The 70,442-nt window shown below is 44.9% G+C and overlaps 3 protein-coding genes across 5 annotated transcripts; all 3 read right to left on the reverse strand.

Moving 5' to 3' along the window:
- Window positions 1–3,072: 3,072 nt before the first annotated feature.
- On the reverse strand, window positions 3,073–44,772 carry LOC118908962 (C-C motif chemokine 8-like). Of its 3 annotated transcripts, none has more exons than XM_057501175.1 (3): window positions 44,469–44,684; window positions 3,952–4,069; window positions 3,073–3,538 (listed from the first exon to the last, which is right to left on the reverse strand). In XM_057501175.1, exons 1-3 carry the CDS (start codon window positions 44,542–44,544, stop codon window positions 3,433–3,435), a joined length of 300 nt encoding a protein of 99 aa, XP_057357158.1. In that variant the 5' UTR covers window positions 44,545–44,684; the 3' UTR covers window positions 3,073–3,432. The 3 variants fall into 3 exon arrangements, 2 of the variants coding, with proteins under 2 accessions (XP_057357158.1, XP_057357159.1); XM_057501176.1 differs by lacking the exon at window positions 44,469–44,684 and adding an exon at window positions 4,876–5,008; XR_008997255.1 differs by lacking the exons at window positions 3,073–3,538; window positions 3,952–4,069 and adding an exon at window positions 41,428–43,194 and having other exon boundaries at window positions 44,469–44,772.
- LOC118908976 (eotaxin-like) lies at window positions 33,609–35,647 on the reverse strand. Its single transcript, XM_036879048.2, has 3 exons — window positions 35,515–35,647; window positions 34,211–34,322; window positions 33,609–33,809 (listed from the first exon to the last, which is right to left on the reverse strand). Exons 1-3 carry the CDS (start codon window positions 35,588–35,590, stop codon window positions 33,713–33,715), a joined length of 285 nt encoding a protein of 94 aa, XP_036734943.2. The 5' UTR covers window positions 35,591–35,647; the 3' UTR covers window positions 33,609–33,712.
- Window positions 44,773–54,791: 10,019 nt separating the features above from the next.
- Window positions 54,792–56,711, reverse strand: LOC118908973 (monocyte chemotactic protein 1B). Its single transcript, XM_036879047.2, has 3 exons — window positions 56,570–56,711; window positions 55,653–55,770; window positions 54,792–55,283 (listed from the first exon to the last, which is right to left on the reverse strand). The coding sequence occupies exons 1-3, from the start codon at window positions 56,643–56,645 to the stop codon at window positions 55,178–55,180; spliced, it is 300 nt and encodes a 99-aa protein (XP_036734942.2). The 5' UTR covers window positions 56,646–56,711; the 3' UTR covers window positions 54,792–55,177.
- Between the last annotated feature and the right edge of the window lie 13,731 nt (window positions 56,712–70,442).

The raw sequence follows: 70,442 nt of genomic DNA on the forward strand, positions 1-70,442 counted from the left end.
ATATCAATACCTCCAGTTTCAGGCCAACACAATAGGATTTTTTCTAGCCTTCCAACATTCCATTTTTCCTCTATGGAAACTTCTCCAACAGCAAGTGACTTGGCATCCATTATCTTCAACACTTTTACTTATTTACTAAATTCCTCTCCATGTCACCATTTTAGTAGCTATGTGGTTGACTCAGTCCCCGTCCTGTTGGTCCTGACTTGTAAGCCACCCTCATACCCAGTCCCGCCAAATATGCTGGTTGAGTCCATGATCTTGGCCCCAGCATTGGCCCCAAAGGGCACACTGGTCTGATCCCCATCCCAGCCCCAGTGCTGGTGAATGCATCCACCCAATGCCCAACTGAATTGCTGGCCCCAACCAGTGAATTTTCCCAGTGAGATCCAGAGATTGACCAAGAGGAAGGAGAACAAATGTTGACTGTATCAAACAATGAATCAGTAAGACAGAGCCTGAGACAAGGACCAGTGTGTAGATAGTTTCATTTGGTAATTGTCCCCAGGGATGAGGACTAAGAATGAGATGGAGAAGGTGGAGAGGCCAACGCAAGTAAGTATACATAGTCAAGGTCAGCATCACGGGCAACGGGAGGGATTCTCCTAGGACTACCTGAGAAGCCTACAGATGGCTCCCAGAGTCAGCCTTCACTTCTCTACCCTTCATTGGTGGAAGGTGGTCACCCAAAGAGTTCCCTCCCCAAAACATCTGAGTCTCATGATGTGCCTGCAGAGCCAACCCCTGACCCAAGATGGCACCCAAAGAGGAGCCTGTGGGCAGGAAGCAAGAAGCAAGGAGACACAAAGAGCAGATGTCAAGAGAGTGAAGTGAGTTGTAGCCTGTAGAAAACCATCTGCCTGAGCCAGGGCAAAACCAGAGGTGAGCCCAGGAGAGTGCCTGTCGGCTTCAAGTGACTTTCCCAGTTCCTGGCCCCCTTGACAAGGGGGTGAATCGGACTCACAGATATGAACCAGTCAATGTAAGGGTGTTGATTTTCAAAACACCAATATTCTAATTAAGGCACATAAAACAATAATGTAAATAAAATGACACAGTTAGGACATTGGTGTTTAATGTCATTAAACAGTGTTCATTGTGATTTGAAATATAATGGCATAATGCCAGAGTGCAGATAGCTGGGCAAAGCTCAGAGCAAACAAATGGGCCGTGGGCTGGTATCAGTTTAGAGTGAGTCTTCATGCCTTTGGCGTTTGGGATTTGTGGTCCAGCTGCTTCATGAAACCCTGGGTCCAGATCTCATGGCCAGCTGGGCCTTGAGGCTGTGGAAGAGAGTAGTTGGAACTGGATAGAGCCTTTTGTGGCTGGGAAGTGTTCCTCTTACCCAGCGGACACTTAGCTGCCTTATTGTTCTTGGGCTTGGGTCACTCTGCTGGCCTTTAGTGGAAAGCTTATCTCCAGGCAGTTGACATATCTGACTTACAGGTTTAAGGCAACTGGCTGGCTCGGTGGTTTGAGTCACAAGCACTTTACCTCCCCACCTTACTCTAGCCAACGGGCTTGACCAAGTTTCCAAGAGATGTGGTTCTGGAGCTGGAGGGGGCTTGTAAGGTCACCTGCCAGATCCCCTCACTTCCTGCCTGTGACGCAGCATTAGCTCCAACCTTGCGCGGCATCTTAACACCAGAGAGAGATGCGCCGGAAGTGACAGTGAGCGTCAGGATCAGTTCTGGGATCAGAACCCGTCTCCCGCCTTGCCATGCTTCCCAGCGAACTGGAATTGTGGCATCTCTCCCTGTGACCACAGTGACAGGCGCTGAGGAGCTGGATCAGCAGGGCAATGATCCTCTTTCCCTTAGAGTGAGGGGTGTGGCCTTTGTGCCTCAGAGTGGTGGCCCCATGTCTCAAAAAGCAGCCAGCTATGCTCACAAAATACAAGGGAATCCTGACTTTAAGAGTCAGTTAAGGAAAGGAGGTCCCGTGCCTTCAAATCGATGCTTGAGAGTTTTTAGGATTTAGGGGTTAGTTTTTAGGAGTTGGGGGCACAGTAATGGAGATTGACTCATTCTGTGCCTCAAGGACGTCTGCCCCATCTGTGGTTGCTTTGTGAGATCTTCCGAGAAGGATGTATGTCCCGGGTCAATTGTTCTCCCCTTTCTGTAACATTTGACTTACCGCTCTGTCTGGCCTATTCTTCCCAGCTTTACCCTCATGACTCATGACCCCCCTGTTCCAGAGCCCCTGCCTCTCCCCCGCACCATTTCAGTGGCCTGCTCTCTCTCGGCCCTCCCTCCCGCACTCCACCCTGTCCTCAGACACCAGGTTACTCCTCCTGATGCACACCTCTGCCCATGGCCCTTCTTTCTTGCCTAGCAAACCTCTTACCCACTGACTTCTGAATCTGAAATTCAAGAGCCCCTGAAATCTGGCTCCAGCCATTATTTCTAAACCCCAAACTCCTCCATCTTCGCATAGTCCGGCCAGATAGAGTTCCTTCCTCCAGCCTACAACCTTCCTCTCCCTCCTGCACCAGCTCTGAAGAACACTTTCTATTTGCCACTGCATTGCACAGACCAGTCCTATTAAAGACTCATCTTCAATGAAAAGCCTTAAGTGGGCTTCTAGGTGATAGACATCTAATTTCCCCTTAGATTTGGCTTCACTCCTCAGGTATTACAGGTTTGAGAATTAGTTAGATGGAGACAACCTGGGGTCATGGAGAAAAGTGTGAAGACTCCTGCAAGAGATCAAGAGAGAGCCTGGGCAAAGAGGTGTGGCGAGAAAAGAAATGGGCTTCAAGCTCCTATTGAATAAGAGCAGGTGGTATTAGGGGCTGGAGCCAACGGGCTGAACAGCCTGGTCTGTCCTGCTAGATTCTCCATGAACCACAGTTGTATCCAAAAGACTTCTTAGAGGCTGGCTTCCAAGCCCTGAATTGCCAGCCATTGCTGCCTTTCCTCCCCGTCCGGTTTAATGTTACCCCATGAAAAATAAGACCAAGTTGTTTAAAACTATGTATTTTTTTTCTTAGAAAATTCCATAGTCATCTAATAATAATAACTTCAACAACAACACTGCACAGTACACCTTTGACATACAGGAGCCCTGATTTCCTAAGAATACAGAAGCGTTTTCCTCTGATGACCCATGGAGGGTCTTACAACACTACAGACAAGTGTGGAGAAACAGTGACATCACGCCATGAACTTAATTGTCTTCACAGAAGAGAAAACATATCACCGGACTTTGTATTTCACATTCATTAGGATTTATAGCAGGTACAGTCAAAACATCAATAACTTAAATATAATAAAATATAATTTAAGGAATATTGTGCCTTTAATTATTAAACAAAACACCTCTTTTTGGATATTGTAATAAAATAATATCACTCTGCACCTAGGCAAGGCAGGGGAGAATAAATAGAATTTTCCTCAGGCTCTGACTGTCTCTCAGTCCAGGTATGAGGGTTCAAGGCTTCAGCATTTGGGACTTTCGGTCCAGATGCTTCATGGACTCCCGGACCCATTTCTGCTTGGGGTCAGCACAGACCTCCTTGTTCAGTTTAGTCTTGAAACTGTGAGGGGAGAAGGCACAGTTAGATGGAGTGCATTGAGGATTTTGCCCCTTGGCCCCTAAACCTGATCAGCCCTTGCTCCCTGGGTGACGGGCTTGGATTAGGACCAAAGTAAGTGGGAGTGGGGGATATGGGAGGTAGAGGCTACAGAAAGCAGCTCTGCTCTTGTTGACCCAGGGAAAGCCCCCCAGGCTCCTGGCTGGAGGAATTTGGGTGACCTGACCAAGCGCCCAGAAGGGGACCACAGGGGTCTCCTTCTGTGGGCTTTGTTTCTCTATGAGGTAAAGGGCTTTTTGCATTAGGTGGTATATTTTTCTGACTCATTTGGATGTGCATCCTGACGTCTTTCCCTTGTATAGAACCCCAAAGTCTGACAACTTTTGGCTGTGGGCACCAGGGGATGTTCTACTTACATCACAGCCTCCTGGGGACACTGGCTGCTGGTGATTCGGCTGTAACTCTCCAGCCTCTGCATGGGGACCTTCTTATTGACCACACCAAAGCAGCAGGTAATCGGGATGGACACAGAATCTGCAAAACATTTCACAAAAAATGAGTGATATATGATGTTTCGTAAGCATGCATTTCTAAGGGAAGGAGAAGGTGGGAGAAGACAAACACATGAGCTCTGTCTAGGACCCACCACTCCCACGTTCAGTGCCTTATTCTGATCCCACAGATAAAATGTTGCCCTTGAGCTGGTTTCCTCTATTGAACTATGGGGCCCCTAATTGTTGACAGGGGATGGAGAAATCTTGAGTAACAAGGCGAATCACTAGAAGGTCTCCTGATCCCAAACCTCTGATGCTGGACCTAAGTTCTAAGACTTTGTTTCCCAGCTTTTCATACCCATGGGTTTTAGAGCCAACCTGTGTCACATGCTGAGATGCCTCTGGGTCCTTCCCTCCTTACACAGCCACTGTTCTGGAAGCTACACTGGACTATAATCCAAAATATGAAACCTCAAGCAATTGTTTATTCCTCTCCACTACTGCCTGAAATGTCCTTCACATCCCTGATAAGAAATGGTGCTTCCTTCTGTGACACATTCCCATGCAATGTGAGTGCCATTGAGATGGTGGCTGCATTCAGTGTCTCTTCCCAAAGCTGGTGCCAGGACTGATCGCGGGGACTAGCCCCAGCAGCCTGGGTGTCTGGCTCTGGCTCTGGCCTGACTAGCTGTGACACGGTGGCTCTTCTTATTTCCCATCTTAGTCTCATTTTCTTCGGCTTTGCCATGTAGCCTATGCAGCAGGCACGGGGTGACTCCTGCTGGGAGCTAGTATCTGCCCAGATGTCAGTTCAGACGTTAAGCCTTAGGAAGAGAGGAGCCTTACCCAGCTGAGCTAGCACCTGGGCGCTGAAGGCGGCTGCTGTGAGCATCAGGCACAGCAGGACAGCAGAGCCCTTCATGCTGGAGGGTGAGCACGGGAGCTGCAGCTGAGAGTGGGAGGTTTCAGGGTTGGTCTCAGCCGCTCTGCTGCTCTGGTGGCTCTGGCCATTTTGCCCGCCTTTTATTGGGAGCAGAGAGCGTGGGCAGGGTCATGATCAAGGAAGGATGAAGTAAGACCCTGAGTATGCTGAGTAGGCACCAAGCTGGGGTGATTTCCCAACACCGAGAGAGGGAAGCTCTGCAGTTTCTATCATTTGCTTAGACTATGTGGAACAGCGGTGGAAGGGTATGTGACTGTGTCCAGCAAAGTATAGGAAGTAACTTCACTGGACTCTTAAGGACAGTGATTTCTTTGAAATGGAAAATGATCTGTCAGAAAGGAAGAATGGAAGCTAAGGTCACAGTGGAGTGATGAGAACCGAGGGCCTGACCCTCCCCAGGGCCCAGGAGGCCTAGGATGGCGCCCTTTGTCTTAGCACTCTCTATCAGACTCTAGTCCCTTCCATCCTACAGTCAGGCTCCTTTAGAAGCCCACACAGGTGGCTTGCGGGAACCTGGGCAGAATGGGAGAATGCAGGAATCTTCAAGTCTCAGTGCCCTGGAATCTTGTGGCATGCAGCCTAAGAATGACAGCATGGCTGATCGTGTGGGATGGTGGTTTCCAAATATTTATTCAGGCATTCAAGTTTCTCTCCAAGTGAAATCATATAAAGAAGCTAATATTTCATGCAGATCCAGGTAGAAATGGTTTATCTGAAAAATGCCTCCCAATTCCCTTCATTCACACACAGTGGAGCAGGGAATGGGGGCTCAAAGGGAAGAAGTTAGGTTTGCAAATCACTGACCTTTTCTACTTTCCTCCTCTACGTATCTACCATTACAGAATATAGAAGTTCTACTGCCCTAAAATCCCCTGTTTTCAACCTGTACATCCTTTCTCTTCTCCCTCCCGCCCCAAATCTCTGGTTATGACTGATCTTTTTACTGTCTCTGTAGGTTTTCTTTTTCTACAATATCATATAGTTTGGAATTATAGAGTACATAGCCTTTTCAGACTGACTTATTTCACTAAGAAATAATTCATTTAAGGTTGCATGGTGTCTTTTCATGGTTTGATAGCTCAGTTCTTTTTACCACTGAATAATATTCTATTCTGTGTATGTATCACAACTTGTTTATCCATTTGTCTATTGAGGGACACCTTGGTTGCTTCCAGTTTGAGGAAATTATGAATAAAGCTGCTATAAGCATTCATGTGCAGAATTTTGTGTGGACATAAAATTTCAACTTATTTGGGTAAATACCCAAGAGTGTGACTACTGGATCATATGGTAAGGACTATGTTTAGCTTTGTAAGTTGCCAAATGGGCCTCCATTTTGCATTCACCACTAGCAATAAATAAGAATTCCTGTTGCTCCACATCTTTGTCAGCATTTGCTATTATCATTTTTTTATATTAACCATTCCAATAGGTGGGTAGTGATATCTCATTGTTTTGATTTGCAATTTCCTAATGACATGATATTGAACATATTTTCATATGCTTACTTTCCATTTGCATATCTTCTGTGAGATGTCTTTGGTGAGATCTTTCACCTGTTTTTAAATAATGTTGTTTGTTTTCTTGTTCTAGAGTTTTAAGAGGTCTTTGTGTATTTTGGATACAAGTCCTTGAAAGGGTATGTGTTTTACAAAGATATTCTCCCAGCCGGTGTCCTGTCTTATTCCCCAGTGGTGTTTTTCACAGAGTAGACATTTGAAGAAGTCCAGCTAATCAATTATTTCTTTCATGAACTATACTTTTGGTGTTGTATCTATAAAGTCATCACAAACCCAAGGCCACTTAGGTTTTCTTCTGTTATATTCCAGAAGTTTTATAGTTTTGAATTTTACATTTAGGCCTTTGATCCATTTTGAGTTAATTTTTGTGACAGGTGTAAGTCTGTGTCTAAACCCATTTTTTTTTTTGCATGTGTTTGTCAAGTCGTTCCAGAACCATTTGTTGAAAAGATTATTCTTTCTCTATTGATTTTCTTTTGCTCCTGTCTAAAAAACAGCTGACTATATCCATGTGGGTCTTTTTTTTTTTTTTTTACCAATACCACATCATTTTGGTTAGTATAACTTTAAAGTAAATCTTGAAGCTGGATAATGTCAGTTCCCTTTGTTCTCCAGTAGTGTGATAGCTATTCTGGCTGTTTTGCCTTTCCACATAAGTCTTAGGATCAGTTTGTTAATATACACAAAATAACTGGGTGGGCTTTTAATTGGGATTCCATTGCATGTATAGATCAAGTTGGGAAGAACTGATGTGTTGACAATATTGACTCTTCCTATGCATTAACTGGAATATTTCCCCATTTATTTAGCTCTTTATTCTTTCATCAAATTTTTATAGCTTTCATCATATTGATATTGTACATATTTTCTTGGATTCACTCTTGAGTACTTTTTGGTGCTAATATAAATGGTATTGTGTTATCAATTTCAGGTTGCAATTATTCATTATTGGTATATTGGAAAGTAATTGCATTTTATATATTAACCTTGTATCCTGTAACCTTGAGGTCTGTTTTGTCTGATACCAGAATTGCAACACCTGCTTTCTTCTCTCTGTTGTTTGCTTGAAATATCTTTTTCCATCCCTTGACTTTAAGTCTGTGCGCGTCTTTGGGTTTGAGGTGAGTCTCTTGTAAGCAGCATATGGATGGATCTTGCTTTTTTATCCATTCTATTACTCTGTGTCTTTTGATTGGTGCATTCAGTCCATTTACATTTAGGGTGATTATTGAAAGGTATGAATTTATTGCCATTGCAGGCTTTAAGTTTGTGGTTACCAAAGGTTTAGGGTTAGCTTCTTTACTGTCTTACTGTCTAACTTAACTCGCTTGTTGAGCTATTATAAACACAATCTGATGATTCTTTATTTCTCTCCCTTCTTATTCCTCCTCCTCCCTTCTTCATATGTTGGGTGTTTTGTTGTGTGCTCTTTTTAGGAGTGCTCCCATCTAGAGCAGTCCCTGTAGGATGCCCTGTAGAGGTGGTTTGTGGGAGGCAAATTCCCTCAACTTTTGCTTGTCTGGGAATTGTTTAATCCCTCCTTCATATTTAAATGATATTCGTGCTGGATACAGTAGTCTTGGTTCGAGGCCCTTCTGTTTCATTGCATTAAGTATATCATGCCATTCTCTTCTGGCCTGTAGGGTTTCTGTTGAGAAGTCTGATGATAGCCTGATGGGTTTTCCTTTGTAGGTAACCTTTTTTTTCTCTCTGGCTGCTTGTAATACTTTGTCCTTGTCTTTGATCTTTGCCATTTTAATTATTATGTGTCTTGGTGTTGCCCTCCTTGGATCCCTTGTCATGGGAGTTCTGTGTACCTCTGTGGTCTGAGAGGCCATTTCTTCCCCTAGTTTGGGGAAATTTTCAGCAATTATTTCTTCAAAGACATTTTCTATCCCCTTTTCTCTCTCTACTTCTTCTGGAATGCCTATGATTCTTAAATTATTTCTTTTATATTGATCACTCAGCTCTCTTAAAATTCTTTCATTCCTGGAGATCCTTTTATCTCTCTCTGCATCAGCTTCTCTGCGTTCCTGTTCTCTGTTTTCTAGTCCATTAATGGTCTCTTGCATCTCGTCCATTCTGTTTTGAAGTCCTTCCAGAGCTTGTTTTATTTCTGAATTCTCCTTCCTTAGTTCTTGCATATTTCTCTGCAAGTCCATCAGCATGGTTATGACTTTTGTTTTGAATTCTTTTTCAGGTAGACTGGCTAAATCTATCTCCCCAGATTCCTTCTCAGGGGAAGATGTAGCAGATGCCGAAGCTGTCTGGGTTAGTCTTGTCTGAATCATATTTTTTTGCCTTTTCATGTTGACAGGTGCTATTGACTGTCAGCTGGGAGGGCCAAAATTTTCACTTACTACTGGCCTTTCTTTACTGGGGCAACTGCGACCCCTAGTGGCTTGTGTTGGGTAATTGCGTGTAGAGTGGGTCTTTGTGTCTTGCCTGGCCGGAAGGGAGAAATTTCCCTTTCTGTGGGCGGAATTTGTCTCAGGCTGCTTCTCTGCTTTCGCAGCGCCCGGTGGGGTGATGGATGGGGGGGCTGCTTGACTGTTTGCCTCCGTGAGGGGTCTCAGAGCTGTTGCCCAGGGGGTTAGTGCACCCGGTTTTCCCTGTAATTTCCAGCTGCTGTACTGTGACCTGGGTTGTTTCCGTCAAGCTGTTAAGTCCCTGTCCCTTTAAGACTTTCAAAAAAGCCCCCGCTTTTCTTTGTCACAGGGGCATCAGCTTCAGCACCCGCTCTGAGGTCTACCCCCTGTTCTCCCAGTATCCAGGGCCCCCTGGGCATATACTGTGTCTGCGCTCTGGCCCGGATGGCTGGGGCTGGGTGTTCGGCAGTCCTGGGCTCCGTCTCCCTCCCGCTCTGCCTATTGTTCTCCCGCCGGGAGCTGGGGGGAGGGGCGCTCGCGTCCCGCAGGGCCGGGGCTTGTATCTTACCCCTTTCACCAGTCGCTGGGTTCTCGCTGGTGTAGCTGCAGTCTGGCCACTGTCCTGCGTCTTCTGGTCTCTCTTTTAGGGCTAGTTGTGTTTGTTGTATTTTCAAAAGTATATATGTTTTTGGGAGGAGATTCCCACTGTCCTACTCACGCCGCCATGTTGGCTCCGCCTCTATCCTGTAACCTTGATATAATTACTTATTAGTTGCAGGAGTTGTTTTTTTTTTTTAATTTCTTCTTTTTCTACAAGGACAAGTATGTCTTCCACAAAGACAGTTTTATTTCTTTCTTCCAAATCTGTAAATATTTCATTCCTTTGTCCTGTCTTACTGCATTAGCTGGGATTTCCAGTATGATGTTGAACAGGAATGCTGAGAGGAGATGTCCACATCTTGTCCCCAATGTGATGTGTTATTTAGAATTGTTTAACCTCCAAATATTTTGGGATTACCCAGGTATCTTTCTGTTATTGATTTCTACTTTAATTTCACTTTGATCTGAAAGTAGACACTGCACAATTTCTATTCTTTTAAAGATTTTAAGCTGTTTTATTACTCAGCATGTGGTCTATGTTGGTAAATGTTCTATGTGATCTTGAGAAGAAATTGTATTTGTTTTGTTGGATGAAGTAGTCTATGGATGTCAGATCCAGATGATTGCTTGTACATATATTCTTTTGGCTTTTCCTGTTGGATCTGCCCACTACTGATAGAGGTGTGTGGAAGTCTTCAATGTGATAGTTGGATTTGGTATCTGACATTGATTTTGGTAAATTCTCAGCCATTATTGCTTAAGATATTTCTTCTGTTCCTTTCTCTTTTCCATAATCCTTTTGGTATTCCCATCCCATGTATGTTATGCCTTTTGCAATTGCCCCATGGTTCTTAAGTATTCTGCTCCATTTTTTTTACCATTCCATTTTCCCTTTGCATTTCAATTTGGAAAGTTTCTAATGACATATCTCCAAGTGCACTGATTCTTTCCTTAGCTGTGTCCACTCTCCTGGTAGGCCTGTTGTTTATTTTTGTTGCAATGTATTTGATTTCTAGCCTTTCATTTTGGTTCTCTATTAGTGTTTTCATCTGTATGCTCATATTTATCTGTTCTTGCACATTGTTCAATTTTTCCATTGAAGCCCTTAGAACAATAATCATGATTATTTTTAATCTGGGTATGATGATTAAAAAATCTCTGCCATTTGGTTCTGTTGCTTGCCTTTTGCTTTCAGACTGTTTTATCCTAATCTATGACTTATTTTATTAACAGTGTCTTTCACAGAACAGAACTTTTTAGTGTAATAAAATCTAATTTATCATTTTTTTCTTTCATAGATCTTTCTTTTGGTATTATATTCAAAATTTCATCATCAAATCCAAGGTTGTATATTGTCTTTTCAATGAACATTTCTAGATTTTCCACAAGTTATTTATTAGTCCCCAATAATCTTGAATGCTAAAGGCACCATAGGATTCTGTATGTAAATGCACCATAATTAATTTAAGCATTTTTCCACAGCTGGGAATTATACAATTTCCATTCACAATAATAAACAATACTTGTGAGATAGCTGATGTAACATTATCATTAATATCTACATTCAATTCCACAGCTAAGAGATTATCAGATAAAATGTGTGCATATCATAAAGATTCTAGAGTTTGATAGAATTGAAAATAGAATTGACACATTGGAAAATGGACATTTGGAAATTCTGCATCTTCACTAAAAATGTGAATTTATTATTCTTAGAAATATTTGAAAGTTGCTAAGGGATGGTGTTTATCTTGTTAAAAGGTAAAACTAGGGGTTAACATCCAAAATATATGAAGAACTCACACGCCTCAACACCCAAAAAACCAAGTAAGCTGATTAAAAAATGGGCAGAGGGATGAACAGACACTTCTCCAAAGAAGAAATTCAGATGGCCAACTAGCACATGAAAAGATGCTCCACATTGCAAATTATCACGGAAATGCAAATTAAAACCACAATGAGATATCCCCTCATACCAATTAGGATAGCCAACATTGAAAAGACAAGGAACAACAAATGCTCGCAAGGATGTGGAGAAAGGGAAACCCTTCTAAACTGCTGGTGGGAATCTAAATTAGTTCAACCATTGTGGAAAGCAATATGGAAGTTCCTCAAAAAACTAAAAATAGAAATACCGTTTGATACAGAAATTCCACTCCTAGGAATTTATCCAAAGAATACAAGATCCCAGATTCAAAAAGACATATGCACCCCTATGTTTATTGCAGAACTATTTGCAATAGCCAAGAAATGGAAGCAACCTAAGTGTCCATCAGTAGATGAATAAATAAAGAAGATGTGGTACATATACACAGTGGAATATTATTCAGCCATAAGAAGAAAACAAATCTTACCATTTGCAACAACATGGATGGAACTAGAGGGTATTATGCTCAGTGAAATAAGCCAGGTGGAGAAAGACAAGTACCAAATGATTTCCTTTATTTGTTGAGTATAACAATGAAGCAAAACTGAAGGAACAAAGCAGCAGCAAACTCACAGACTCCAAGAAGGGACCAGAGGTTACCAAAGGGGGTTGAGGGGGATAGTGGCTGGGGAGAGAGGGAGAAGGAGAGTGAGGGGTATTATAATTGGTGCACATGGTGTGTGCGGGGTCACAGAGAAAACAGTGTAGCACAGAGAAGACAAGTAGTGACTCTGTGGCATCTTACTATTCTGATGGACAGTGACTACAATGGGGTGGGGTGGGGATTTGATAATATGGGTGAACGTAGTAACCACAATGCTTTTCATGTGAAACCTTTATAAGAGTGTATATCAATGATATGTTAATAACAAAAAAAAAGCGAAACTATCAGTGGAATAGTGGTTTCCTTTGTGGTTTTGACATCATGAGGGAGCCTTTTGAGAAGGAGGAATGTTCTATATTTAAAGTGGAGCTTAAATTGTTGTCTATATGCAAAGTTCATGAAATTGTATACTTAAACTTTCTACACTCTATATAAATTATACTTCAATACAAAGTAAAATAAAAAGAAAAGCTTTATTTTGCTTACATTTCAATTTATTTGCTTTTTATGTGTATGTTGGTTTATTTTTTTCTTGTGATGAAGGCTTCGTGTTCTTATATCAGATGGACTTTTATTTTTCTTATTGATTCACAAGAGATTTTTGAACATTTACTTCATGCATTTCCATTTATTGCAAATATTGTGTGAACTTGTAACAGTAAAGAATTTGCAAAGCATGGGCTGCATCAGTGTCATCAGGATTTCTTCTGGCCAAAAGGGAAGTTGAACTCTTTGGGTGGCGGCTTTTTAATCACTTTGGGGACAGTCCCTCTTCCAGGTGTACCATGTAGCACTGCTCCCTGTGCGGGTGTGTTCACTAAGAGGCCAAGCTTGCATAAATTATGCATCAGAAATAAAGTCACTTTCTTACAGAATGCCCTCCAGAGCTCATTAATGTCTCCTCTGAGCTGCCTTCATGCGGAAAGTTCATCTCTAAACAGATGACAAATATGTGAATCATAGTTATTGGGAGTCAAAAAGTTTCTTCAAATGATTCCTTTTAGTGGGAAATGATATTTAGAAAACAAGATCTAGGCATTAGGTGTCCTTTGCCTCTACTCTGACTTGAAAAAAATAGGGTTTTTAATAGTAACTCTGCAAATTTTACAGTGTTGAGAAAATCTGACTCACACATAGTAGGCACTCAATAAACATTTACTGAATAAATAAATGGAATTAATAAATCAAGGTAGAATGACTGCAAAGTGTTCAAGACCAAAGACCAAACTTAGCTAAATTTGGCAACAGTCAGGAGTCTGAGGCCAGTACACATTACATGGGAAACAACAAAGATGAATTTTGGGGCAGAAAAGCAGTCATATTTCAGCCCCCGGGGAGAGAAGAAAAGGTACATCTGAGAAAGCAAGCTCTTGGAGAATAAGAGGGATGGTATTGATGCCGGGGTTCTTGTTTGTGGAGTCAAAGAATGAACTTAGCAAATAGTCAAGGTAGGAGAGCCAGGGAGAGGCTTTCATTGAGAGATACAGTGAGAGGTCAGAGCTCCTGGCTCACGCCAGTAGGGGACAAGAGAGCCCGTGGTGGTGCTCTAGGGGTTTTATAGGCAGTTAAAGATTTTGGGGAACTTGATAAAGGGCTTAGGGGTGTGGACTTGTTAAGTGGTCCCTGAATATTTCAAATTAACTAAACACAAGAAATTTACTTCTTTGATTTCTCTCTGAGATTCTGGTGTCTTGGTCTGGGAGCATATCAAACAAGACTGCCTGCCCAACCCCCAAGGTGGGCTGAGTTATTGTCTGTTTGCTAAAGAGTAAGTTAAGAATCTTACTTCTTAACTTCCTGGGTATTAAAATGCAATCTTATTTTTAAGATGGAATCCTTCCTGCCTTTTACTATGTTGTTTATGGCTGGGCTTGCTTGCCATTAATTGCCCATATTGCAAATGATCTTACCAGGTCTGAAGGAGGAAAAACAGCACATAGGCCTGGGCCTTTTAGCATGCTAAAGTGAATCTTACACATGATTACAAATGATTAGCGTAATAAAAAACATGGGCTACTTTCCTTTATCTGGAGAATATTAACTGATATTACTGAAGAATGACTCTAGAAGTTAATGTTCAACACAGAATTTTGGTAGGGGGCTTCCCTGCATGTTGTTACACTGCTCTGACTGTAATTATCTTGCTTTGTCTTTTCCGGAGGCCCTCCCCCTATGCTGACTGCACCCACGGTCCCTGTCTCACTGCTATGAACCAGAAGAGTGGAATGTTTGGGGGCCTTAGAGAGGATGTGGGGGTCAGATCCTGGAGCTGACACAACGAGGGGCACCAGGGCCCTAGTTCTACCAGGAGTGCAGAGATCCCAGTCGGTAAATCACTTTGATTATGCAATTCCCCTCTCTTGTTTTGTTTTTAAACTGAATTCAAGAAATCCCAACATAAAACGTTAAAATGAAACTTTAGGTCATGCAAAATCCTGTCTAGCTGCTTGGCCGTGCTGTTTAAGGAAGTGGCTATTCTGCCTCCCTTTCTTTTTCCTCTTGGTGTCTTCCAATCAGCAGCTTCCTAAAGCAGCTTTGAGAACACCCCCCACCCCCCCACCCTCCGCCCCCGACCCAGCTCAGTGGTTGTGAAGCGTAGCCTGAGGTCAGAAACAAGTGTCTGTGAATAGAGGGCAAGAGAGGGTACTTTGCTGTGGAGCTAGATCTGGGTTCTTACTTCTTACGTGGTTCTAGAGGAATGTGATTAGATGGGCCCACATTGTGGGTATCACAACTTCTGCTTTTGTGTTTCAGCTCTGTCCCAAATATCCTCAATGGTCACAAAACTGTAGGATGCACTGGAAGAGACGTTTGTATTTAATTTATTCAACCCTTTCCCTTTACAAACGAGAGAAAGAATTATAAAGGTGAAACCATTTGTCAAGGCAGTGCAGCTGCTCCATAACAAGCCAGGACTGGCGAGTGGCTGTGTCAGGACAAAAGCCATTATGAGATTCCAGGTTAGATGATAAGAAGCAGACAGAAGCTACAGTAAGGGGCCCAGAAGCCTCAGAGACTATCCAACACATCTTTTCCTCAGATCTCCCTGTAATATCATGATGGGCAGCTATTAGTAAGAGAGGCCTTAACCCACTCCAGCAGAATGACTCAGAATCCTTAGAGGTGATGCCTCAACTCACGCTCCAGGTCAAACGATGGCCAGTTTGGGAGCCACTGCCTTTGTTCAAATTCCTCATTTACAGATTTGTAAATTGAGGCCCAGGGTGGGAGAATGATGTGCCCAGAGTCCCTCTGACAACTTAGTAAAGAACTAAAACCAGAGCTCAGAGATGCAATCACCATGCCCATTTATGCACTAGGCCCCTTTGCTTGGTCCCTGGCGGGACAGGCCCTAGAAGCTCTAATGTTTTGTGCCTGAAAATTCATGTTACAGGGAGAAGCAATTGTGAGCCCAGTGGGAATGTAAATAATTTCACAAAGGATTACTGATACGTCTCCTATGGGTTGCACGAGCAGATTCTCTTTCGGCTTGGGGACATGTAGCTTATTCCACCAAGCCCTGGCATCATCTTGCCTCCCTCAATGCCTAATATTTGTGTGGCACAGAGCACTTTCTGAGACTCAGGAAATTATCTCCTAATGTCTGTTGTTCTTGTTCTTTATAACTTCATGGAAAAAACTGGAATGTTAGGATAAACTTCTCAGTGGTGTTGGGGGATACCAGGTAGGTGCAAGGAGGAGAGGTAGGCAGGGTTGCTGGACTTAATGGGGCAAGTCCACACTATTATGAGAACTAGGATTTGTGTTGATGGCAGCAGGCAGGCTGTTCAGTTGCTCCTGCCCCTTTGGGGTGCCATTGGGGTGTGGATGGAAGCCTCCTGTCCTGCTCTGAGGTCATGTGGGGTCATTTGTTATGATCCTGGGTTTTTGGCTGGCTTGGTAGTGTGGATTCTAGGCACTGCCTCACCCTGCTATGTCTCCACTGGTGGCTGTGGAACAGTGTGGAACAGCATGGAACAGCATGGCACAGCATAACATAGGTTGTCTCTTAGCCATCTTCCAGTAGTTTCCTCACTATAACTGAGTGAAGGGCTCTGGTTCTGCTCTAGTCTTTATTCACTTGGGCTGTTAGATTTCTTTCATCAGGAATATGCCTGGTCACCAAGGCAGGTCAAAGAGACATGGGGATTCTTATATTAACTCTCAAAGGCCTCTGCCTGGAGTGACATATGTCACTTCTGCTTATGTTTTATTGATCAAAGTGGGTCAGACATCTTGCCTGTCTTCAAGATGGCCTGGGAATATAATCCAGCCATTCTGAATAAGAACTGGAAATATCAGCTGGGATTTCTAGTCCCCACTGCATGCTCCATGTTATCCATATTGGTTTACTAACTGTTAAGCATTGTAAAGAAGCCACAGTTTTACGTGATATTCCTAGATTAAACAATTTCTAATATTTCATGTTCAAAATAGCCCACTCCTTTTTAGAAAAGACTTTTATGTTAACTCAAGGCAGAGTGGTGAGTCTGAATAGTTTCATCATATTTAGGGCACTCCCATAGCATTCTAAATTAAGCTGTGTTATTTTTGACTCCACAAACAAGAACCCCTGCTGCATAACTGACTTTACCTAAATGTCAAGGAACTATACTAATGACTACCATGTCACGTTATCCACATCAACTCAGTAAAAGGGGAAATTATTACAAAGCCCTTAATGGATGCAGATGTTCCTTAGGGCAATGCTTTTATTTCATTTATGAAGTCACAATTACACTTAGGAATGCTAAGAGCCTCTAGGTTATGCACTGCAAGAAGTCATTGTGCTATGAAATGCTCTTTATCACATGAAAAATAGTCAATGTTTACATCAGTGTTCTTTTAAGTTTTGACCAAGCAGTCTATCTGATGTAATACTATATATTATACTCCAGAACATCTTGACCAAAATGTTTTATTATCTTTATGTCAGACATAACAGCTGGTTTTTATTCTACATTTTTAAATATAAGGGTGTGTAACATTAAGTAGATGGTAGAAACTTTAGGCCAGAATAGTAAACATTCATGTATTCTAGCACAGGAACGACTGGAAAGCTGTGCATCTCTCCAGGCGCCGCCCGCTTGGGCGCCCAGCCCCGGGGCTCCCGGCCTGAGCACCTTGGGGAAGTGACCTCGTTCTCCGCCTGCAGCTGCCAGGCCAGCCTCATTCCGCACTGGGAATCTCCCGGTAAGAAACTGTGACTGCAGCGTACAGCTCCAGAATGGGCAGCTTTAGCTCTGTGGTGTTTAATTCTATTGCTTTTCTCATTGCAGTCTCCGAGGTTGCGCTAATCACACCCAATCAGAGGAGAGGGGCCTCGGGTGCTTACGGAGGGGAGGGGAGGGAGAAGGGAACGGGGAGGGAGGGGACAGGGGGAGGGGTGGGAGGGGAGGGAAGGGGGAGGGAAGGGGAAAGGAAGGGGGAAGGGAAGGGAGGGGAGGGAAGGACAATGGGCAGGGGGAGGGGTAAGAGAAGGGGGAGGTGGAAGGGAAAGGGGAGGGGAAACTGCAGCCGAGTTCAGGTGGGTTTCATTTGAGGAAGGCCTTCCTTTCTTTCACTTACTGGAAACGTTGTGAGGATTTGTGACACTTCTAAGAACCGCTTCTGAAATGTTTCCCTGGCATTTCCCCTAACTCAGAATAAGATGCCAGAAGAACTTCCAGTGATTTTTGAATGGTGGCACCCTTATTGTAGGAAACATAAAAATACGGGAAATACCTAAAGGAAAGGACTGAGTACATCTGCATTTAGGGTGACTGGTTCTTTCTGAGCAGGCCTGGAATTACTCGCTTTTGGCATTAGAAGTCCAGCGTCCCAGGAAATCCCTCAGTCCTGGGTAAACTGGGGTGGTTGGCCATCTTATCTGCATCTTAAATACTAAGATTGAATCTGGCTATTTTTACTTATTTTATCCCTTTCTTCTCTCTTCATTGCACTATGTGTATGTATACATGCATAAATTTATGTATATATGTGTTTTTTATATCACCCTTATGCATATATGTGGTGTATACATATACACACAGACATAAGGAACATTTGATGATATTTGTATCTTTTATCACTTCACATTGATCTTTCAAGTCTTGAATTGCTTGATATTTTTCAATTGCTTGAATTGTAAAGGCTTCATATATATACCACATATATACCATAATTAAAGCATTTCCCTATAGTTGGGTATATATATTATTTATGCTTTCACTTTTAAAATAATTTTAATTAACATTATGATGAAAAAGTCAGCTTAAAAATCTTGACCCATGTCTTTATTTCTGTAGCTATTAAGACATGATTCCATGTTAATAATTCACAATGTATGAAATGCTGAAGCTTTTAATAATGATCGCCATATTGCTTTCTAGAAAGTTTTACCTTGGACAACATGTATTATTTGTGGTAAGCACTTCCACCCCTTCCAACACGCCACCACCAAATTCTTCACTCCCTCATCCCTGGAACCTATGAATATATTACCTTACACAACGAAGGGATCTTTGCAGATGATTCAGGGACAGACCCTGAGGTGGGAGAGCACCCTGGATTATCCGGGTGGGCCCAATCTGATACACAAGTCTTTAAAAGTGGAGACCCTTTCCTGCTGCATCAGAGAGATGAGCCAGAAGAAGAGATTCAAACTGTGAGAGTAACTTGATCTGCTGCTGCTGACTTTGAAGATGGAGGAAGGAGACTTTTAGTCCAGGATTATGACTTCTAGAAGCTGGGAACAGCCCTCAGCTGACAGCCATCAAGAAAACAAGGATCTCAGTCCAATAACCCAAAGGAACTGAATTCTGCCAACACCCTGAATGATCAAGAAAACGGATCCTCCTCTAGTGCTTCTAGAAAGACCCAACTCTGCTAACACCTTGATTTTAGTCTGATGAGACCCATGACTCTAGCACTGTAAAATAATAAATGTATGCTCTTTAAGCCTCTAATTTTATGCTACTTTGTTTGGACAGTGATAGAAAACTAATACATTATTCTTGAAGAATGTATGGCACTTTGTTAATAAAAATATTATCTTGTAAATAGGAAAAACTAATTTATAGTGACAGAATTCAGCCTGGAACCCCCTGTTGAGGATATTAAATAGCAGGAGACAGGAGGGAGACTTCTGGGGTTCAGAAAAGTGCTACAAATGTTGATTAGATATGGGGAGTGCATACATATATAAAATTGACTTAATTGAACTTCATTATAGGAAAATATTACTTCAACTAACAAGTAAGTAAAAAGAAACCATTCCAGTATTTGCTGATTTAAATTTTTATTATTGGTAAGTATTTTTATGTGCATGTTGAATGGTTTATGTTTTTATCTTGTGAATTATCTGATAGTCTCCTTAGTTTAGGAGTTAACTGTATTTCTTATTTATTTACAAGAGACTTAAGATTTCTATCTCTTGTATATTCCATTTGTTGAAAACATGGAATCATGTCTTAACAATGCAGAAGTTATAGAACTTGACACATACTCCTGACCTCAGGATTTCCTCTTAGAAGAAAGAGGAACTAAGCCCTTCCAGGGCGGCAGGGTTTTCTGAACATTTGGGACTGTCTTCCACCAATTGCATCACACACACTGATACAGTCCAGCATGGCTCAGGAATTAAGTTTGTATGGACCCCTCGATCCACACTCATGGTCTGAATAAGCCCGACGTGTATTTATTCTCCAGTGATGTAATGCTAAAGGTACACTGGGAGCAAGAAATAGAAACAGTAGTGAAAGTCCATTATGAGGATGACAAGTGGGTTAGAAACGCAAGGGATTAATGTCAAGTAGGCATAATCCTGCCTTGACTGCTAGGTAGCTATGAGACCTAACTAGATTTTGTTAGGTCCATCTGCCTCATCTGTAAAATAGGGAGATGCACAAGGTATAGCAAATAGGTTTGAATGAAAGCATCAACACAGGAGGTTGGTTGGAAGTGTAGTGAGGCCTTACCTTGGGCTATGAGAAATTTTTATGTTCTCCATGGGCACAGGGTTAGGATGCCCTGTTTTGTGATATGCTGGCCATTTCTAGATCAGGAGATACTTGTGCCCCTCTATTTTATTCTCCTATGACTATCTTCTTGAAATGAGTCCAATCTGAGACCTGGACATTTAGGGCATCAGGGATCAGCTGGGAAAAGTTCTTTGCTGCTAAGCTCTAGTCCTGGCAGGACAGTGGTTAGGATAATGAATTCTGGGGCCAGACTGCCAGGATTTGGGTGCTTGATGCCTACTTCAGCTCTTTGTAGCTCAGTTTCATTATCAATGAAATGAGTGTGGATTAAATGAGTTGACACGGGAAAGGGGCACTGAACATTGTTGCTAGCACATGGTGTTGACTAAGTTAGCCATTATGGTTGGCCATAATGAGGGGGACGCCATGATGAGAGAGTGCCAGGGAGGGACCCGGGATGTGGACTGTTGGACCAAAGTGATTCTTAGCTGTTTTCACGTTTCCTGATGAAGACATGTAGTGAGATAGACCTTCATTCAGGAAGGCCTGTCTGTGGATAAGGAAATAAAGATTCTCCTAGGGAGACGGTAGAATGAGGTCCCTAGGTCCTCACATGAACCAGAAATGCGAAATGCTCTGGGCCTCAGAAGGAATGGAAGGCAGATCCCAGATGCCCAGAGGCTCCATGCCCACGTGCCATAGGGAGCTCAGACTGCAGTCAGAAGGTCCCTTTGATTTTGCAATTTCCCTCTTTTGGTTTTGGTTTTAATCTGGATCTGGGAAATATTAGCGTGATAAGCTAAACCGAAACTTGACACTGCCCACATTCTGTGGCGGTTCTGTCCAGCTGCCAGGCTGGGCTCCCCAGGGAGTCGTATATCTGGCTTCTCTTTCTCTCCCCTCCTTGGGGGCTTCGTACTTAGCAGTTAGCTAATGTGTATACAACAGTGTGCTTGTAATTTAGGAGCCAGTGGATGACAAGACTGGTCTGGATGATAAGTTAGCAGTGGACCGGACAAGTCAGTGTTGGGAAGGAAATGAGTCTCCTACGATGGGAGCTCCTCTCCGTTCTCTTAAGTGACCTCCAAGGAGGGTCAGGGTCAGACAGAAGATGTCCTGGGAAACACAAGTCCTGGCTGCATTTTGCAGCTTTGCCTCAGGTTTATTCAGAGATCACAAAATCATAGAAACAATGGAAAGAGACATACAAAGAGTCAAAGTGCTTTCCAGCAGGTCATATCACTGGTCCAGGACGAGCCAGGACTGGAGAGGACCAGCAGCCCACATGGGAGCTAAGCCAGCCATCACAAAGAGTGCCTTGTGCATTCACAACAGGGGGGCAGAACGCAATCTGAGAGCACAGAGGGGCCTCCGAGGGCACCCAGTGCCTGGCCCCAGACTAGGCTGTGCCCCAAGCCCCCAGGGAAACTGGTTAAAGACCTGAAAGGGCACTTTTCAATAAGCCAATGTCCTGATCCAGAATCTTGCCCTAAGGCCTGGGAATCTTGGTGCTTTTGATTCAAGCCAATTCAGAAACCATCAATCTAGAGGGAAAACCTATTAATAGTTGGGTAAACTAAGTCCCAATAAAAGAAAATGCTTCCACAAGCTCACCTGACCATTTAGCACAGAAGCACAGCCTGAAGAGACAGTTGAGGCTGCAGTGCTCAGTTACATGTCATGGGTACATGGATGGTCCCTGGTGCCTGGTGGGAGCTCTGCTGTATCAGAGGCCTATGTCTCCAGTGCTTTGAATTTACAGGCTCACAAACAGGAGTTGGAGAACAGATGAGCTGAGGACTACTTTAAAATGAACATCTATGGCTTTACAAAGGGAGTGCAAGCAGATTCTATTTGAGGGGATGCACATGGAGCCTGCCCTCCTACTCCTTGCCTCTTACCCCTCCCCACCTTCTTCCCAAGACTTGCCTAGTGCCAGAGGGTCTTCTGGGTATCAGTACAGAATGGTGCCATCTTAGCCATTTGTGTTCCACCCCACTGGGTGCTCCTGCACTCGGAGGTTTAGGGGTCACTCTTGATTAGCATTTGGAGATGAAATCTTGGTGGCAGAAGAGACACATAGGACTCCTGGACTTGGCATGAGGATGAATTAAGTTGTCTGGTTGCTAATTGCTCCCAGACTTTGGGTGCCGTGTTTGGGGCTTTGATAAAAACTCTGCACCTAGGCAGGCAATGACTGAGCTAGGAGTGGGTTCATAGCAACCTAGACATCTGCCTGGCTCTGAGTACAGACCTGAAACACTATCCTTCCCAGCAATTTTCCCAGCTGGTGCACATAATGATGTTTGCCAAGAGACATGGCTCCTGGGGGAACTTGTGAGGCCATTTGCCAGATTCCCACTTCCTGCCTGTGACACAGTATTATCCCCATTTAATGAAGAGGGAAACTGAGACCCAGAAGGAGAACTTGACATGCCAAAGTGCACAAGAAGTCAGTGCTGCTTCTACAATCAGCACCAACGTCTTCTGCCTCCCAGGCCAGGGCTTTTGCAGTACCCCATGCTCCTGAGGGCACTGTTAGCTACAGCACCTTTCCTCCCCAAGACTGGCCAACATGAGTTCTGCTAATTGGCCTTTACCTTGGTGAGGAGGCTGGCTTTGTCCAAGTGGGTCCCTTTTGAAAGAAGAGCTGCAAAGCTCAGGTACTACAGTGAAATCTTAGGGGACCATCCAGGAAGAGGAAATCCTGTCTCCTTAATTGCATGTTCCTGAACCTCTGCAGTTGGGTTTAGTGGACAGTGATAGAGGGAAGAAAATTTGGGTCTCAGGGTGTGCATGCCCCTAAAATACCCTGTGATATTTGGGGAGCTGGTTCTAGGACCTGAGTCTCAGGCCCTCCCATTCTCCCTACCAGCTGCCTCCTCCCTTCCACCCTCCCCATTACTTCTTGCCAGAGTCATTGCAGGTGTTGGAACAGCCTGGTCTTGATCCTGTGTGATCAGCCAAGTCAAAAGGCCATTCATCAGAAACAAGGTCCCTCACTTCCCTTCCCTGCTGCTTAAACACCTTCAGTGTCTCCCTACCACCTTAAGAATTGAAACCAAACTTCCAGATCCTCTACACATGACCCCAAGCTAGCAATCTAAAATGTCTAAACTTTTCCTCTATTCCTGGACCAAATTCCAGGCAAATTCTACTTCTTGCCTACCCTCCTGTCCATCCTGAGCTAACTTTGTAGAACCTGCTTCTCTTATCTCATCCCATCCTTGAAGACAGATTCTGCCTAGGCCTCTTCCTCACTGAAGAGTGTTACTTGCCTGTGAAGTGTATTGTCACCTAGCCTTCCTCTGAGGTTTCAGTTCACAGATGATCAGCATTTCTCTGGGGCTGAGGCTAGATGATGGAATGACCGAGGTGAGGACAACATCCCAACGGCTGTTGCAGTAGATTGGGTGAGAGACTTTCATTTGGGTGGGCAGGGGAGAAAAGGAATGCGTGGAGCTGGTGCTGGACAGGCAACTAAAGTCCCTGGGTCCCAGCCAGCTGGTGTTGGGCGCTGGACCCCTGGTGTCGGAACAGCCTGGTCTTGATCCTGTGTGATCAGCCAGGTCAAAAGGCCATTCATCGGAAACAAGGTCCCTCACTTCCTAAAACCGTGGATGTTTCTGGGTTTGTCTCAGCCTCTCTGCTTCTCTGGCTGCTCTGATTGTATAGTGCCGTGATCTGTTATTTTATAGGAAATGGAGAGGTAGCAGGAGGAGAGAGAAGCCTTTCCCCTGGCGAGGTCACGGTCAAGGAGTAATGAAATGAGACGCAAAAATCTGCAGAGTGAGCACTGGGTCCTGGGGAGATTTCCAGGAAGGAAGAAAGGGAAGTAGTGGGTTCGGATGGGGCACATTTTCCACCTCTGGCTGAAACTAAAGGGGGAGAGATATGCCAGGGGTGCAGATATGCCCAGAGTAAGGACAGGAAATGTTCTGAGTTGGGTCTTCTTAGAGGCTTCACTTCCTTTTCCCTGAAAAGGCTTCTGAAGAAAAGGAAGAAAGGAAACTGGTCATAAGATTGATAGGCAGGTCCGAAGTTCCTCCTGTTCCCACCTTCTGGAAGCATCCCCATGAGAGTTTAACACTGGCAGGATCCCAACTAGAGGCTTGGAACACCTCTGCATTCCTAAACCAGCCAACTTTGGGGGAACCATGGTGGCGTTAACTTAGAACTTTGGCTGAAAGCAGGACTCCAGGAACCCTACAGTTATAAAGCTCTTGGACCTTAGCATCAGAGGATATCCAAAGTGGATGGCAGGCAGAGGTCTTGGAGTGCTGTGGCTTTCAAACCTCAGTTTAGGTGTCCAAATCTTTTCCCAAGTGAGATCACAGGGGGAATCCCAGTGATCAGCCAGGCACGAGGAGCCGTCTGTGAGATGCAGAAGCCGGAGGCTCCTGTCCTTGCATCCAGGGCACCAGGGAACAGCGCGGCGGGAGACGCACTCATCCAGTCAAACTCCCCTCCTGGTATACACACCAGACCCAGCCTGGTAGACAATGTTAGCCGGAAAGGCGTGAACGGGGCGCCCAGGTGGCTCCTACTTGCTGAGGATTGGCTCCCCCTAGTGGACAGTAGGTGCAGAAGCGGGGAATTGTGTCCTGCAGGGGCATCAGAGGAAAACTGCATCCAACAGGCTGGGAAGCCTTTTAGGAACATTTGCCCAGCTACCCCTGCACTCTGTGCTCATCCCTGCTTCTGACTAGGCTCCCTCTGCCCCAGCAGACAGTCCTCATGGAAAATGTATGAATGACACGTGGGTGTGGAGGACGGCACAGGGACCCTGCCCAGAGGGGACTGTCAGATCAATAGATTCAGGGTCTCCAACTGATGTGGCCCCTTCCTTCTTGGAGTTTGCTCGAGGTGAAGGCCCAGACACCCCTGTCCTGGGCCCAGGCTTGTTTGCATCTGCTAGATAAAAGGCCTGTGTTCCATGAACACATGGGAACCATGGAGTGTAGGGAAGGATGAATAAGCAGCTGGGCCTCAGTTTCCACTTCTGGAAATGGGGCTAAATACAAGTTGTGAGAGTGAAATGGATTGATGCGCTAAGAGTGTTTTGAAAAGTGACTGCTATCACCCAGTAAGTTCTCAGTAAGTGGAACAGTCATTGCTTTTAGGGACTTTGGAAGAAGTACGGCCAGAGGCCTCTGGGAAGGGACTGAAAGCGTAAGACAATGGAATTCTCATAATTTCTCTGCCAAACTGAGAATTTGGTTCCAAATTGAGACATGCTGCAGTGGGGATCATTTTCCAGGAATGCCCGTATTATGGAGAAAGAACCACAAGGAATGCCAGATAGCGGGAAGAGGTTTCAGATACAGCGCCAAGGATCAGATGTTTTGAGTGCTCTGGCCCCACAGGAATGTGGCTGATGTGTTCCCAAGATGACAGCTTCTGAGTGAGGCCAGCGTCACAGCCCGGCCATAGCCACTCTTCAGTGGTGCTGGGCAGCATACTGTTATTTTCATTATGTTGTTTCCTCCCCAGACTTAAGATTCATGCTACCTGGGGAACCTCAGTGTGCGATGTTCCCCCGGTCTTTCTGACCATCAGGGTTTGGCAGCTGTTGCGTCTGGCTAAGCTGTTTTCTGGCTCTTTTCTGTGTTCTCTCTTGGCAACCTCCCAGCCAACACTCCTGTAACACAGGTTCAATTCGCAGTCCCTGTTGTTCATGCATGGGAGGACTGTGGTCAGAAATAACACAGAGCAGGAGATGAGTCCCCTGTTGTGGAAATGGATCTCCTGGTTTCCTGCCTGGTGCCTAAAGAAGAATAGTGATCGGGCAGAAGTACAACCTGGGAATGTGGACGCCAGCTTTGTGTTATAGCTCAGACTCAAATTTCATCTGAAAATACACAACTAAGGGGAGCAATGAGTAGAACCTGAGAGCTAATTGTTTCCACCCTTTCCTTTCTCAGGTAGAAAAACTGAGACCCAAGGACAGAAGTGAAATCCTTCAGACCCTGCAGGGTGTCGGAGGCCTGTGTCCCAGGGTCCACGTCCCCTGACCTGTCCTATGAGCCTTCTATGATACTGTGCTCTCTCATGTCCAGGCCTCAGTTCTCTCTTCTGCAAAAGAGAACAGCTAGAATTTGCTATCTGTCTTTCTCAAAGTTGCTTGGACCTTCTTGGAAGAAACATCCTACAGACTTGTTTTCATGTAGAGCTCAGCATTGTGACTGACACGCAGTAAATACTCAAGAAATAATGATGGCTGCTTTTGTTGAATTTGTTCTACATGCCAGGGACTACAGAGTTTATGTGCGTTTATAATCCTATTCTAATCCTTCTGACCAACATCTGAGATAAGTGCTTTTATGATGCTGATTATAAAGATAAAAGAACTGAGGCTTGGAGAAGCTAAATTCCTTTCTCATATAGGACAAAGTTCAAGAAAGTGAGAGCTGTCTTTCTGTGTGGTCATACCTTTGAGCTATTTTGGATGCACACCTGCACACTTTTGTTGCAGTGAGATTTGCCCATTATTTCACATAATCCCCTAGTGATCTGAGATAGGCATCTTGGTCCTTACTTAACAGTGAAATTAAGTGATTGCCAGAGCATACAGAACGAGTCCAGGGAAAACCAGAGCTGAAGCAAGTCTAGCAGGTGGACTAATAGATTCCCCGAGCCCCACCCCTACTCTTATCACATTGAACTAGAATCTTCTGGGAAGATAACTTATAATCTGTTCCTTTAAACATGTTTCTGGTGATGTTCATGCACAGCCAAACATATATCTAGTTCAACAATCCATTTTGTGGTTCGGTAAACTAAAGCCCCATGAGAAAATGTGAATTTCCAACAGTTACCTTACAAACTAGCAGAACCAAGCCAGGGCTCAGAGATCATGCCTCAGGCCCAGGCCTGCATCCTTGTGGCAGATGCCAGGGAGCTCTACCTGGAGCCCCATCTGCCCATCAGCACCAAAGGTAGTCATTCCCCCGCTTCCACTGCATTGGTGGCCCATAGGTCTCCACTGGGTGCCTCTCTGGGAGTTGTCCTCAGCTGCAGGCAGCTGCCTTCCTCAACATCACACTGTCCTTTCTGGGGACAGCTCACGTTCAGTGATTGTTGATACAGGCATATAAAGGCCTATTCCCTTCTCCTAATTTGGGACAATTCTGAAGGGTACCGCAATGCCAGAGCACCTCTTAGGATTAGTCTAGAGGCATGCTGGGATGTCCCCTCCAAAGTAAGAGACTGATCATTGCATTTATTGCTTTCTATCATTAAAATAAGAGCCTGGTAGTCAGCTTCTCTACACTCAGGAAGATTGCTCTGATCACACCCCAAATACTGCCCATTGTGATGGGGCTGCTGAGCAGAAGTGGGTTCTGCAGCAGGTCCAAGTGTGTGCAAACAACCCTGAAGCTTGTGCCGTACAACCAGAAGACTTCATGGTGTTAGAGCTAACTAGGGTGGGGAAAGAACCCCCTGTGCCCATGGAGTGTATGGCTCAGTGGGAGAATCACAAAACAGAGCCCTGGGGTTCTGGACCAGGGCCTTGCCATCATCTCAAGACGAGAATTTACATCTTTTGGAAAAAACGTTCCCAGTGTATTACTGGGCCCTTGCAGAGACAAAGAGCCTAACCACAGGAATTCAAGCGACCTTGCAGCCAGGACTGCACACCCACCAAGTTGTAATGCCAGCAACCCATTGTGAGATTGAAACAGTGGCTCGGGCCTGGGCGCAAGCGGGGCCAGAGGCACCATAAGCCATATGAGCACGTGACTCAGACTCCCAATGTCGTCTACACGGCCCTGCTTCTCCCTCCATCCACACCCACGGCTGCCTGGGAAATCATTCCGGTCAGCTGATGGAGGAAGAAGACTGAACTTGGGTCACAGATGGTTCTTGTCAGCCTGTGGATATAAGCCAAGAATGGATGAGAGTCGTTCTACAGCCGGACTCCCGGGTGGCCTTGAAAGACACAGTAAGGAGGTGATGGCTTCAGCTGGCACAGCTTGGGGCAGTGACCCTGGTCATCCACTTGTACAGAAAGGGAGGTGACCTGAGGTTGGGGCATGTATGGACTCGCAAACCGTGGTGAATGGTCTGGATGGCTGGTCAGGAAGGAGAAAGGTAAAAATTGTGGGAACAGAAGGTTTGGGAGAAAGGCATGTGAATGGAGTCCCAGTGATCCACCTGGGGGATGTGTGTTTCCTGTCCCTGCAACTCCGAGCTCTGTGCGTTTAGAAGCATTCCCTGGAGAAGAATGCTTCCAGTAGGGTTTCCCGCGAGTCTCATTAAACCTCTGGCTGCCCTCTGTCTCTTTAGATTCACAGGCTGAGATTCACAGTTAGGAGAGGACAGAGTCACCATCCTGGCAGGGGCAATGAACCCTGGCCATCCGGAAGCAGTGGGGCTGCTTTTACTTAATAGGGCCAAGAAACTCAACTCCCAGCCCCTCTTCCTTCCCCAGAGCTGAGGGTGGAAGGATCGGGGGAGGGACTGAAAGTTCCAACCCTCTAATCACTGGGCTGGTGCCATTAGCAACCAGCCCCACCCTTCCGTGCTTTCCAAAAGTCATCTTACTAACATAACAAAAGACAACTTCACAGCTCTCAGCACCGGAAATTCCATGGGTTTTACGGGGTAGAAGGCCAGATATATATCTATTATAAATCACAAAATCACAGTGTCTTTTACAACCTCAAGACCAGCTACAGCAGTGGAGAGTGGGTTTGGTTTACCCTGTGAACCTTCCTCTTGCACATTTCCTGAGAAAAAGGTGCTCAATAGACTCCTGGAGGTTTCTAGAACCTATTACATAAGCAAGTAGACCCTAGCAGCCCAAGGAGTAGGTCGCAGTGGATTCCCTGGGGGGCTGCCCTGAACCTCCCTTCCCCAGCTGTGCGAGTGTGGGCAGCCCGCATCTCTCAGCTCGTTTTCCCTGAGTGACCTGCCTGCAGCTGGAGAGAGCGCCTTGCCCAGTGTCCTGCCCTTTCTGGGAGCAGCCTGCCTCCAGGACTGGTTGACATGGGCATACAAGCCTGGCGCTCTCCGGCATTTGGATTCTCCCAGCTCTGAAGCTCCCTGCAGGCCTGGCTGAGACCCACCTGGCGACTGTGCTATACAGTCCTCTCTGCTGGTCCTGCTTTCTGTTCTCTCCGTACTCTGCATGACAAGTCTCATCAGAGTCTCTTCCCAGAGAAACCATTTGATGACATCTCTGGTTCCTGGTGGGGGGTCTGTGTGCCATCAGAAGACATAAACATCTCCAATGCTATGTGCCCACAATTTCATACTCCAGGGGCAGGCGGTGCTGTGCCTGACTGGAGGTGAACTGGGTTCAGAATTCCTTGAAAGAGAATAGAGAAAGCTTGGTATAGGGACGTGAGCAGGTTCTGTTTAGTCTTTCACAAATGGAAGGCACCTCTCCCCTTTTACTCTCCTTTCCTGATCCTCCTTCAAGATTTGCCTGACACCGGAGGGTCTGCTGATCCCAGTGAGCTGTCCTGTGGCCTTCCTACTGCTGGTCTGCAGGTGTCTGCCTCCTGCAGACATGCAGATATTTGGAGGTGCCCCCTGAGCGGTGTTTAGGGCTGAAGTCTGCTAGGCTGCAGGAGAGGCAGGCAGGTTGTTGTACCTGGAGTGAGGTCCACAACTGCTTTGAATGGGAGCTATTCTGTAGCAGCCACTAGAAGTTCTCTGATGGCTCCTAGGGCTCAGGTCTCTACTTGAGGCCCTCATATGCCCCACACTCCACAAGACTGCAGAGGAAGGGTGGCTGCTTGTATTAGAGTAGGTAGACAGCCAGACGTGAGCAGGGAAGGGGGGCAGGGGTCTTTGGCCATTGTTTACAGTCAGCCCCTGTGTACATCCTACATATTCCATGTAAGCTGTTTTCATGGGATGTGGGGAGTGAGAATGTAGATAACAGACCAGCCAAAAATGGCTGGTTCCAACATGGAGAAGTTGACCCAAATTCACCCACAATACATTATATACTCATTAACATAATAAAAATCACACCTCACTGTGCCATGACAATTCTTAAGAGAACCAAATTTGGCCAAAAACTTCCCCACCTGACATGAGTGTGGAGTAAACCCAGACTCCAAGAAGACTTCACCTGTTCCCTTTGAAACCTACCCCGACTTAGTGAATATTTATCTCCCTTTACATAAACAGGCTCCTTATTATTTCCTCAAGGCAACCCCACTCTGAGTCTGCCTTTGCCTAACACTAGGGCATGTACTCTTGTTAGGAATGTTAGGTAGAAAGACAGACACGAGCAACTGGAAAAGGAGAAAATAAAGCTCAAAGAAGAAGCCACCCAAACCCTGCCCAGGGAGGGAGACGCATGTGGAGACAGCAAAGGCTTGGCAGGGAGAGAACTTCCTCCCCAGCTGGATCCCAGCGGGGGCGCAATGGAATGGGACTGAGAACTACTTAGATCACAACTCATCGTGGGGGGTAGGACGGGCTCACTGACAGGGATGGCCATACAGATGGACCTGTGCATCACATGACCCCACCTTGTCAGCCACAGAGGCACCTCCTAACTAGGATGCAATATATAGGCCTCCTGCCTAACAGGTAGTCTACCTTGACTCTGGCCTGCTCCTCCCTTGGAGTGGATTCAAAGAAAACTTCCACTCTAATTGGCTGCTGTGTCTCTGCCTTTCTTTAAACTCTTATTCTCCAAATGAGTTCTTAATGCTCAGCCGCTGTTTGTCTGCTCTTGATTTCTTCCTCACAATGAGACCAAAGACCAGTCTCCAGTAACACTTAGACCCAGAAAATTCCCTGTCTTCCGTTACTCTTCCCCTTACCCCTTAACTTTCCAAGCTCAAGCTTCCCAGAAAGGCTCAGGCTGTCAAACAGACAGGGCCTCCAGCTTCCCAGAGAAACCAGTCTGAGAAAGAGCAAGTGTATCAGTTACCTTGTTCCCTGTCTGGCTTGGGAGTCTGAGCAGAGAGCCCTTCTCCAAACTTCCCTGCCCGATGGGTGGAGATCATGATGTTCTCCAGGAGAATGTGCTCTCACAGGAGATATTATGGGGCCACCTGTTAGACCCCTTAGTTCCTGCCCTAAAACATCATTATCCTCATATTATGGATGGGGCCCAAGGTAACAGTGAGAGACCAATTCCGGGGCTAAAACAGAAGTCACCTGCCTCCCAGGTCAGTGATCTTCCTAGTGCCTCATGCTGCCATGTGCATTACCGTGTGCCACGGCCACCACTTACAGGGGCCCAAGGGCACTCTGGTGGGAATGGTGCCGTTGGGAGCTGTGCACTGTAGTGACCCTGCTGGGTGTAGCTTATACAACGGGCCATCCACCCTCCAGATCGGCAGCCTCAGATCACATGGAGTTCTATCAGCAGGGCATCTATGACCCTTTTTTTATCCTCAAGGACATAGTGGGTTCTGTGTCTAGGCACAGGGGTCACATGACTGGCAGACATGCCACTTGTGTTCATATGCTGCAGGGAAATCCTGATTTGAGTTGCTTATACAAGAAGCTGCATCTTGGAAGGTTAGGGGTGAGGGGAAGAGTTGGAAGGCAGGGAATTCTCTGGGTCTAAGCAGCCCCCCTTCAATTGCAACTTTGTAATTCGGGAAGTTTCCATGTCCCTAGTCTTGCCTCTCCATCCACACCATTCAGCATTTCACCCACCTAGTCCCATCCTTCTCACGATTGCCTCTGCCCTCCCCATCTACCAGTTCCTGGTTTGTGCCTCCTTACCTGTTGCCTGTACACTGTGAAAGGGTGCTGCCTTCTCCTCCCTTCCCCTCCCAGTCCGGCTCATAGCCATCAGTTTACTCCTCCTGAAGCACCTCTGGTCATGGTGCTCCCCCACTGAATCAAAACTTAGTGCTCGTAAGTACTAGGGGGAGCGGATGCTTCAGTTTGCCTGGGATAGGGTTAGTTAATACATTGTCCCAGCATAATAATGAATGATGCCTCCTTTTATTCTCAAGAGTATCCTAAGTTAGGTATTAAAAATGACATGTTTATCTTACTGCATGGAGCACAAACCCCCATCTCCATAGACTGGCCTCAACCTTCCTTCCCAAATTTGTCCCCCACTTCTCCCATACTCCCCTTCCAACGTTTCCCCAGTGGCTTCCACACAATTTGATAAACACATCATAATCATCTCTACTTCTAGGTGTTGGGGAGGAAGAGTTTTCCTTTACCCTTAAAGGTACTTTTAGCTGGTCTAAGAATCGTTTTAACATAAAACAGATTAACAAGAGAAAAAACCCCAAAGGTTTATTAGGTCCATACAGAGGCCCAATAATGAAATTGATACCTAAAGAAGTGACCAAGACAGGCAGTTTTTAGACATTTTAGACAAAGAGACAATAAATCTGAGGAACTGACAGGACAAAGAAAACAGGTGTGCGGGCTTCAATTAGTAAGGAATTCTAAACAGCATTTGGGCTGGGGTAGTAAATTAGTAAAAAGTAACAAGATTTGTTTATGCAGCCTTCTCTATGACTCTGAATTTCCTGACTCTGTTGGTAAGGGTGTCTCTCTATCTCCCCGTTCAGGGAGGGCATCTTTCACATGAGACATTTATTGTCTGGTTTCAGGGGGACACAGAAGAGGATCAGAGTATCCCTCCTGCATCAGCTACTTCTCCAGTTGCTTTAACTCAAAGTCATCCATGTGCCAAAGTGGCACATTTTGGGGCAGCCTAGCCTTGGTCCCTACATAGGCATTTGCTCAAACTATATCTGCCTCCTCTCTATCTGGCCTGAAATACCTCTAAAAGAACCCCTGTTTTTGTTCATCCATTTAAGACTTGGTTGAAGTTCCAGCATGAAGCCTTAAGGAGCGCCTATAAAGAGCACTTAAAGGGTGCCTATAAAGCCTTGCTCCAAATAAACCCCTTGTCCAGGGTCCTCCTGCCTTCTTCTGCCTTCCCAGTGACTGTCCTGTTTGTATATTCAGAGTGGGCGGATGGTCGGAGGAGTCAGGTCAGGCACACAGAGAATCCACAGGCTGCTGCCACAGGTCACAGGAGAGACTTTGGGCAAGCCTGAGCTTGGCCAGGGAAGGAATGGTGACGAGGGTCCTGCTGAAGAAGTGACAGAAGTATCTGGGGTCTGGGAAACCACCTTTGGGGACCAGAATCAGGGATGGAAAGGGTTTGCCTGGCCCTGTCATTTTCACCCCGAGTCTCACTGAAGACCAGCTGAACCAAAAGGTCCCTCCCCAGGGACACAGCTCCCACCCCCGTGACCATACTGCTCGTCCCCGACACGGTCTTCCCCTGCCAGCTCCATGTGCGATTGTCATTATGATTCGTCACAAAATATGCCACTGTTGCCTGTAAGTTAAAATACGTACTTTTTATGTATTCCTAAAATAACACCTACTTCCATTTAACATTATGAGTCACACCTTTGGTTCACAAGAACAGTCTTCCTAAATATACAAAGCATCTTCCTGCCGATGATCCTTGTCAGGACCCTAACAAGATTCTAGGAAGGCAGAGAGGAGAGGAGGAGCAGGACCCGGACTTTGCAGACCACTGACTTGGGGCGTACAGAGGGGACGGCACCTGCCCAAAGCTTTATATTTTAAAAATGACTGATACTCACGGCAGGTAAGTTTTAAAACATCAGTAACTTCAATACAGTAGGTTTTATTTTTTCATGACCAAGTACAAGCCATTTCTTCTGGAATGATAATTCGATTATCTCAGAATGCATCTTAGGAAGATTGGAGAAAGTGCTTCAAACTGTCAGGCTCTGGTTTGGTCTCAAAAAAGTGAATATTTATGGCTTTAGAGTTTGGGAATCTGGTCCAGGTACTTCATGGCATCCTGGACCCACTTCTCCTTGGGATCAGCACAGATCTCCTTGGCCTGTTTGGTCTTTAAGCTGTGGGACAGAGGGAAGCAATTAGAAGGATCCTTTTAAAAAATTGGGTCCATTTAACCCTAAACCTTCCAGGATCATCTGCCATGGGGCGATGGGCCCAGGGAAAGAAGGGGGAGGTGGAAAAGGGGTCTGAGGAAGGATGGGACCATGGAGTTAGCTGCTGCTCTTGATGGCCCAGTAAAGCAGTCTTTGCTCTTGACTCAAAGGAACTGGTATGACCTGAATTAGCCTCCAGGCCGGGTGCTGGGAGTGTAAATTTCGTGTTGTGACGATTCATGGATTGGATTATAGAGGCTAACCTCTCTGAGTTTACGATTGCAAGTAACTTTGACCCAGTTCTTGACCTCTGTCCCCTAGAAGTGAGGCTTTGGGCTGGGAGGGCGTGAGCTTTGTCTACATACATCACTGCTGTCTGGGGACACATGTTGCCAGGGATTCTTCTGTAGCTCTGCAGTCGCTGAATGGAGATCTTCCTAGTGGCCACTCTAAAGCAACAGATGGTCGGGAGAGAGGCTGAATTTGGGGGAGAGATCATTAGAAAGAATGAACCACTAATGATATGTAGATATCTTAAAGCATAACTTTGTAAGGAAGGAAGGAACTTTAGGCAAAGAAATGTAAGGGGTGGAGGTAGAATCTATCTGCCCTGAGGTCCTGTACCTCTGCCTTGGATTCGGCATGCCCAGCCATGCAATGGGGACCCACTGCTACTAGCAAGGCTTTGGAAAAAGTTTGGTTGATGCAGTAAGTTTTAGCCCTGTCATTAGGAGAAGATATGTGGTCTGTCACTATGTGATGGTCATAGTACTGTTCCCCAAATATTCTACATCGTCTGCTATCTAGATACATGGGTGACTTGCTTTTCCTGGCCACTTTTGGTTGGTTGGGACCATTAACTAGTTTTGACCAGTAAGTGAGAAGACAAAGGAACAAGGGTCATTTCTGACTAGTTTATAATTGCCAGCGGGAGACCCTTGAGAGCTTACTTGTTCTTTGTCACAATGTCACAAGGGCGTCTGCTCCATCAGTTTAGAATACTGAGTATACCAAGCTGAAGCTCTAGCCAATTCCTTACAGATTTTTAGTATGAGTGAGAAATTTAACCTTTGTTGTTTTAAGGCAGTAAGCACTGAGGACTGTTTATTACCACAGCGTGTATTATCTTACCTTGTTTACTGCTGACATACAGTAAATCTAAGTCATCAGAAGACGAAACAATGAGTTATGATACAAACACTTAGGTATTTTTCCCCAAAGAGTCAAAACATATTTGCCTGGGACTTCATTCCCTTCCTCTAACCACTGTTTCTGAAAGCTGTCTTGGTGACCAGTAAAAATTCTGGATCTACAAACAAAAGCCTTTTTTTTCCCCTCCACTATTGATTAAAAATACCCTCTGCACCCACAGTAAGAAAGGGTCTTTCTTTTATAAGACCCCTCCCAAACACCTTAAGGGCAGCCGGATCATGGATACACACTGCGTCTCTCCCCATATCCATATCTTAACCTACGCAGGGAAGAATGTAGGACTGGCCTCAAGGGCCTGGATTTCTCAGTGTGAGCTCAGGGCACTCCTTGTCTACTCATAGAACCTGTTTTCTCATCTTTAAAATGTAAGGTTTGCAGCAAGTCTCTGCAGATTCTTGCTGATCTGATAGTTGTGGAGGGGCCAAATTTCCCAGAAGGGAGGGAAGAGGGGCCTTACCTGGCTGAGTGAGAACATGGGTGCAGAAGGCAGCTGCTAGGAGCAACAGGCACAGAGGCACTATGAAGGTCTTCATGCCGGCAGAGGCTGAGCACGGGGGCTTCAGATGAGAGTTCTTGGTTTGGGGGTTGGTCTCAACCTCTCTGCAACTCTGACTGCTCTGCCTGCCCTTTAAATATTGCAAAGAGGGTGGGAGCTTCTAGGGAAGCCTTTGCCTGACCAGAATAGTGATTAAGTCATGATGCGGGTGGTGGGCGTGGGGTGGGGCAGGGGCATGAAGCACTGACCAAGTTCCAGATCCTGGCAGGTTAATAGGACATGAGGGGCAAATAGGCGGATGAGCCCTGGCATACTTTTCATCCATCCAGGGGCTCAAAGTAGGGAGTATGTGGTTGTGAAATGATTGAGCACAGATAGTAATCTGAGAGGGTTGTTCTTAAAAGCTCTGCTTTCTCTGGAATGGAACATCTGCAGTGGGGGAATGAAGCAAAGAAACCACGTCCAGGAAGAGATAAGTAGATCCAAGAACCTTCCCAGTCTCTGTGTTCACTTAATGGCCGTTAGGGTTTAGAGACCAGGAAGGGGTTCTAGAACTTCTACTAGGCTCCCACCCAGATGCAGACAGATCTCAGCAGCTCTGCACATTGCCAGATTTCTGGGAACCCAGGAATTGTGGCACACGAGACCCTTGCCCCTGATTCAATCTAGTGGTCATAGGATCTTAGCACCCTGGCATTTTAATGTCATAGGACATCAGAGCTGGACAGATCCAATGGATCTTGACTTCCTGAGCATTATTTCCCCAGCTTAATGGAGGAATAATTGACAAATAAAGGTTGTATATATTTAATGTGTTCAGAGTGACGGTTTGATATACACATACTTTGTGAAATGACTACCACATCCAGTTACTCACATGTCCATCACCTCACAGAGTTACCTTTCTTTCTGTTGATGGGGTGAGACGCTTGAGATCTGTTCTAGTGGCAAATTTCAAAGATGTGATACAGTATTATTAACTTCAGTCACCATGCTGTATATTGGATCCCCAAAACTTACTCATAACTGAAAGTTTGTACACTTTGACAAGCATCTCCCCAGAAATACAAATCAAAACCCCAATGAGACATCATCCCATACCTGTTAGGATGGCTGTTATCAAAAAAGACAGGGAAAAAAATAAGTATTGGCAAGGATGGGGAGATAAGGGAGTCCTCGTGTAAATTGGTGCAGCCACTATGGAAAGCAGTATGGAAGTTCCTGTACCTTTCTACATTATTTGCTTGGCTGCTAAAGCCTTCTATTCCAAATGGAATGAAATAGCAAAAGCCTGTAAGTCAAATAAACTATGGTGGAGTGGATCTGTTTAAAGTAGAACAGTGGCCCCCATGCCCTCACCTCCAAAGAGTCAAGGAACACATTTGGAAAACCCTCATTCCCTGAGCGCACGCTGCAGGCAAGGTGCCTGACGGCTAAAAATATCAAAGAGAAAAAGGAGGCAAGAATTCACACGTATCCTCTTTGTGCCCAATGCTAGACCCCCCCAAGTAGGAGACAGTGCGAGGGGAAGCAGTCTTTAATGGGACATTTAATGAGGTGCTTGATTAAAGTCTTTGATGGGGCTACTGTGGGGAATTACAGAATGGAATACTGGCCTCGAGGCACTGCAAGGCTGTTTCCTGGCTTTTCCCGCACAGTCATATATCAGATCGATTGATTGGTATAGGTTGCACAGAGAGGCGTGTTGAGGACTCTGAGGCCTTGCCTTGGATTAACAGAAGACAGTGTGTGGCTGCCTGGCAGTGTCTGTCATGGGCACGGGATTGAGATAATGCCCTCACCAGCCCACATGCTCTCTCAGCTCCCATCTAGAATAGCTGGTCTATAACTACCTAAAAAGAAACCAAGTAGAGACCCACTTTCCTGTTCTTTTCTGTTCTTCTGCAGGCAAGGTGGTCTAGTGTACACTCTGGAGTCAGGATGCTGAGTTTGGGTAATTGCTCTACCACTAACTAGCTTTGACACCATGGATAACTTACTAACCGCTGTATGCTAGGTTAAGATGGGGATAGTAATCATGCCTACCTTAGAGGATTGTTATATGAGTTAAATGAACTAATACATCCATAAAGGGTTCAGAAGAGTGGCCAATCACTGTAATAGCTCAGTAAGTGGAAGTTCATGTTTGTTATTATTAGGAAATAGGCAGATTTTATATACCAGGAGATGCTACAGAAGGACTCCAAGTCTGACCAGGGGGATTTTTCCATATCTTCTCCCCAGTTTTTCCATTGTTTCCCAAGAAAGACATTCAACCCTAGGAATGGTTTCCAGAAATGGGTAGCTGCACAGTGGGAGATGTGAGGTCTCAAAAGTATCAACACAAGAAGTTTGGAATGTTTTTGCCCCCACAGATGTTTGGCTGATGTGGTTGAGTAGATTATGTTCCATTAGTAGGACTAATTTTGTAACTCGGCTGGGTGTTACCCCCATCAGCCAGTGACTATCCATTTTTGTGTTTTTTTTCTCCAAGGCTTTTGATTTAATCTGGACCAGAGAAACCTCAGTGGGAACAAATAAACAAAATCTGAGTTCAGCAGGTGTTCTGTCCATCCAGTTGCCTAGGTGCCTGTCCCTAACGAGCAGGGGCAGCTCACTGGCTGTTTCGGGTCTCTTCCTTGGAGGTCTGTCACTCAGCAGGGAGCTGGGCTACACCCAGTACTTATCTCTGGTCTGGGGCCTGATAAATGTGGGGCCTCAGTCAGGAATGACTCTGAGTAGGAAATGAGTCTCCCCTTTGGGAAAGCAAAATCCTAGCCTCCCAAGCATTTCCCAAGGGATGAAGAATGCTCAGTGGAAGAGGATCTGAGTAATCAGGACTCCTGGTCTGGTTCTGCTTTTCAGCCCTGCTCCTCAAGATTTCCTCTAATAATGCAAAGTGACAGACAGAATTGAAAGAGACATTAACATTAACAACAGAAAAAGAGACATTTTATTCCTACTCTATTCCAATAATGGAATGGAGACCCGAGTCTTGGGGACCAGCCACAAAATCCCTAAGGCAACACGGTGTGTTTTGGGGTGAGCTGATGCTAGAACCTCTGCTGCCTCTTGACTTCCTACCTTGTGAAACCTTAGTCCTTGGATTCAGTTTTCCCTTGTGCAAAACAGGACCAGGAGGTTCTCTGCCCCCTCTCTTTCTCAAGGGTCACTGAGACCATTCTGCAGTTTCCTGTTACTTCGGGAGAAAAATTACCCCAAATTATATGTTAGTATAAAAATTCTAACAATGCGCCTAGCAAATAGCAAGTTCTCAGTAACAATGCTAACTTAACACAATTTATGCAAATCACAGCATTATTTCATTTCATATGAGTTGATTTATTTTATCCTCCCAACAAACCTATGAGGTAGGTATTCTAATTTTAAAGTCCATTTTAAAAACAAGAAAACAGACTTAGGGAAAGTAAGCCACTTCCTCTTCTATGAAATCACTTTTAAAAAATGACACCTGCTTCTCAGAGTTGCCTTGTGAAAAGCCGAGTTCTTTTATTTAAAAGTTTTTGAGAGTGCTCTTGGGGCAACCAACTTTATTCCTCTGTGCAAAGGTGCATCTTGAGGTACTACAGGATACTGACAGTATTTCCCCGAGCCACTTGGTCTTGCAAAAGCTAGTCTGTGCTTCAACATGACAACCACAAAAATCTTAGCGGCTCTCTGCAACACATGTTTACTTTATGTTTATGTCACAGTGGATGTTGGTCAGGCAGCTTGCAGGAGTATTCTCTCCTGAGGAGTGACTCAGAGATCCAGTCTGCTTCTAAATGACAGCCATGTAGCCTCCAAGTTCCCCTGAGGTAAGGGGAAAAGGGAAAGGTTGCACAGGATGTTTCAAAGAACCAGGCATGGAAGCAACTTACATGATATCTGTCTACATTCTTTGGGCCTGGACTCATCATATGACTCCAGGTTCAAAGGAGGCTGAGAAAATGAGGAGCAGCACATGAGTATTTGGCGAGGGCTGATAGTTCTTACCACAGTCTGTCCTTTGCTTATTTCTTCTCTAGTAGGTTAACACAATCAACCCATTCCCAAAACAAATAATCCAAAGTCCTGTGTAGTCATAGCATCAGCCTAAATGTTGGGGATCTCTGAGAGGCAAATGGTTTTCTCTGTGAAGTGAGGATGTGGATTTACTTTGTCCAGGGACCTGTGAACTAAAAGACAAGTTGTTTGCCCCTTATACAATATACCAAGTGTGAAGAGGACAGGGTACTTGCCATCAGCACCCTTATTCACGGAGGGGAAGGTGGTGGACACCAGCAGCCAGCACTCTGTAGCAGCGCACAGTTCTCAGGCAGATGTAAACATCCACCACCCCACCGCCCCCCTGTGATCAGGTTAGTGTACAGTCTGGGAAAGCTCTTTTGTCTTTTTGATCCTGGCTACTGATTGCCCTTGTGGGGTCTCTCCTTTTACATTATTCCCACTGACCACCTCTCCTAGGGGGCTCTAAAGCCTTTGAAGACTGCTTGCTGCGCTGTAGGGCTTGGAGTCTGTTCTCATTCAGAACTGTGAATAGCTTCTTTTTTTTTAAGTCCAGGCTCATTCATAGTCTTATTGGCAATACAATATAGTTCTCTTGATAACTGAACAGGCTTCTGATAACTTTCCTCCTAATTCCATATGACAGCAGTCAATTTATTTGGGGGCTTTTTCCTTCCTATCTCCCCTACTCTGACCCCCACCCACCCTGGACACCCACCATCTCTTTCTCTCTCTCCTGTTCTTAATGAGGCTTGAAATGGTGAAGGTACAACTCCAATCTGGTTTTTCCCTGAATCACTTCTTCCACCTAAGTTTTCTCTTGGATTTTTTATTACTGAAATCATTTTCCATTGTTTTCCTTAAAAGCCTTCTCTTAATGTTTGGGACTTACAAGATACGGCTTTTTCAACAATGTAGGGTCCTGAATTTGCAGACTTTGTTGCATTTCATTTCTACTTTGAAGCCAGTCAGTTCTTTCCTGAGCTCATCTTTCTTGCAGTATCTTAACAAATGTAGGCAAAAATAACCAACACGTCACTGATGCATATTTTTCAAACCCTCTGCGGAGCTACAATTTCAGCAGGCAGGACCTGACAGCTTGGACACTGAAACATGAATCTCCATCTCTTCAACCTGAGATATCAGCTTCCTCATGACATGCTGCTGGATGTCTTGTCTAATCAATGCTACACAGTTTAGGTTATTAATTTGCAACACATGATCGTGGTACCAATTCCTCTACTAATCAGGGTTAAACTAGCCTCCAAATTTCAGTGGCCTGACATAATGAAGGATTATTTCTCTCCAATGTCATAGGCCAGGGTAGGTGGCTGTCCTCCCAGTAGTGACCAGTGGCTTGGGGATATGGTCTGTCTTTACCTGAAGCTGAGCCTCACAGAGCACAGTGCCTCCAGGTCAGCACCACAGAGGAAGAGAAGCCTGGAAGAATGGGCTGCTTGTAGGGACTAGATCTGGAAGTGGCTTACATCATCTAAATCCTTACCCATTTGGTTAGAATTTAGTCACATGCCCTCTAAATAAATGCAATTGAGGCTAGAGAGTGTGGAAGAGAAGAAAACATAGATGTGTGGTGGGCATTTACACCTCTGGTATTTCAGGACTGGTGTACACCCCACAGCCAAGTCTAGGAGGTGGGGAAGTTCAAACAAAAGGGACTCTTCATGTCTAAGAGAGTGGCACAAGTCAAGCCCAGAGACAGCATTGGTCTGAAAGAGCAAGCACCAGGGGACCTCCTAGTGCCCCATCACTGGTACATAGCTATGACTGAGAACTGATTAACAGATGGAAGAGGGATCTTCCCAACCCAACACTCTATCAGAATCTTTGGTGATGGTGTCTGGAAATCCATGTTTTCTTCAGTGTCTAATTGGTGTTGATGACAATATGAGACCAGCTCCGTGGGTCTCATTAACACTGACCTACTGTGACTCTCCACTCAGGAAAAGCAACTCACCCAAATTTACCAGGCACATTAGTGGTAAAACCAGTTTAATCTTTGAGTCCCATTAAACTCTATGCCCAGTTATGTATCAGACTATTCCCGGTTGCAGTTTGGAATTTCTCTCTAACACTCTGTGCCTGAAGGGGACTAGAGATTCCAGACCTTCATGAGAACAAATGAGTTTAGAATTCTTTAAAAATGAAAAGACATTGCTTGACAAAGAGAGTGTGGGCAGATTCTGCTTGATCTTGGGCACCTGGAGCCCATCTCCCCTTGCCTGTCCTACTGCCTGACACTCTGGTAATACATGCCTGGAACAGAGGGTTTGCTGTGTCTTGTTCTATAGCATCTATTTCCCCTCCTATCCCTAGCCGTTCTCCACTGGAATCTGAGTTTGGGCTCATTATTGGTCTTTGGGAATGAGGACTGCTGGGCTGGAGGAGAGGCAGAAAGGGCTTTTGGAACTGGCCTGGACACCAGTGATGGCAGCAAATGGTCACCAATAAACTGTCTGCTTGCCACAAGATGTCTGATTCCTCCTGACACCCTGAGATTTTTTACTGGTCCTTTGATACAAATCCACTGCCTCCAAGAAGCTCAGCTTGCAGATACCAAGTTTTGTCAGTATCCTGCCTTGGGTACAGAATTTTTACCCTCCTTGCTGTTCCTCAACCTGTAGAGATAGAAATTTTCAAGACACCTGGTTTCTAGATGTGGACGGGAATGCATGAGGTCATTTGTCAATCCCCTCCTGATTTCTCAGTAGTGTTTGTGTTATTCTGCATTCAACAGTGGGGTGGAACGGGGAAATAGAAGGCTGGTGCAATAGATGGGAGGAGACTTTTGTGCAGGGCATGGGATGGTGAGAAAAGGAATGACTTTGGAAAGGCAGGAAGGATTTGAGTAAATGGCTGAAGCTGACTTCAACCTACCTGACTCTCCTTGACATGCAAGTGAGCCCAGCTTGGGGGCAATCCCAGGGTCCAAACTGTATTCATTCCTCCAGAACATGAACCCCACCTTCTGAAGCCAATCCTCTAACCCCTATTACTTTCATCAGCTTTATCTGACCCTTTAAAAAAAGCCATCAAAGTCAGGTTTTATGCACAAATATATTCTATGTGAAAATTAAAGAGTGGTACATATAAAACATTCCTTTCTATAATAACATTATGATTTCACGTGGAAATCACTTCCTAAAAATTAAAAATATCTGTATTTGCATTGATTTTTGCAAAAGGACCTTCACAGTCCTACACTGAGATAGAAGAGGAGGGTCCTGCAGTTTTGGGGGGACAGGATGTCACTTCATGATGTCCAAGGGTTTACATTTAAAATCTATCCAATTCCATGGCACATTAAATTAAAATTATAACAAGTAAAAAAAATCAAAACATTACTTAAGAAAAGCAGTGATTCATATTATTACACAAAGTTCATATTCCTTAGAATTACAATAAAATAATCTCAGAACACATCTTTGAAAGGGTAGAGAATACAAATTAGTTGTTTCCCAGGTATTGGCTTGACTTCAGTGCAGGAAAGAGTGTTCAAAACTTCTAAGTGTGTTTGTGTTTTCTGGTTTTCTTCTGTCCAGGTATTTCGTGATATTCTGCACCCACTTCTTCTTGGGGTCAATACAGATCTCCTTGCCCCCTCTGGTCTTGAAGCTGTGTGGGGAGAGGGCACAGTTAGATGGAGCACGTTGAAGATTCAGCCTAAGAGTAACCTAGTCTCTGGGAGGCCTGCCTGGCCCATGAGCCTGGGCCTCCCCAGGTACAGAGGAGGAAGAGGCATCAGGGGAAGTGGTGCTTTGCTGACCCAAGGTGAAGCCATCTCGGCTCCTGGATGGAGGAACTGAGATCCTTACCAGTGGCTGGACAGGGGGCTGGCAATGGGGAGTCTCTTTACTTTCTTGAGTTCAGTTTTCCCTTTGGAAAGTTTCTGGGATTAGATGAGTGATGGTCTAAGCATCTGAGGGTTTAACTCCAACCCAATCTTATAAGAGCCATATGCACTGCCCAGGGAAGGAACTCAGGACCCGGGGTTGAGTGAGGGTGGGCATGGTCTACTCACGCCACAGCTGCCCGGGGACAGTCGCTCTTAGTGATAATTCTGTAGCTCACCAGCCATCCAAGGGGCGGCCTGCTACTGGTGAACCTAGTGCAGCAGGTTGAGGTGTTACCTGCAGTGAAACAACAGCAACAAAGGCTATGTGGGGCTTCGCTAGGCTTTCTACTTATAAAGTAGGAAACAGTAAGAAGGAAGAGTTGAAGGGAAGGGAATTGAAGCCACCCACCCCGAGGGCAGTGACTGTCCTTTCTAGCATTCCTTAAACTCTCAGTCACATTTGCATGGACAGTACAGGGCACTGTCACTACTGAGAGGGGAAAAGGAGCTGATGACAGTTCTACTGCTGCTCTGAGGAGCTAATGGGATAATCCAGTTTCTCAGGGCAAGGTTCCCATAGGTGGGTTCCCCTTTGAGGCTCAGAATAATCTATGCCTGGAGGTGAGTTTCCCGGACACTCATTGCCTCTGCAGAGCCGTGTCTCTGGAAGCAGACTGAAGGAGCATAGTGTAGATTCTGGGTCTCCTCCACCATGTCTGGAAATATCCCCACACACCCACCACCAAGCATCCCCTCTCTTTGATCTCCCCAGTCCCCAAATCCTGCTGAAAGGAGCTGGGGCAGTGACTGCCTTGAGGATGTGTTTCCAGAGCTGAGTCCTGGAAGGAGCTGGATTTGGGGTGCACAGCTGGCATTCTCGTCCTGGCTCTGCCCAGGAGCAACTGTGTGAGCAGGCTCACTCCTTATCTGTCTCAGACTTTCTCAGTCTTGGAAGAGCAGCTGTCGTTAAGGTGGGAGTGTGAGTAGCCCTTCTCTGATGGCCCATGATAAACCAGAGATGGGGTGATGTGCTTCAGAGGGAGGGGGGGCTTACCCGGCTGAGCGAGCACCTGGGCGCTGAAGGCGGCTGCTGTGAGCATCAGGCACAGCAGGACGGCGGAGCCCTTCATGCTGGAGGGTGAGCGTGGGAGCTGCAGCTGAGAGCGGGAGGTTTCTGGGCTGTCTCAGCCTGTCTGCTGCTCTGGTGGCTCTGCGTCCCTTTTATAGGAAGCAGATGGGAATAGGGAGAAAGAGAGTAGGTGAGAGGGCCTTGTTCTGAATGAACCACATGATGGAGTAATAATCTGCTGAGCCATAACCTAGCTATGAGGAAATGTTAGGAAATGAGGGAGAGAGGCAGGAAGGCTGCTGGCCTGTTTTCCATCTAAGAGTGGTAGGTGAGGACGGCGCTGTGTGCAGGCGGACCGCAGTATGTGGTCTATGGCTGTTATGAAGGGTTCTGGTTTTTTTAAATGAAACACATTCCACAGAAAAAGGAAGGAAGTAGGGATACCAAGGCCAAGGGCATGCAAGGGGTTTCCGCGTTTTCCCTTTCATACTCTAGGGTCCTGAGAGAAGCACTTAAACTTTAGCGGGGCTCCAAAAGAGCCTCAAAACTCCTTCATTGTTTTAAATTCTGCTGGCTTTTCTAAAGTCCAAGGAAGAATAGAATAATAGAACATTAGCAGAGAACTAGAATTCATTGTTCTTAGAATTGTAATACCTAAAATCATTATGTCTCTTCTAACAATCTATAATCTGTATCTGGTAATCTGTATCTACCAACCCAGTAAAAGCCCATCTGAAAACAGTGACTTAAAATAAGAATAATCATTGATTTTACTCTTGAATATGGAGGTTGACTGGCCTAAACTAGGTAGTTCTTGTTCATCTTTGCAGATGAATGATGGCTGGGATGGGAGTCATTTCAATGCCTTCACTCAGGGTTGGGTACCTGGTCTGGGAGGATTTAAAAGGCTTGGAATTGGAGCAGATGGAAGCTTCTCTTTCTCACTCTCTCTCATCCCCTAGTGGTCTCTCCACATTGTTGGATATTTTACACACAATGGTTTAAGGTTCCCAGGGGCAAGGTCAGGAAACATAGGCTCCATCTCTTAATGCAAGGAGGGGAAAAGACTTTGCAGACTTGTTTTAAAAACACCATCTGCTTCATAGGCTATCGGAACTGCCAGGCACATAAATATCATGGAAAGCTGTGGTTTTCGAAATATCTGATTATCTAGAAAAATATTACTCCAAATAAAAGAAGGTAGGGAAGCCAAATTTACAAAAAAATCAAAGGACCTGCTGAGTATGAAGCAGATACAGGAGTCTCCACCTCCCACTCCCCCAACACATTATCTCAGGCATCCAAACAACAGATTTCCAAAACCACTAGTCTAGTTCCCATCTCAAACTACCTCCCTTTGTACACATGTTACAAGACCATCAACTAATTGCTGATGATATTAATAAAAGGGGGTTTGATGAGCAGCCATGTATGGCCTCCTCACAACATAACTGGATCATCCAGGATGGGTATGGGATGCAAGGGAGGAAAATTCTTCAGCTGGAGAGATAGGAGCATTATATAACCTTCAAAACTGACTTGGAGGCTTTTATTCTGGCTATAGCTTTACATCAAGTTTATTCTTACCTCTGGGACTTGGCTCATGCTACTGTCTCTATTAGCTCTTTTGCAAATTTTCATTACTCTCAGTTCCAGAAATTGGTGCAGATTCAGTCTACATCTTAACTTGCTTATCCATGGAGTCCCCTGAGTCCTCTCTGATGTTACCCATCACAATAGACTATCTTCTAATCTAGTGTGTATATTCTATCTAATTGGTGCTTCTAAGAAGTAGAACCTTCTCCCTTGGCTTTTTGTGGTTCAGGAGACAGCTGTCATGGATAACCCACTGGTGACCCAAGAAACTGGAGTAGGACATAAAGATCCTGCCCAGAGGATACCTTCCCTGTATGTGTCTGTTCAGCAAGTCAGGGAAGTACTAATGGGCTCTGTTTGGTGCAACCTGTACCCTGCATAACATCCCCAAAGTAGGTCCCTGGGATGTCCCTGTCTAAGATTCCAGAGAAAATGCCAACATGTCTTCATTATGGAAAAGCCTGTGCTTGTCACCCGTAGGAGCTGGGAGGGAAGAAATAAAAGAGGTTGTTGAATTTGTGACAGAATTTTTAAATTTTAAAGTGTGACAGAATTATGAAGACACTTAATAATGATTTAAAAGTCTTGTCAGCTGATTGTAGAAAATAGGGCAAAATAAGAAACACATAAGAAAAGGAAAAATTCTTCTGCATTGTTAACACCCAAAGGTGTAAGAGGTTAATCCCTTTACAGATTCTAAAAGAACGTTTTTAACCCTTTGTCGTTATAAAATATATCCTTCTTGCCTCTACTAACAATTTTTGCAAGGGTTTATTTTGGGGCTCTTGATTCTGTTCCATTGGTCTGTGTGCCTATTTTTATACCAGTACCCTACTGTTTTGCTTAGGATAGCTTTCTAATATAGTTTGAAGTCAAAAGGTGTGATGCCCCCAGCTTTGTTCTTCTTATGATTGCTTTTGCTCGTAAGGGTCTTTGTGGTTCCATACAAATTTTAGGATTGTTTTGATATTTCTGTGAAAAATGCCATTGTAATTTTGATAGGTATTGCATTGAATCTCCAAATGGCTTTAGGCAATATGGACATTATAACAATATTAATTCTTCCTTTCCATGAACATAGGATAATTTTCCAGTAGTTTGTGTTGTCTTCAGTTTCTTTCATCAGAGTCAGTTTTCTGTGTACACAGCTTCCATCACCTTGGTTAAATTTATTCCTAAATATTTTGTTGGTTTCATGTTATTGTGCATGGGATTGTTTTATTTCTTTTTGAGATATTTTGTTGTTAGTGTATAGAAACATAACCAATTTCTTTATGTTAATATTGTGTCTTGCAACTTTACTGAATTTGTTATTAGTTCTAACAGTTTTTAGTGGAATCTTAGGGTCTTTTTGGAGTCCTTTTCTGTATACAATAAGATCATATCATCTGCAAACAGAGACAGTTTAACTTCTTCCTTTCTGACTTAGATACTTCTTGTTTCCTTTTCTAGCCTGATTTCCCTGGCTAGGACTTTCAATACTGTGTTGAATAGGAGTGATGAGAGTGGCACTTTTATCTTGTTCCTGATTTTAGATGAAAAGCTTTCAACCATTGACTGTTGAGTATAATATTTATTAGCTATGGACTTGTCATGTATGGTCTTTATTATGTTGATGTACATTCCTTGTGTACCTAATTTGTTGATACTTTTTATCATGAAAGAATGTTATATTTTGTCAAATATTTTTTCTGCAGCTACTGAGAAGATAATACGATTTTAAAAATACATAATAGGTATAATAAAATTATACATATATATATAAGATATAAAATAGATATTTCATTCTATTAATGTGGTATATCATATTGACTGATTTGTATATGTTGAAACGTCCTTGCAGCAGCTATAAGATTATGCTATAAGATCCTCTTAGTGTGCTGCTGAATTCAGCTTGCTAATATTTTCTTGAGAAATTTTGCATCTATATTTATCAGGGATATTGACTTGTTGCTTTCTTTTCTTATAGTGTCCTTATTTAGCTTTGATAGCAGGGTAATGCTGGCCTTATAAAAATTAGTTTGGGAGTGTTCCCTTCCTTTTCAATTTTTTGGAAAAGTATGAGAAAGATTGGTATTAATTTTTTTATAAATGTTTTTCACTATGGAAACTATCTGGTCTTGGAATTTTCTTTGTCAGGATCTTTTTGATCATTAATTCGATCTCCTTATTCATTCTTTGTCTGTTCAGATTTTCTATTTCTTTATGACTCCATCTTAGTAGGTCTTATGTTTTTAGGAATTTATCCATTCCTTTGAGATATCCAATTTGTTGGCTTATGATTGATCACAGTAGCCTCTTCTGGTCTTTTGTATTTCTGTGATATTGGTCATAGAGTACCTTTTTTCATTTCTGGTTTTGTTTATTTGCATCTTCCTTATTTTTTTCTTAGTAGAGCTAAAGGTTTGTCAAATGTAGTTCATCTTTTCATAATACTGGCTCTTTGTTTAGTAGATCTTTTCCATTGTGTCTCTGGTCTCTAAGTTATTTTTGCTCTTATCTTTGTTATTTCCTTCCTTCTGTGGGCTGAGTTTGTTCTTTTTCTAGTTCCTTGAGGTGTAAGGTTAGGTTTTTTCACTTGATATCTTTCTTTTTTCCTAATGTTGGCATTTATTGCTATACAGTTCTCTCTTAGAACTGCGGTTTTTTTTGGTTGCATAACAAGTTTTAGTATGTTCTGTTTCCTTTTGTGTTGGTTTCAAGATATTTTTGATTTCCTCTTTGATTTCTTCTTTGACCCATTGGTTGCTCAAGAGTGTATTGCTGAATTTCCACATACTTTTTCAGTTTTCCTTCTGTTATTGATTCAGTTTCATACCACTGTGTTCAGAAAAGATACATGGCATGATTTCAATCTTAAATTTTCTAAGACTTGTTTTGTTATCTGTTATATGACCTACCCTGAAGAATGTTCCATGTACAATTAAGAAGGTGTGTTCTGCTGCTATTCGATGGAATATTCTGTATATTTCTGTTAGGTACATTTGTTCTAAAGTATTATTCAAGTCTAAGGTTCCCTTATTGATTTTCTGTTTGGATGATTTATCCATTGTTAAAAGTGGGGTATTGAAGTCACCTACTATTATTGTATTTTTGTCTGTTTCTCACTTTAGATCTGTTAGTATTTGCTTAAAATATTTACTCTCTCTGATGTTGAGTGCATATAGTTGTGATTGTTATATCCACCTCATGAATGAACATATCATTATATAATGACCTTTGTCTCTACATACAGCTTTTGGCTTAAAGTCTTGTCCAAGCCTGCTGTTCTTCATTTTTCACTTGCATGGAATATCTTTTTTTATCCCTTCACTTGGAGCCTGTGTGTGTCCTTAAAGCTAAAGTAAGTCTCTCACAGGAGACACATAGTTGAGTCTTATTTTTTTAATCCATCCAGCCACACTGAATTTTTTTGAGAATTTAATCCAGTCACATGTAGAGTAATTATTGATAGGTAAGTATTTACTAATGACATCTTATTAAGTACTTTCTGACTATTTCGTAGTTCCCTTATTCCTTTCTTCCTCTCTGCTGCCTTCCTTTGTGAACTGATGCTTTGTCATAGTGGTATGCTTTGGTTCTCTTCTCTTTACCTTTTTTATATCTACTGTAGGTTTTTTATTTGTTATTACCATGAGGCTTACACATCTTATAGATATAATAGTTTATTTTATGCTGATAACAATTTAACTTGGATTGCATTAAAAAACTAACTTTTTATCCCCCATTTATGTTTATTATGTTATATTTAACCTCTTTTTATTTTGGGTGACCATTAACAAATTATTAGGGCAATAGTTATTTTTAGTGCTTTTATCCTTTAACCTTTGTATTAGAGTTAACTGGCTAATACACTATCATTTTATGGTATTAAAGTATTCTGAATTGGACTGTATACTTATCTTTACTAGTGTATTATACATTTTCATATAATTAATTAGTGTCCTTTCATTTCAAGTTGAAAACTCGTTTCAGCATGTCTTGGAAGGCAGATCTAGTGGTGGTAAACTCCCTCAATTTTTGTTTGTCTGGGAAAGTCTTTATCATTTCTTCATTTTTGAAGGACAGCTTTACTAAGCAGGGTGTTCTTGGTGGGCATTTTTTTCTTCCATTTAGCACTTTGATTGTATCACCCTGCTCTCTCCTGACTGTAAGGTATCCTCTGATAACCTTATGGGGGATCCTTTATAAATTACACGCTTCTTTTCTATTGCTGCTTTTAAGATCTTACTTTTGCCTTTGAATTTTGACAGTTTTATTACAATATGTCTTAGAGAAGATCTCTTTAAGGTGAGTTTGTTTGCGGAACTATGAATTTCATGAATTTGAATATCCAAATCTCTCCCCAGACTTGGGAAGTTCTCACTTATTTCTTTAAACAAGCTTCTGCCCCCTTCTCTTTCTGGGACTCCAGTAATTCACAGATTCTTGGTTTTGATGGTGTCCCATAAATCACAGAGGCTTTCTTCACTCTTTCATCTTTTTTCTTTGCTCTCCTCTGACTACATAATTTCAAAGGTCCTGTTCTCTATTTCACAAATTTCTTCTCTTTGATCCGTCCTGCTGATGACCTATTTCATTTCATTCATTGTATCTTCAGCTCCAAAATTTCTTTTTGTTAAGTGATGTCTATCTCTTCATTAAACTTCTTATTTAATTCACCTACTATATTCCTGATTTTGTTGAACTGTCTTTCTCTGTTTTCTTGCAGCTCTCTGAGCTTCCTTAAAACAGTTATTTTAAATTCTTTCTCAAGGAAATCATAGATCAGGTCTTTGGGATCGGCTTACTGGAAGATTATTGCAATCCTTTGTTTGTGTCATGATTCTCTCATTTTTCATGTTCCTTGAAACCCTGTGTTGCTTTCTTTGAATTAGAAGTAGCTGTCACCTCCTCCATTCTTTATTAGCTGACTTCAGGAGAGAAATACCTTCCATCAGCCCTGCTAGGGATTTTGAGGTTTTCTCAGGCCCTCTGTGGCTATACCTTCTCCATGCTTCTTGCTCCCTCCTGTGACAGAATTCCTAAGCTTGTAGACCTTTCCACACTGCATCACACCGGGACAAATGCTGGTAGCCTCTCTGGCTTTCCCAAAGGTGGAGCTAAAGCTCAAGTTGGTGATCTCTCCCTGGTGCGCAGACTCAGGCCAGCTTCCGGCATATGTTCACTGGCTGGCTGCCAAAGCTGCTCTCACCATTTTTGGGACCACGAACCGGGAGCCAGCTACAGGTGGGGAGTGTTTGTGGGAGAAGCTCATGGAGCCCTGGGGGTGCCCATGGGACCTGGGGGTGAGATATCTTCGGTGGCTTACAGGTGGGTTTCTTGATGGAGTCTGCAGTACAGTTAGCAGTAGGGTCTGTGTCCTTTTAATGCCATCCAGAAAGTCCCATCTGCTGCCCCCACTGCCTCTTTTGGCCTCCATCATGCAGCTCATGACTCAGTGCTCTGGAGGAGTCAGGAGAGAAATGGGTCTCTTTGGCAGCACCCAAAATAGCTGGGGAGCTTGGGGAAGCCCACTCACATGCTCTCATTTTCCTCCACAGGAGAAATCATGGGCCGTGAAGGTCTCTTTGGCCCTGAGCTGTGCCACTCTGGGTGAGGGGTGATGCAGGTGATATCAAACTGTTCCTCTTACCCATTCCACTGCAACCAAATTTGAAGTTCTACTTCCAACAGTGTGCTGAAGCTTGTCCACTGGAGCCCTGGACTGCCACAAAGGCTGCCTCACCTGTGGGTGATTGTCTAAGACAGTGCTCTGCAGAGGCTCCCAGACCAGAGCCAGGAGCGGCTAGAGCCAGCTCCTGGGGCATCGCAGATTCCTCAGCCAGGATGAAGCTCTATATGCTCTTTACATGATGAGTGGTTGGGCGCCCGGTCCGCCTGGCATACGGTGCCGGATCCCACAGCTTCCCAAAAGGTACCTTTGTCCATAGAGCATAGACGGAAGCAGAATTGTTGTTGGTGAGGAGTCAGCATGGGTGAGGGACATCTTATTTGGCCATCTTGCTGACTTCACTCCTGTCTCCATTACTGTTTTCTTTTGTGATACATAGATAGTGTCTAGTGTACCATTTTATTTCTTTTATTGTATAAAATATAATAAGTTAAGTTATTTTGTTAGTGATTGCTCTGAGGACTACCATTATCATTGCAACTTATAACAACCTCGTTCAGTTGTATACCATCTTGATTTCAATGGCAGATGAAAACTTTGATCCTATACACCTCCCCTACCCCCCCTTTAAGATACTATGGGTGGAGGAGGGGGACCATGAGCTAAGGAAGGGAGGAAGCCTCATGAAGTCGGAAAGGCAAGAAAACTGATTCTTCCCAGAGCCTCCAGAAGGAATGTGGCCCTACTGACCCATTTTAAACTTCTGACCTCCAGAACTGTAAGATGATATATTTGTGTTGTTTTAAGCCATTACATTTATGGTAATTTGTGACAATAGCAGTAAGACTACTACAGATTTTGGCATCAGAAGTGGGGTGCTGCTGTAACAATCCTGAAAAATGTAGAAGTGTCTTTGGACTTAGATGATGAGCAGATGCTGGAAGGATATTGAGTGCGATGGAAAGAGCCTAGATTTCCTGAAACAGACTTTGGCAGCCACAGGGAATGGGTGCGCTGTCTTTGGCATTCCCCCCTAAATCAGAGCCTCAACCACTGCTTTGCACTCACAGTTTCATCACTCAAGGAGCAAGGAAACCAGGCTTAGCTGGAGAAAAAAATGGACTCAAGATTTCCTGAAAATGAATAGACGTGGTTTGAAAAGGGACTGTTAGCAGGTCATCTTTGGACTTGAGCATGTGAGTAGCCCCTCCCCTGGTCTCCCCTCCTTCCAGACCCTCCACCTCAAATCTGCCTGGCATTAGGTCTGATTCTCAGTATACTACATGGTAATGTCCCATTTGCTGGCACACTGCTCCCTTTCTGCCTCCTGCATCCACTGAAATCTGGGATTTATTTTTGATTGGCCATCAAAGCTGTGGCCTGGAGGAGTAGAGGAGAGGCAGGGAGGGATGTTGGACCCAGCATGAAGGTCAGTGAGTTCTATAAAAGACTGCTAATAAATTGTCTGCTGACTGATGTATCAGGGTACTTTAGGGAGCGTTACTTGGAGCTTTGATGGAATCCCTCATCCTGAATCAGGGACCCTAGACTGCTCAGGAATGTGGGAGCAGAATTCCCTCTCTTCCTCTCCAGCTTCAGCTGGTAGAAATGGAAGTCTTCTGAGAGGCACACTCCCAGATTCCAGAACTTAGGCCCTGCTGAGTTCCTATTTGTCATCATCCCCATGTTATTGATGGACACTCAGAAGACCCAGTCTGCCCTCAGCGACAGAATGAGTCAGTGCCAGTTCTGGGATTGGAACCTGTGTCCTTTCTCCCAGCCAGTGGTCTCCCCAGCTTCCAAAGACATTGCCTGGTCTAGCTTGATATAGCAGTCATCTTCCCATTGGATTGGCCTGGTGAACCTGCAAATTCAGCATGCAGAATTTATTCAATAAGACAAGAAATATGCTTTCCTTAATGGAGGAGTCTAGGTGGGTCAAATGCATCACAGGTAGCCAAATTCCATGCAAGGGAATACAGACCTTAGGTGGACATTCTGGAAAGAGGCCCATTCATCTAAATGGGATTGAGATGGAGGAATATAGATATAGAAAAGTGCATTCTGGTTTCAAGAAACTTGTCGCCTACTATGTGGGTTGTAGAAGTGGCTTCCATATCTTAAGCCACAGGTCCTTCTCCATCTACAACACTCAGCATTTCACTCTGCCGTGCTCATTCTTCTCTTAAGTTTCTCTATTCAGACACTCATAATCTCTTGCCTGGACCACGGCAGTAGCCATTCGCTTGTCTCTACTTCTCCCTACTGTCTCTACTTCTCCAGGTCTGCATAAAGCCAGTGAGTTAAATTTACTGAAACTCCCCTCTGAACCTCTGAATATGAACCTTTCTCATTGGCCCGAACATTTTCAACATCTCCTTTCAATTTATAAAGTTGAGTTTGAATGTACCACCCTGACACTCAAAGCCCTTTACACAACTTTCCTTTCTAAACTTCTCCATCACTTGATACAGACATGGACCCCAGCTCCCAAGTGATTGGTTTTTTTCCCTTTTCATTTTTTTCCATTTCTACCTCTAGGAATTTTCTCCTACTCTTCTTTCTCCTTTTCTTAATGCCTCTGCAATTTTTCTAGAAAAATCTCATACATCCATTAAGGTTAAGTGCAAGTCATATTCATGAAATCTTAATTTAACTATCTTATCAGTGGTCATTAAGATTCTCTCTGATTTCCCAATGGCTCAGGGTCTGTATTACTCAAAGTTAGAGGATTATTGGAAGGGGATAGACTGGGGGCCAGTGTCCCAGTTAGTGGGCAGTAACACTAGATTATGGGAGAGACTGAGGGCAGGGGCTGTGGGAAAAGAGATGGAGTGGGGCTGTTGCTGAGCAGATGAGAAGGATAGATGGTGTCAGGGACTGGTGTAGTAGTGGTAGGATGCCTGGCTGGGTCCTGCATTAAAGATTCTTCTGTAGGTGTTCAGATGAGCCCACCCAGTGGAAGAGACCAGGGTCAATCCACACTCTCATTCCTGCAGAACGCGAGCCCCTCTTTGAAACTGTGTTCCTCCCTCACCACCCAGATTATACTCAGCTTGTTAATTTCCTTCAAGAAAACACCAAAAGCCAGGTTTTGTAAAAAAATATATATAGTGTTCATTAGTTTCAAAAATACATTTCCACAATAGCATTTTTAACATACTCTGTAATTTAAAACACAAAGTCTTTGCATTTGTGATCCTTGCGAGGATCCTCACACCATCCCAGGAGTAGAATTGGGGTTCACAGAGGAAAAGCAATTTGTCTGAGTCACCAGAGCTAAAAAAAACACTAATATTCATGGAAGATAAACTTAAAACATCAATAACTTAAATAAGGTTAACATTACTTAAGGCATCATGTTTCATATCAGTAAACAAAGTTCATACTTTTTGAAATGATAATAAAATAATATCAGAGGGCATTCTGGGAAAGCTGGGAGGAAATAAATTAGGTTCAGATTCTTGGGTTGTGGAGTGCGTGTTCAAGGCTTTGGAGTTTGGGTTTTCTTGTCCAGGTGCTTCATGGAATCCTGGACCCACTTCTGCTTGGGGTCAGCACAGATCTCCTTGGTCAGTATGGTCCTGAAGCTGTGGGGGAAGAGGACACAGTTAGTTGGAGTTCCATTGAGGTTTCAGCCCAGGAGGGCAGCTGGCCCCTTTTGCCCCAAGACACTACGTAGGAACAGGAGGAGGTAAGCAGGTGGAAGGAGGGAACCCAGACAAGCTGCTCCTATAGTTGCCCCAGTGGAAGCCATCCTGACTTCAGGCTAAAGGAATCAGGACAGTCTGAATAAGCGCTCAAACAGAGAGTAATGTAGGAGTCACCCTTCCCCTTGCAGGCTAAGTTTTCCCACTGGGCACCTTTGGATATTGGGTTAGATGATGTACTGTCTCTGACTCTAAGTCTGTGAGGCTTGTCTTAGCTCTGGGCCAGGGGGCCTGGTGTGCTCAACTCACATCACAGCTTCTTTGGGGCACTTGCTGCTGGTGACTTTTCTGTAGCTCACCAGCCTCTGCATCGAGATCTTCTTATTGGTGACTGTATAGCAGCAGGTGATCGGGGAATTAATTGCATCTGGAAATAGAACCACAAAGAAAATGAATTTTATGATGGACTCAATTTTTCTGATCTTAATCAGAGAAGAAAAGAGTAGTAAGGAGAAGCAAAAAGAAGTCAGGAATTGAGGTAGAACTCATTAAATCCCCATACCTCTGAATATACCTCAGACTAGAATGCCATACTGACTCAGTTTCCTGTGCTATAAAATGAGTGTACATCACTGGCAATAAGAGAGGGAAGGTGGAGGTGTTAAAACTAGATAACTCCTGAGAGTGTTATTAGGAGGAGCTAATAATCCAAATGAACAGGGTCAGGGCAGATCAGCTCAGGGACCTCATCTGCAGGTCCCTCCTTCAGACTCTGAACCATCAGTGCCTGGAGGGGAGTTTCCTGGACACTCATTGCCTCTGCAGAGCCGTGCCTCTGGAAGCAGACTGAAGGAGCACAGTGTAGATTCTGGGTCTCCTCCACCATGTCTGGAAATATCCCCACACACCCACCACCAGGCATCCCCTCTCTTTGATCACCCCAGTCCCCAAATCCTGCTGAAAGGAGCTGGGGCAGTGACTGCCTTGAGGATGTGTTTCCAGAGCTGAGTCCTGGAAGGAGCTGGATTTGGGGTGCACAGCTGGCATTCTCGTCCTGGCTCTGTCCAGGAGCAGCTGTGTGAGCAGGCTCACTCCTTATCTGTCTCAGACTTTCTCAGTCTTGGAAGAGCAGCTGTCGTTAAGGTGGGAGTGTGAGTAGCCCTTCTCTGATGGCCCATGATAAACCAGAGATGGGGTGATGTGCTTTAGAGGGAGGGGGGGCTTACCTGGCTGAGCGAGCACCTGGGCGCTGAAGGCGGCTGCTGTGAGCATCAGGCACAGCAGGATGGCGGAGCCCTTCATGCTGGAGGGTGAGCGCGGGAGCTGCAGCTGAGAGTGGAAGGTTTCTGGGCTGTCTCAGCCTGTCTGCTGCTCTGGCTGGCTCTGCGTCCCTTTTATGGAAAGCCAAGAGGGTGGAGCGCTAGAAGAGAGCTTGGCCCAGGGCAGCTTCATCCTCAATGAATGACGAAATGGAATCCGAAATGTGCTGAGCAAGTGTAGCACCCTGGGAGGTTTCCAGGAAGTAAGAGAAGGAAGCAGTGGGTCAGGAGTGGGCACTGTTTCCATCTGCTGCTGAGACCAAGAGAAGTGAGAGGAGCAGGGTACAGTTACATCCAGAGTGACCACAGATATGAACGAAGGGGATTTTTCTTAAGGATTCCACTTTCTCTTAAGTGAAAAGTTCACAGAAAAGAAAGGAAGCAAGGCAACAGAGAAAGGGAATTGAAAGCATCTTTGGGCTCATCCTGGCCCACCTTCAGGCAGCACCCCAAAGGGCCTTTAAGTCAGGAGGGGGTCCTGAAGCCTTGGTGAGTTCCCCAGCAGTGTATTAAATCCATTTGCTCTTTAAATGTAGGGTAGTGGCACAACTGAAGCTTAGCGGAATTCTAGGATTTTGTAACCATTGAACTGAATTCTAAGACTCATTAGATTTGACTTGGAAGAAACCATATAGATCACATAGTTCTGCAAAACAAATTTCCATGTCATAATCATACAGTGCTTGCTCTCTGCCAGGAACATTCGGAGTCCCTTACAAACATTAAGTCTTTCGATTCTCCATCCCCATCTTGCAGGTGTTGTTTGTTAATTCCCATTTTATATATCAGAAAACCGAGGCACAGAGGGGTTAAGTCCAAGATCCTCAAGCAGAACCCAGTGTCTGTGCTGTCGCCACTACGACACACATCTGGATGAAATGTGCACACATCCTCTGACCGGCTGCTGGGTCATCTCTCGGGAGGCCCTCTGTCCTCAGTATCCCAAACTATCAGGCACCTAAAGGGGAGTCAAGAAACATTCATTGTGAATGAGTCAGTCTGAGATTTCGAGCCTGTGGTCAGCACAGCAAGCAATGATGGGTACGAGGTGTCCCACCTGCTAGGGCGGCTGTTAGCCCAGCTCCGTTCTGGTTTCCCAGAGAGCACGATTGAGCAAAGGAACAGTATTACAAGAATTAGTATGCCTGCCTGCAAGAGGAAGCTCTGCCTTGGGTTTCCTTATAAACCCCAAGAATCACAGTAAAAAAACCTAAGTGACCTTAGCATTCATTTCAGTGAACACCTTTCTTTTACAGATATGATAGGATTCCTTGAGTCACGTTAGCGTCTGACCCAAGCCTTGACTCCCCCATTCCACTGCCTCATGCTTCTGAGTTGGCTTTACTTTTGCTCAGTGAGCCTGGGAGGATGTATTCACTCTTCATTGTTAAAGAGGGTCACTGGGACAATGTCTATAAGATGCGTGGAGCTTCTTGGAAGAAACCCTTGCCAATCACTACATCTGTAATAAGGATGGGTTCTGTTAAACAAATGCCTGTATCTGGTCCATAATAAGTGGTGTTAACGGCAAAGAAAAGAGAGTTGCTTTCTAGCATTATCTCATCTATCCTCCAAAGAGCCCAGCTTTCCTTAGGTTGAAGCTGAAGTTAAGTAACTTGTCCAGAATCTCACAGGTAATAGCAGGTGGGCTGGGATTCCCGTCCAGGACACTCTGATTCCAGAATCCCTACTCACAGACAGAAGGCTTAGTGTCTCATGATGGATATTGGTTTCCTGGGAATCTGAGAGCAGAGAACACTTGGAGAGGCCATTCCATATACTCTTAGGTATCATTCCCCACAGGCAGAACAGAGAGAAACAATCAGTGTATGCACTGCTTCCCTTTTGTTTTTTTCAGAGCCTTATTTTTATTCTGCCTGAATCTTGCTACCTACCCCTGCCCCAGGCTGAGACCTCTCTTTGTTTGGCCTAAGCTCTACTAATGGCTCAACCAATTCTTCTAGAATGAATAAAATATTTTCAGGAGTGGAGACAGTGTAGCTCCACACATGTCTTCCCAGGTCATCTCACTTCAACTTCTAAGAAGTTTTTCTTCATTTTAATGGAAACCCCTCCCTAATCTGTTAGTGTCCTTTTCTACGGAAGACAATGCATCCATCAAAGGATTGCGTCCCGTTTCCCTGTGGAATCCAGTCATTCCTTGGGTTTTGTCTAGGTTAACAGGTTAAATATGTCAAAATCTTTAAACTACTCTCTACTGGTTCAGCCACATCACTATCAGTGCTAGTCTCCTAAAACCAAAGGACCTGTAGAGACGGTGTATTTCACCCCTCCTCTTTGTATATGAGGAAACCTTATTCCAGAGAGGGAAGCCAATGGGCCCATGGCCACACAGGAAAGCTTCCTGGCTTTTTTGAGTAGTTAGACTGAGTATTGGAACCTATGTCTCTACTTCAGGGAGTGATCATCATTTTTGGAAAATGACTTGGTCACTGCACGTGTCAGACAATAAACAGATTAGAGGCGAAAGGGTGTGAATCAGAAAAGAAAGTCTTCTGCAAGATGACAGCCATCTCCCTCCCACTGCTGCTCTCAAACAGAGATACTCCCCGCGGCTGCAAGGGCAGTCATGGAATAGGAGAAATGAGTGGAAATTCCCACTCTGACTCAGGTTTGGAAGTTCCCAGATCCCTTGGAAAATAATGCGCTTGGCTGGAGACTGCATTCCAGATGCTGGGCCTGGAGCCAGGGATGGCTCACGTGGGGCTGGGTCTCCTCAGCGTGAGGACTGTATTGGGCCTCTGCTCAGTAGCAAAAAAGGGACTGCCCAGGGAAGTTGTGGCGGCGGTGGGGGCAGGGAGGGGGCAAGGCCTTGCTGCTCCCTGGAATCCCTGGGGCCCCTGGGACCCCCACTCCATAAACTCATAGATGAGGAATGGAAAAGTTCCTCTTGGTGAATAATCCTTGCTTCCTTCCTTCCAGTGGGCGGACCCTTCCCCAATAGCATCCTCCGCATGAACCTTTGTCATCGCCCCAGACTCCCACTCAGTGTCAGGGGTGAAGGAAAGAGGAAGCAGTAGTGAGCTTTCTAGAAATACCAGAAGACAGCACCTCACCCCCTGCCTTGGCCCTCCTCTGAAGCTCACTGGCTTTCCCCTCCCATCCAGCACCAGGACCCCTGCCCATGCCTGCTGACCCTCCCCAGCTCACACCTCTGAGCTGGGCATGCAGTAGGCTTTGTACCTGTCAGGACCTTTCTAGACACTGGCCCCAGGCCCCTCCTCCGGCTTCTCCCATCTCCTCTCCTCCATGTTATGTCTCAGCTCCAGGTAGACCAGAGCCTGTTTTTCTAGGACCCCAACTCCGTGACCCCTTTGCTTTCAAGGACTAGCAGTCCGTTCTTTATTCTTGCTCAGAATATCAGATGTCAGTGAGACCTTAGAGATCATCTTCCTGTTTCACTGATGGGAAAACTGAGGGCAAGAAAGAGGCAAGGACAGGCCTGAGGTGACATGGACAATGAGGGGCTGTGTTTGTGGAGCTGGTCCACTTTCAGGCCCCCAGTGCAGCACCTGTCCGCATGTACTGCCCCTCCTCCTTATTACAACACTCATACAGTTAGCATCTACCAGCACTTGAGCCCTACAGTGAGGGGGCTGCCGTGGGTGAAGGGTCGCAGGTAAGCAAACAGCTGGGGCAATGGCAGTGCCGACGCTCCATAGCCCCCTTGCTGGACTGTAACTGCAGGGCAGCACCATGTGGGGAAGCCACTTCCCTCCCTGGCGGTTGCATTGCACAAGGCGGCCTGAGCAGTGTCCGGGGGACTGCAGAGAACAGTGGAGGGCCCTCTGTGAGGGTGCTGAACTGGGACATCTTGGGGAAACAGATCATGAGGAGCAGGGGGAGAAACATGGTTTTGACAGCCTTATACTGAATCCTTGTTTTGACCCCTGTGCTGGGATCACCTAGGGAAAACTCAAGTGGCACTTGGAGTCACTGCGGGAAGCAGAGGGATGCAGCACTGGAGGGCCCCCACAGAGGGGCTCAGGCAGGCTTCATTATGGTACATTATGATGGCCCAGGACCAGCAGGTTTTGAACCTTGGGTGCTTATTGGCTGGAAAAGGGGCACATTTTGGAGCAAACAGAGATGGCAAATTTAAAGTGCTCACACATTCCCTTGGGATCTTGTTCTGATCCTGGTTCTATAGGTCTTGGGGGTACCTGAGATCCTATATTTCTAACCAGCTCCCAGATGACACTCATGACATTCTGTGTTCCCATTAGGGTAATCTTACAAGGCTTCAGCAGGGGAAATGCTAGTGATGTGTGGAAACGGCAAGCAGTTCATAGGGTTCTTGTCTGTGGCTCTTGGCTAGGCTTCAAGAACTATCTGGAATTGCCTTCCACACTATGTGACGGTATATTTTTCTGGAGAGAGGGTCCATAGCTTCCATCAGATTAGCAAAGCCATCCATGACCTCCAAAGAACACCACTGAACCTATCAAGAATAGAGACTTCTGGTCTTCACCCCAAACCTGCTGAATCACAATCTGTAATTTTACTATGTAAAACTGTATTTTTTCTAAGCTCTCCCCCGACCCTCAGATGATCACCAGACTGTGTTTGGGCACCCCTGGGCTAAAGTACAGGGTACAGGAAGTAGAGACCATGCTGGCTGGGCCGGGTGGCACTAACAGAATACAAGGCACAGGCAGAGAAAAGGAAAGAAACAAGGGGAGAGAGAAAGAGTAAAAGAAGTGGGAGAAAGTAGAGGCAGCCTGGAATCATGGAAAAGCCCAGGCAATGTCAGAGGACTAGGGCCAGAGGCATCTCTGGGCCTCCTCTGTAACATGTGGTTAGTAAGAGCTGTTTCTAACATTGTCACGAGACTTGTTTGCAACAATAAGCCAAGGGTGCTTCGTAAGCAATGTGTAAGAGCAGTGTCACTAGAAAGGCCTGAGCCAGCTATAGTCTCTGAGAGTCTCAGGACTTACGCTGCTGATCTGGGCAGCAGATATGTATGCCCTGGATGCATGGCCCAAGCCTCCATTCATTTCTTACGATGAAAGCTTATTGGGCATCTCTAGTATAATGCAGCAAGGTTCTGATTTCCTAAGTTCTTTCTCATCCCTGTTCCTTGCAGGCCTGTGGAGGAAGAGGGGCTGACAAAACCTAAGCGTCAGAGAGGAACAGCCCCAGAATCAAGTGAGGGCCCCAGCTTCTCACACAGCAGCCAGGTCTCACTGACAGGCCCTTGTCTGCCACTAAACCTCCCCTTGCCTTGGGCTTCGCTCTCTGCCTCTAGAACTCTCCAGGCTCCATCCCCTCTTGAGGTCCTTGCCAGTCTGGATCCCAGCACCTGGTGCAGTCATTGTCTATCATAATAGTAGGTTCTCAATAAATATTGTCTGAAGCTATGAACCATTCAGAAATCTCAAATTCATTTCCCCCAGATGTCTGAAGTGTGAGATGACTTAATATCAGACAGGGAAATGAATAAAGAAGCAAGACTTTTGGTTTCATAAGTTCCCCACTTCTATTTGGGGAAAAGATAAGTGGCAGGGCTCGGGGGACAGTGAGGGGGCACCAGCAGAGTGATTTTCAGGGGCCTCATGGATCCTTCTTTGGGGATGAGCTGTTCCTCTTTTGGTTGCAAAATGTTGCATGCTGAGAAAAGGGAAACTTCAGCTGCCAAAAAAAGCTAGTTTCTGCAGGCATGCTGGTGGAGCCCTAGGTTGCAAAGCCACGGCTCCATTCAAAAGCTCTTCCTGCCTTTACTGTAAATTACAGTCTGAGAAAATCTGAATGAGAATGAGGATGATATTTGTGTAGGGGAGAGGATGAAGTTGGGGAAAATGGTTTTGTGAAGCACACCCATTTCTTCTGACTTGGATTCAAGGACTTAAAGCACTATCAAATCATTCAACTCTGCATCTCATCTAACACTCGTAAATACAGCCCTGAGAAGGAGGACAATGTTACAAGTGCATTTTTCTCTTTGGAGCTGCTTATAATGGGGTGGGAATGGCAGGCATGCAGCAGCTAGACATGAAGGCGGGCAGGCACTGTGCTGGGGGAGGTCACTCCTGCAGCCCTGGCATTCGCACCTGGTATTTGGCGCTCAACACTTAGGTGATGAATGAATGAATCAGGGGAAAAAAATCAGAGCTGGAAGGTGCCATTGAGATTGAGATCCAAGAGTAGAAAATCCCTGCCCTGCTTAATCCAAAATGGGAAAAAGAAAGTTGCCCGTGGTCTTAGCACACTCCTACACCAGCACAAAGGGGATGTGTTTATCTTGTGGGAAGTGCTTGGTGGTGGTACAGATCTTAACATTTTCCACGGAGGCTGCCAGCTGTTTTTTTCTCTAAGGGAAACACTTCTTCATTTAGAGAAATCTGACTGAGGCAGCGGATGTAGGCACTCATTGTATTGTGGAGAGGCATTCATTGTCTGGAAGGAAGGGAAGAAAGAACCTTAGGTGGCCACGTGCAAAGACAACCCCTTCATACCCCTTGCTATGCAGAACTGGGTACAGAGGAAGGAATGGGCACATTTGCTTAAGGACCAAGGATCTCCTGAGAGGAGAGGAATTGAAGCCCCTTCTTTTGAGTCTGAAATTATTAGACCCTTTCTGAGGTTCTGGCTGGATTGGTGGCCTGAGTTCCATACCAGGACTGAAAAGCAGGAGGTCAGGGCAGAGAGGGCAGAACTTCTGGGCCCTCCGTGTTGATGCAGTTGTCATGCTTTAAGGTCATTGGCAATGAAAGCAAGGGACAGGAAAACTTTTGGGTGGTGTGGGCCCAGTAAGGGTAATCTAAATTATCCTTAGAGGCAGAGACCAAAGCAATGGCAGCCAAGAGCCCAGGCCACCAATCCCCGGGGCAGATGGCCCAGCTCTCACTCTGCTTGAAACCAGCAGCAGGACTTAGTAGCTGGGCCACTAGGTCCCCCAGGTTGGGAGGGGGCACTTGAGCACTGGTTATTAGCTTTCCTCCTAATCTGAAGAATTTGGGACTCTAGTGATGAACTGAACATTATTAAAAAGGTAAGATCCACTTGTTCCCTGAGATGCCAAAAGGGATTATGTTGGTTGTACACACACATTCCTTTATGTGGACAGTTCATGGCTCCAGTTTAGCATGGGCCCACTTTCTGAAATTACAAGACTCTGCTCCCAATACAGTTAACAGAAGCTTTGCTCTCACGATTCTGATTTCATGATGATGATAGACATTAGTCTCAAGTATTTACTGAATGCCTTCTAGAACTCCTGTGCCATTAACTAGGGAAGATTTCAAAATTGTGGCCCCAATCTTGGGGCCGTGAGGCATGCGTGACTATAATTCCTTGTGCATGCTTTGTGATTCATGACCCATGTGAATCTAACAAGAACATTGCAATGTAGGCAAGACCAGCATGATTACCCCATTTTACAGATGGGGAAATGGAGGCTCGGAGGTTGACTCGCTCAAGAACATGGGGATAGAAGTGCTGGGGTTGATATCCAGGGGTTCTCACTTCAGGGCCCGTCTTCTTTATGCTCTACCAGTCCTTTCCTTCCCCTGGTTACTTTCCTTTCCCTTCTCCTAAAAATCACCTTTTAAGATCATTTTCATTCCACAGCATAAATGGAAGACTTGATAAGGAGGTGGAGGGTTAAAGGAAGAAAAAGGTCAGGAGATGTAAAGGAACTAATAGTGAACTTCTTTAACGTCCCTGGGTCCCTCTTCAGATGGATTCATTGCCACACCATCTCAGTCTCTGCTCCATGGCCACTGTCTGGACTCTGTCATCTCCCTGAGCTTCTCCATTTCATGGTCTTCAATTTAGTAATCCATTTCTCTGACCACAGACTTCCACTTCCTTCACCTCCAGCAAGTCTATGTACTGTGTCAGCTCCCCCAGGTCCCTCTGCCCCTACCTGGCTTCCTTTCCTTCTCAGCCCAGCCTGCTGTTGCTCACTCGCTCACCAGCATGCTCACTCTCCTATCTATGGTTCAGTCTCCACTCACCGGTGCCCAAATGCAGGTCATCTGATCATTCCCCTAATTCCTGGTACCACCCCAGGCTGTCAGGCTTGCTGGAAATCTTACTGTCTTCCAGCTCAATGACCACACAGTCCTTTCCCATCTCCCTAGTTATTTCTTTCTTGCACAGTTCATGGTGGCACACCATGCCCTCACCACTCCCTTCCTTCTCTTGCTCTGGCCTCAGGCTTCTGCTCTCTTAGGAGACAATATGACTCCGCAGGGAAAGCAGAGATATGAGATAAGAATTCCCTCAATGCTCACCACCACACCCACATCAAAACTTAATTCCATCTTCATGTTATTACATCTCTTCTGTTCTGCTGCAGAAGAAGACCTGGCCCCTCTTATTGAACGTCACTGATCAATCTGTATCCTTGATTTCCTGTCGGCTGTTCCATAACCTGGCATTCTCTATTAGCTCTACGCCTGTTCTTTCTCCCTCTTTCTACTCTTCCCTTCCCTTCCTCCAACCAACATGCTCAAGTCTTCTTCATTGTTAAAATAAATAAGTATTTCCCTTAACCCCATCTTCTCTGAAGCTATTCCTTTTTCTCTTTCCTTCTTTTCATGGGAAAAATTCGTGAATTATTGCTCTCTATTTTATGTTCTCTACATCCTCACCTACAATTAATTCCTTAATCTGTTGCCATTTACTTTCTACATCTAACGCTCAACTGAAATGCTTATGGTCTTATCCGCGACCTCCTCATAACTTAATTAAAAGAATTCTTCATAACTCTGATCCAATGTGTAACCTCTGCCAAAATAATACTTTCTTACACCCTCTTTCAGTAAGTCCTGCCCTCTTTTTGTGTCTTTTCTTTTCTTGTATTACTTGCTGCTGCTTCTTTTTCTTCTTCTTTTTTTTTTTTAACATTGTATTCACTGGTTTTGCTTCTGTGCATCCCTAAATAGTGACTTTCTCTAAGGATTCATACTTTCTCACTCTTCACAAGAGTTTGCAAACTGGTGGCCCAGAACCTGGTTCTGGCCTGCAGACTTGTTCTGTTTGTCTTACATAGTGATTACAAAGAAGAAAATTGATTGCTAACATTTGAAATTGGGAGATTTCTCATTTAAAAATCTGGATATTGCTGAGCCTGCATTCTCCTGGGGCAACAATCCCTGAAAGCAGAGGACCCCCTGCCCACCATGTCTCAGTTCTGTTGCTTGGCTCTGTGCGCTCACTTATCTACCTGGCCCGTGTGGGACTTCTTACCCTGAGTCTAGACTTTTTCTCCTCTGGGCTCCCACATTTAAACTCACCACCCAGCAAATTCCTCCTCAGATATGCTCTAGACTTGGGCTTCTATCTGCCCACAGGGCATTTACACTTGGAAGCCACTCAGCTCGATAAGTTCATCCTTCCTTCTTTATCTCTCTCCTCGCCCTCCCTCTCTTTCTTTTTTCTTTTCTTCTTCCAGCCAAGATATAATAAGCCCCCATGGCAAATGCAAGATGTCTACCTAAGAAGGGGTGTGAAATCAGTTCAGCTGGAAGTTGTGGTATAGGACTGGTGCTGATGCTGCGTTTGCATAGAAGACACATTATTTTCTTAGTTTATTCATTTGGGGTGGCTTTAGTCAGGAGTCTATGGAGAGTTCTGGAGGAAAGGTTTTAAAGTTCTCCAAACCATCCTTTGATGCTATATTGTGTGTGCCTTCTCTGCTGGGTACCATGCTGAGTGTAAGGAAGGCAGACGAATCCTGATCCATAGTCCCTGGTCTCATCATGCCTCCCTTACCAAGAAGTCACATGTCCTCCCACCAGATAGCCAACTAGAAAGAGGTGATCTGTCCTTAGAATTTCCTCTTCACCTCCTGTCACATCCAGTTGTTCACTAGGATCTGTCAATGGCACTTCTGAAGCATCTCTTGCATTCATTCATTCCCTCCTCTTTGTCCCAACTGACCCTGCCTTAATTTGAAGGTCTATTAGAACAATTAATATGCTTTCCTGCCAAAAGAAGATTCATCATCCATTCCACCCTTTGTACTGATGGCAAATTTATCAATCCCAAACCCCAATCTGCTCAAAGTGTCTCAGCAGCTCTCTATACCTACCTGATAGAGCCCAGCTCCTTCCTATGGCCATCAGGAGGCCCAACCTGGCTCCAACATTCTTTTCAGGCTCTGTCACATGAGTCACTCTTTTCAAATATCCTAGACTGTAGTAATACCAATTGGTTTAGCTTTCCCAGAACACAGCCCTTTCATGGATTGTTTCTTATATGCATTATTTTTTCCTATGGAGAAGTAGCTGGGCCTTCTCTAAGACATCTCTCCAGACTCTTTAGACACACAATCTTTTGTGTGTCCTTATAAATTTTCACTTTCCTCTTTCAACACTAGATTACACCCTGTATTTTAAAGACTCTTTATGTGTATGTCTTTTGCACCCACTGCAAGTGATGATATGCAGGGTCTACGCATTCTTCATTGACTCTATCCAAGCATGAAGAGTCATTCATTCACCATTCATCTATGCATTCACTTAACGAGCAGTAACTAAGTGCCTAGTTTGTGTTAGACATGAGCTGTATACTAGGCACACATTTGCTGAATGAATGAGTTAAGTGTCTGGGAATGGTTAGACCTCAGCGAAATAAAAGGGTCAAAATCTTAAAACATCAGGTTTCTGTGTTTTGACTGGGTGAGTCACACTGGGCAAGCACCCAGGAGACCCTCTCCCCCCACTAACTCACTGTAACACCTTGGCTGAGTGGTTGGCTATCTTGGACCCTTTTCTACAGAAAGGAAGTGATAAACCTCTGAATCTGTTTATAATTCTGAGGTTGTTTAGACCCTCACTTCTTCACTTTCCATGGCAGCTGTCGAGGAAGGAAATAACTCAGTTCTGGAAATTCCCTATTGGATGGGAAATGGGGCTTCAGTGGAACACGGGCCCAGTCTTAGCATCATTTCACTTCATCCCCGCAACAACCCTGAGGGATGAGCAGGTCAGGGATGATATGCCTTCATATAGAAAGGTCAAATGACCTGCCCAAGGTGAAGTGCAAGAAGGTGGCAGAGCAAAGATTGGAAGCATACCTGCCCCTGCGACCAGGTCTATTTGGACTCTAATGCTGCTTTGCCAAGCATCTTGGCAAGAAAGTGGGTCTGGACACCCAGATTTGAAATCCCGTATGTTTGAAGTGGTGTTTGCTCTTGCATCTTGGCCAAAATTTCATCCTCCTCATTCCTGTTTCTCGGATGTGTTTGCAATTTAATTCTTCTTCAATTCCCTGTTCTGGACCAGACATCAAGACTTTCATCCTCTTTCTGGTCATCAACTTCTGCTACTCATTTTTCTTACAGCTGCCTTTTCTAGTTCTCCATTTTTATTTCTCTCTTTCCATTTTCATCTCCTTGGGACTTGTCATCACCCCAACTTGTGGTTTCAGTTATATCAGATATCCCGTTTTGAAGGATGACGGATTTTTTGCAGGGGTGATATTAGTTTCTAGGTCTTCTAGGAAACAGACAGTCAGAAAAACCTCTCTCTCCATGATTATTTGCCTCTTGCAAAACAAACAGGTCTTCTGCCTTGCTGGGGGCTGCTGGGTTCCTAGCCAGGCCCTTGGGGAAATCAAAAGGCAACACTGATGCTAGATCTTCACCCTTCACTTATGGCCTTTCCTCCAATCTGACCATTCGACTAATACCCTAGAAGTTTAAGAGACCACCCTTCCTCCAGTGAGTGCAGCCACAGGCTAGGGAGGTGGTTGACAAGGCCAGGGAGCATTGCATGTCAGAGTTGAGAATGGAAAGGCATTGAAGAGGTCATGGTGCCCAAGCCATGTTTTGCAGATTGGGAATCCTAAAGCATGGAGAAAGCAGTGACTTGCCTCAAGTCACACAGCAAATTAGTGACAAGGGCTCAGGCTGAAACTTAGGTCTCTGATTCCTTTGCTGGGAAGAGGTATTCCCTCTGCCACAAGGTTGGTAGAACATCAGGGACCCCTGGTAAGTGATTTGCATTATCTGCTAGCATAGAGTTGAGATACATCACTCACAGTCGCTCTTACTGCGTGCCTTTCAACTTGAAAAAGTTGCCCAGAGGTGGTCGTATCTTTGGGTCACGTGCTGTCCACAGAGCCATCTGCAACATGATGAGGGAAACTGAGGCATGCACATGTTACCCATCTAAGCTGTAGGGACACCTACCTGTGCCAACCAAGTAGAACTCTCTAAGGCTACTAGATAATTGTTCCCAAAGAAGAGCCACCCTCAGGTCTCCTTTCCCATTGTTATATTAGAAGTTCGTTGCATTTTACAGTTGATCAAGCTCATTTGCATATCACTCCTCATTTCCAGTCTCTGCAGTCTCCTGGAATAGGCACTTTATTTTCCCATTTTACAGTTGAGAGCCTAAGGGTCAGAGAAGTTGAACGCATTGGCTGGGGCCACGTAAACAGAAGACACAGGTACTGAAGCTCAAAAAAGGGGCTTGTTTGCTAGTCTACTCTCACAACAAATCCATGGTAACTAAATGTATCTGAAATAAGCATCTGCACAGCCTTGCCTCTTTAGACCATTACAGTGATCTTGTGACGTTGACCTCATTAAGGTTTAGTGATTAAGTGGCTGAACTGGACCAAAGATTCAGGGCAACTGCCCAGCCTTTCCTTGGCCCCCAGCCCCATGGGGAAATTCCCAGCTGCTCCCCACGGAGCCCTACAGGCAGACAGCCAAAGTCAGGACAGAGGCCAGGATGCTGGTCCTGCCCAGAGCTGTCTGTCCCCACTGACTCCAGCTGGGTCTCTCTGAGAGAAGGAGGGGGCTTCCCAGTCTGAATAGACTGAAGTTTCCTGTCACAGTCACCTCATCAGGGACTCCACTTTCCCTGGAGGGAAGCTAAAATAGGAGGTGATAACCAGTGCTGATTAGAAAGCAGTGACACTCTGAGAGAGACCAAATAAAATATGTTATTTATTCATTCTTTCATTCACTTGTTCATTCATTTATCCCCTGTCCCTTTAACAAAGTTTTGATTAAAGATCTATTCTGTGAACAGCATCATGCTGGCTCTTGTGTGATGGGATTGATAAAACATGGCACATTACTTCAAGGAGCTGAATTTTGGTTCAGCAGATTGAATAGAAAACTGTCAGTTTTCGTGGTTCTTCTGCTGACTTTAGCTGCCAAGCCCAGCCTCCTCCTTACCTTCCTACCTGGCACTACTCTTCTTTGGGTTCCTAAAACACCTTTCCTGGATACAGTGAATCTCCCAGCTGGGTTCTTAGCCTACAGTCTCATACTTCTAATCCATTCTTCCCCACAATGCCAAAAGACTGAAATGCCCATCCAACTGTGTCTTTTCCCTACTGAGAATCCTCCAATGACTCCTCTCTATCCTCAGGACAAACTCCAAGTCCCTCAGCATGCCCACCCTGAACGTGGTCATGGCTTGGCCCTTCCTCTCTCTCCACCTCAATTCTCCTTTCTCATTTCAGGTATATCAGCTCCAGAAATGCTCAATTGGTTTACAGGGACCTCCCCTGCCCTTCTCCTCCACCAAGAATACACTTTTGGGTCTTTGCATAAGTGATTTCCTTTTCTTACTAATCTTCTTTCTTACTAATCTTCTTTACCAAGGCAACTTCTACTCATCCTGCAAAACCCAGTTCAGGGGACTTTTCCCTCTGGAAGCCAAAGCTGGAAAAGATGCCTTTCCCGTATAGTTCTACAGCATCCATGCTCACCCGAAACAAGTGTTTATTTACTCTGTTTCAATTGCTGGTCTTGCTCATCTCCCCCATTTATCTGTGGGCTCCTGGATCC

Source organism: Manis pentadactyla, chromosome 4, assembly GCF_030020395.1.
Source record: "Manis pentadactyla isolate mManPen7 chromosome 4, mManPen7.hap1, whole genome shotgun sequence".
Classification (NCBI taxonomy): Eukaryota; Metazoa; Chordata; class Mammalia; order Pholidota; family Manidae; genus Manis; species Manis pentadactyla.

Bases quoted from the DNA above. Each gene is read 5' to 3' on its own strand.
- LOC118908976 (XM_036879048.2), bottom strand. From the start codon at position 35,590: ATGAAGACCTTCATAGTGCCTCTGTGCCTGTTGCTCCTAGCAGCTGCC. The intron at 34,323-35,514 runs GTAAGGCCCCTC...CCCCAAATTCAG, and splicing joins CCATGTTCTCACTCAGCCAG to CCTCTCTCCCGACCATCTGT. The intron at 33,810-34,210 runs GTATGTAGACAA...TCTGTCCCACAG, and splicing joins TGTCCCCAGACAGCAGTGAT to CTTAAAGACCAAACAGGCCA.
- LOC118908962 (XM_057501175.1), bottom strand. From the start codon at position 44,544: ATGAAGGGCTCCGCCGTCCTGCTGTGCCTGATGCTCACAGCAGCCGCC. The intron at 4,070-44,468 runs GTAAGCCCCCCC...AATGTTTTGCAG, and splicing joins CCAGGTGCTCGCTCAGCCGG to ATTCTGTGTCCATCCCGATT. The intron at 3,539-3,951 runs GTAAGTAGAACA...CTCCCCTCACAG, and splicing joins TGTCCCCAGGAGGCTGTGAT to TTTCAAGACTAAACTGAACA.
- LOC118908973 (XM_036879047.2), bottom strand. From the start codon at position 56,645: ATGAAGGGCTCCGCCATCCTGCTGTGCCTGATGCTCACAGCAGCCGCC. The intron at 55,771-56,569 runs GTAAGCCCCCCC...TTCTATTTCCAG, and splicing joins CCAGGTGCTCGCTCAGCCAG to ATGCAATTAATTCCCCGATC. The intron at 55,284-55,652 runs GTGAGTTGAGCA...CTTCCCCCACAG, and splicing joins TGCCCCAAAGAAGCTGTGAT to CTTCAGGACCATACTGACCA.